This window comes from Tamandua tetradactyla, chromosome 12 (genome assembly GCF_023851605.1).
Source record: "Tamandua tetradactyla isolate mTamTet1 chromosome 12, mTamTet1.pri, whole genome shotgun sequence".
NCBI classification, from domain to species: Eukaryota; Metazoa; Chordata; class Mammalia; order Pilosa; family Myrmecophagidae; genus Tamandua; species Tamandua tetradactyla.
In genome coordinates, this window is record NC_135338.1 from 17,327,742 (window position 1) to 17,399,830 (window position 72,089).

The following is a 72,089-nucleotide window of genomic DNA, read 5'->3' on the forward strand; positions in this document are numbered from 1 at the left end:
TAAAAAAGTCTTTCATTACTCTTTTCTGGTATTGAAGTGACTTTTTATAAAACACATTTTCTGGATGTTTCTTATGCAATATGTGTTGTAAGTGAAAAGTTCATAAAACAACCTTGTATTATATTATTTTCAAAAACTTGCCTTAATGGGAGGGGAAAATGTTACTGTCTAGTATACTTCATGAAGCCTGTCAACACTTGTGAATGGACAAATATGGTGAATAATAGATAATCAGTGTTAATTTGTATGATATTATTCAAATGGATGGGATATATTTTTAAAGGAGTATGAGAACTTTTACAAACTCTCATCCCAGTGGAGCAAAACCCTGAGCAAACAGTTATTCAGCCATCTGATCCATGTTAATAAGCTTCTCATCTTAAATGAACTCTTCATCTCTTCTTTCTCTTAATTACTTAAACATAAATTGCTTCAGAGAAACTCACATCCCGGTATTTGAACTTTATACATAATACTCTCTGAAGTTCCTTTTTTATTTTTCAAGCGTGAACTGCCTCCCTTTAGTAAATGGATATCTGTTTACATTTTTCTCTTGGTTTGGTTCAAGATGTTTAATCATGAGATCTTACTATGATATATGAAATAGGATAATATAAAAACTAAAAATCTGTAGAATACATTAGAAAGCATTTTGAATAGAAATCTTGGTTCTTATTTAAAACATTACTGTATGCTATATATACTATGATGGAGTAAAACATGCCTTAATATTAAAAAAAAAAGCCACATAAAGATAAAGCTCTTTGGCAGCAGTGATGGTGGGGAGGGATCCTCAATATATACTTTTTAAATGAGTAAAGTGTTCTTAAAATAAAAAAAGAGAAAATCCCTGTGGATTATCCCAGCATTGATTGATCCATTTCTTGCATAAGCAACTATTCTTTTGTAATTCTAAACCTGATATGCTTTGTTTCCTTTAATTTTTTCTTTGTCTCCCATTTTTTCTCATTTATATTTTTGCTTAATTTTAGTCTCTCCATTTTATTTTTATTTTTTTAACTTTTTTATTGTATAGTATAGCATATATACAAAACAAAGAATTAAAAAAGCAATCGTTTTCAAAGCACTCTTCAACAAGTAGACACAGGACAGTCCCTGAGTTCGTCATGGTCTACTATCCAATCTTCTCAGATTTTTCCTTCTACCTGCTCCAGGATACAGGAGGCCAGAAGGTTTAAATATTTTTTTTTATCATCACAACATTTTTCCTTTGTGAAACATAACATATACAAAGAAGCAACAAATTTCAAAGCACAGCACCACAATTAGCTGTAGAACATATTTCAGAGTTTGACATGGGTTATAATTCCACAATCTTAGGTTTTTACTTCTAGATGCTCTAAGATACTGGAGACTAAAAGAGATATCAATTTAATGATTCAGTATTCATGTTCATTCATTAAATCCTATCTTCTCTGTATAACTCTACCATCACCTTTGATCTTTCTATCCCTCTCTTTAGGGGTGTTTGGGCTATAACTATTCTAGCTTTTTCATCTTAGAAGGGTCTGTCACTAATATGGGGTAGGGAGATAGAACCATCTATGTTCTGGAGAAGCTGGGCCCTTTAGGTTTCAGGACTTTTCTGGTCCAGGTACCCTTCTGGAGGTTGTGGGTTTCCGGAAAGTTACTTTAGTGCATGGAAACTTTGTAAATCTTATATATTGCCCTAGGTGTTCTTTAGGATTGGGTGGAATGTCCTGGTTGGGGGTTGGCAGGTTATGATAGGTAGCAAAGGATAACTGAAGCTTGTATAAGAGCAACATCCAGAGTAGCCTCTTGATTATTTGAACTCTGTAACTGATTATTATTAGTTACTCTTCTTTTCCACATTTTGGTCAGGATGGAATTGTTGATCCCACAGTGGCAGGGCCAGATTCATCACTGGAAGTCATCTCCCACACTGCCAGGGAGACTTTCACCCCTGGGTGTCATGTCCCACATGGAGTTGAGGGCAATGATTTCACTTGCAGAGTTGGGCTTAGAGACAGTGAGGTCACAAATGAGCAACAAAAGAAGTTCTCTAAGAGTAAGTCTTAGGCATGCAAATAGGTAGGCTAAGCTTTTTTTGCTACTTACATAGGCTTCACATTTTTTTTGTATGCTGTATGGCAGGGGTCACATTTCATTCTTTTTTCCATGTGAGTATCCTGTTATTACAAGTACCATTTGTTGAAATAGTTTTTTGTTGCTTCCTTTTTTCTTTCTCTTTGCTTGTTTGTTTTTTGGGAAGTGCATGGGCTGGAAATCCAACCCGGGTCTCTGCATGGCAGGTGAGAATTCTACCACTGAACTACCTTGCACTCCCCCTACCCATTTTATCTTTTACCTTCATCTTTAATTTTCATTTTCCTCACTTTCTTTTTTCTCATTTTTATCTGGTTTTCTCATTTTTCTGTATTATTTTATTCATTTCATCATTTTTCTGACTTCATATTTTTCTTTATTTGCTCTTCATATGTTTTTTCATTGTTCCTTTTTGGTGACATTTCCTCTTTTTCTTCAAACTATTTTAATTTTTCTAATATTTTTTTCTTATTTTGTTCAATTATTACTTCTCTCTATCCTGTTTTCCATCCTTCTTTCTTCTCTCCCTCCCCCTCTCTCTCCCTCCTTTCTTCCTTCTCCCATTCTCCTTTCCATTTTCTCTATTTCCCTGTTTCTCTTTCCCTCTTTCAATTCCAAGTCCCATATTCCTGGAAAAATTAGGTTTGCAATTCTGTTTCACATTAATGGCTTACTCATTGGAATTGTGAGAGGTTATATATATATATATATATATATATATATATATATATATATAGTCTATTTTATTTGTTTTAAAATTATTTATTTTGTTTGGTTTTCTAAATTTTTTATTTCTTTTTAGTCTTGGGCTCCTCCCCATTTTATCATTTCACAGTTCCAATTTTATTTGTTGTTTGTTTTGTTTCGTTGTTTTCAAGTTTCTTTAATCTTTTCTTTTCCATTTTCACATTTATTTCTTTTTTTCTGAATTTTTAAAAATATTTATTTATTTAGGAATTCCTAGACCCTATAGAAGTCCCTCACAATCTGGATTTACATTATTCTAGCTCAGGAAACTTCCCAGCAAATCACCTCTACCCAATCTCATTGAGATGACTGAGAATTTTCGAAGAGACCAGAGGAATATTCTGCAATCCTTGACCTACCAAATATGTTTTATTCTGACAAGGAAATCTGATGAAATGTAGCAGTTTCCTCATTTAGTGTTGTAAGACTTCTTTTTTCTTTGTTTATTTCTAATTTATTTTCTTTTTTTTCATTATTTTCTCAGTTTTATTTTCCTTTTCTCATTTTTGCTCATTTTCTATTTTTATTTCTTTTCTATATTTGAATTTTATTCTATTATTTTATTTTTACCTTGGTCATCAGGTGAACTTGTGGAATTATTTTATTCTGAGTGTGTATCTATCAATTTTCTCTATTTAAAACCTCCGTGTGGTCTCCTTGTCTTCCAACCCTTCCAACATGCTGAAGAGCATCATCTCAAAGAAGACTGATGATGAGGAGACATTTATTGGGAATTATGGACTGCTAAAGAGACCCTCAGAAAGGGTAATTTTGCCAAAGTGAACTTGGCCCAGCCCATCCTAACTGGGAAGGAGACAGCTGTAATGATCATTGGAAAGAATGAACAGAACTCCTCTGGCCTCCAGAAATTATCTCATGAGGTCACCATAATGAAGGGTCTAAACCACCCAAAGATAGGCCTTCTATGAGGCCATGCAGACTGGGTAGCACTCTGCATTACCATGGAGTATGTGGGCAGCGGGGAGCTATATGAACACCTAGTGGCTCATGGCAGTATAACAGAGAAAGAGGTCTGAGACAGATTCCATCAGATAGTGTCTGCTGTGCAGTACTGTCACCAGAAGTACATTGCACATAGGGCTTTAAAGTTAGAAAACCTCCTCTTGGATGTTGACATGAACATAATGATTTCAGACTTTGGCTTCAGCAGTGAATTAAGGTTTGGTGAGAAGCTGCATACATTCTGTGGCTGCCCCCCTTATGCCACTCCAGAACTCTTCCAAGGCCATGAGTACAATGGGACAGCAGTGCATTTATGGATCCTGGGAGTCCTCCTGTACTTGATGGTCATGGGATCCCTGCCCTCTGTTGGAGAGTCCTAGTTCTAAAATCCTAAGCAAGTTATTTAAAGTAGATGTCACAACTGATCTATTCCACTGAGAAAAAATCCAGTGGTTAATTCTCTTAAACTAAAAATTTGCCATTATTGGAATAGACGTGATCTCAGGGCAATCTGCTGACTGGAATAAATGGAAGTCTGTACCCTCACTAGTGGGCCAGGCCAGATGGGATACCATTGTTTTAACTACACAGTTCAAATGGTTAACACCCCAGAAAACTGGTTAAAACAAGGGACAAAAGTGCTGCAGTCTGGGCAGGGAAACAGTGGCTCAGTGGCAGAGTTCTCGCCTGCCATGCTAGAGACCCAGGTTTGTTTCCCAGTGCTTGCCCAGGCAAAAAAAGTGTTGCAGCCTGTTATACAAGATTTTTGAAGGAAGGTATCAAAAGCTCCACAACTGATCCTTTTAGTAGTCCAATTTGTTCTGCCTTTAAAGTAGATAAAAGTGAATTGCCACTCACTATTGGTTATTATAACTCCAATGCTTTGATCCTTCCCAGCAAGGCACCTCTACACAATCTTAATGAGATGACTGAGGATTTTTGAAGGGGCCCAGAGGAATATTATATCATGCTTGACCTACCAAATATGTTTCATTCTGATCCCATTACTGTGGCTTGCCAGCCTCAATTTGCCTTCTCATTTGAACATATCCAATATACTTTCAGCTGTTTGTTAGGGTATATTTAAACATCTGTATTGTGGCCGATTACCTTTGACCCCAAGAACTGGATGACATACCCACTTTTGCTCTGACTCAGTTTTGGCATTATGTAGATGATGATATTCTCTTAAAATCTGGATTACTAGAGGCTATCCTGGACATCATGTGGGCCAGATTCCAAAGCAGATGTTGGGCTAACACTCCACATAAAATAAGATGGCTGGTAACTTTTAAAAATTTCTAGACATAATCTGGTCAGCCAAGAGACAAAATGAGAAAGTTAAACAAATGTCACTATAAAAGGCCCCAACTACTTCAAAACAAACCACACATCTGCTGGACTTTTTTTTTTTTTAACTTTAAGCAACATATTATCCATTTGCCTATTTTACTAAGATGTATTAAAGTGCCAGGAAATCCTTCACCTTTATTGGAGAACAAAAGGCCTTGGACTTGTCCTACTGAATGTCCAACAGGCCTTGTTCTTCAAATAGCCAGTGTCCAACTTTCAAGTGGAGGCCCAGGCCTCCAATGACTAGACCTCAGGGAGTCCCTGGACAGCAGAACAGCAGAGGCCACACACAGGGTTTTGGACCTAGTGACTGTTCACCACAGTCATCCAGTCCCCACCCCTGGATCCACAGCTCCTCTGCATACAAGGCATTCCTAGAAATGGGCCATTACAGGGCCCCAATGCATCTGCTCTGTACTTTTCTTCCTATCATGCCATGGGTGAAGTGCTCAATACCTCAGCAGTTTGGCACAGCCACAGATTCCCCACTGTTAAGATGGAAATGGTGCCTTCAGAATAGGAACAAGCCTGCCACCAAAGGTCTTTCCTTACCCACTGAAACTTTGGACACAGCAATGGCCACCCCATTACATAAGCCCATTGCAAAATGGGGAGCCTCTTGGTACAAAATGCCCAAGGAGGCAAGATAGCCAGTATACTCTGTCAATGGTAAAAGGCATGGCCACACTTGATGGAACTTACCAGATGGCAGCTACAGCCCACTTGGTCACTACTTCCTTCCACAGATGGGATGGCATGCACAGTTCAGCCCAATTAGCAGAGTTATAAGCCATCATCCTTGCCATGAAGGATATCCTGGAAAGAGGATTACTAGCTGTTTGTCCTTTTACAGATCCTGGGCAAAAGCCAACAGTATTCCTCTTTGAGCCAATGAATTGGGGAAATTTCTTGGAAAGATCATGTTATTTACTAACTGCTCAGTATCTCAGAATCTAGAATTAACAGTTAAACCTCCTGCTTTTCAAGTTCTTTTGTCCATTTTTAAAATGTGGTATTTGTCTATATTGTTGAGTTGTAGGATTTCCTTGCATATTCTGGATATTAGACCCTTATTGCATATGTGGTTTCCAAATATTTTTTCCCATTGAATAAGCTGTCTTTTCACTTGCATGATAAAGTCCTTTGAAGCAAAAAGAGTTTTAAATTTTGATGAGGTCCCATTTACTTATTTTTTTTCTTTTGTTGCTTGTGCTTTGGGTGTAAAGTCTAAGAAAATATTGCCTAACACAAGATCCTGAAGATGCTTCCTCTCATTTCCTTCTGGGAGTTTTATACTCCTGGTTCATAAATTTAGTCTTTGATTCATTTTGGGTTAATTTTTGTGTCTAATGTGACAGGCCATCTGTGTTAGTTAGATTCAGTTGTCAACTTGGCCAGGTGAGCATGCCTAATCTTGTTGCTGCGGACATAAGCCAACGGTACGTGAACCTCATCTGTTGCCAATTACATCTGCAGTCGGCTAGGAGGCGTGTCTGCTGCAATGAGTGACGTTTGACTTAATTGGCTGGTGCTTAAATGAGAGAACGCAATGTGGCACAGACTAGCAGCTTGGCATTCCTCATCTCAGCACTTGCAGCTCAGCCCAGGCCCTTGGAGATGGAGAAAGAAATCACCCCGGGGAAAGTTGTTGGAACCCAGGGGCCTGGAGAGAAGACCAGCAGAGACCATCCTGTGCCTTCCACGTAAGAAAGAACCTCAGTGGAAAGTTAGCTGCCTTTCCTCTGAAGAACCAACAAAATAAATCCCCTTTTATTAAAAACCAATCCATCTCTGGTGTGTTGCATTCCGGCAGCTAGCAAACTAGAACACCATCCCTCTTCATTGTTTTGCAAATGAATATTCAGTTCTCCCAGCATGATTTGTTGAAGGGACTGTTGTTTCCCAAATGAGTGCACATGGGAGCCTTGTCAAAATCTATTGGCCATAGATATGAGGGTCTGTTTCTGAACTCTCAGTTCTACCCCATTGGTCTATATCTCAATTCTTGTGCCATTACCATGAGTTTTGACTACCACCACTTTGCAATAAATTTTAAAATAAGGATTGTGAATCCTCCGACTGTGTTCTTCTTTTGCTCTTCTTTTTGCAAGATGGTTTGTCTGTCTGGGGCCCCTTATACTTCCAAACAAATGTGATGACTGGCTTTTCTATTTCCATGAAGAAATACATTGGAATTTGGGTTGACTGTCTAAATCATTTTGGCTAAAACTGACATCTTAACAATATTAGCCACTCATGAACATAGGATGTACTTGTATTTATTTAGATCTTCTTTGATTTCTTTTAGCAAAGTTTCATAGTTTTCAATGTATAAGTCATTTACATCATTGGTTAAATTTATTCCTAGATATTTTATTCTTTTACTTGCTATTATAAATGAATTTTTTTCTTGATTTCCTTCTCAGATCGCTCATTATTAGGGCACAGAAACACTACTGATTTTTCTTAATTTAACTTGTATGGTCAGTTTAGTTGAGCACCATAAGTACATGGAATCTTGAATAGGGCATGAGATTTTGTTGGCTTGTCCAGGTTAGTGTGATGCCATGATAAATCCCAGAGTAATTTGGTCAGTGTATTAGTTAGGGTTCTCTAGAGAAACAGAATCAGCAGGAGATAACCCATAGATATAAAATTTATAAAATGTATATCACGTAACCATGCTATGTAGAGTCAAAGATCTGTAGGGCAGGCAGAAAGATGGTAACTCCTATGAAGTTCTTCAATGAACTCTCAGGAGAGGCTGTCTGGGAAACCATGGCAATGTAAGGGTCTAAGGTCTATAGGGAAGGCTGTGAAGCTGGTGACTCTGATGAAGGGTCTGGACAAACTCCACAGGAGAGGCTCACTGACTGAAGAAGGAAGAGTGACTGTCTCTTCTGAATTCTTCTTAAAAGCCTTCTGGTGATTGGATTAAGCATCAATCATTGCAGGAGACATTCCCCTTAGCTGATTACAAACACAATCAGATTGAATGCAGCTGACGTAATCACAATTTAAGTACATGAAATGTCCTCATAGCAACAGACAGGCCAGCACTTGCCTGACCAGATGACTGAGCACCACCACCTGGCCAATTTGACACATGAACCAGATCATGACAGTCCACCCCTTGTCAACTTGGCAGCAACGCATATCATCTTAAAGCATACTTAATCTCTAAATAGAAAACAGTAACAGACACATTTTTTTCCTTGTGTAACAATACTCAACTGTCCTGTGTACAAACAGAAACACATTAAATCTGCCCCAAATAGGGTGCAAGTCCTTGGGCAATATTTACTCTTAAACTTGATATCTTACAGCTTAAATACTATAACATGAACAAAACAGTATTGTAGTCCTGATTTCTATAACTGATCATGTGGTCTCAGTTCATATTTATCACTACCTTCTTCTACTACCAATTCCATGTTCCCTTTACCCTCAGCAAGCACTTCAGCTGGCCATGGTTCTTTGGCTTATGGGGTGACCCAAACCTTCATTCCTGAAGTTCCAAAGCCATTGGTAGTCCTGTATCAATTGGGTTGTTGCAGTTTTCCATTGATTTTAATCACAGGGCATGGTGGTACTAAAAGATGCCCCAGTGAAACTCCTATATTCCAAGAAAATTCTTCACCTCAATTGTATAGCTGCATTCCTATTTCCCCCTGATAGTCAGAGGCAATCACCACAGTCAGTAAAGTAATCCCCTTCTTGGCTTATTGATTTAGGGGAATGAGTAGCCCAAAGTGACCAGGTGGCAGTCTTAGACTCCAGTTCAATGGAATCATTGTTGTCTCTCCTGGTGGAAGTACTCTCCTTTCTGGAACTAAAACCTGTAGACCAGCAGAGCTCAAGGTCACAGAGACAGGAAGCTAAAAGTTTCCTAGTGGATTGCTAGGGGTAATAGTGAATGGTGTCATTCCCATTTCCACCCCTTGGTTCCTGGACCCAAGGATTCCAGCTATGGGAAAAACAGTACCATACAATGGACACTGATTCAGAGCATACAAAGCCTCCTGGAGAACATCACCCCAGCCATGCAGGGTATTGCCACCTAGTTGTCACTGTAATTAAGTTTTCAAAAGGCCATTCCACCATTCTATTAATCCAGATGCCTCTGAATGATGGGGAACATGGCAAGACCAGAGAATTCCATGAGTATGTGCCCATTCCCACAGTTCATTTTCTGTGAAGTGGGTTCCTTGATCAGAAGCAATGCTGTATGGAATACCATGATGATGGATAACGCATTCTGTAAGTCCACTGATGGTAGTTTGGGCAGAAGAATTGCATGCAGGGAAAGTAAACCCATATCCAGAGTATGTATCTATTTCAGTTAGAAGAAAATCACTGCCCCTTCCATGATGGGAGTGGTCCAATGTAATAAACCTGCCACCATGTAGTGGGCTGATCACTTTGGGGAATGGTGCCATATTGAAGGCTAAAGGTGGGTTTCTTCTGCTGGCATACTGGACACTCAGCATTGGCTATAGCCAGGTCAGCCTTGTTATAGTTTGCTAGCTGCCAAAATACAATATATCAGAAACAGAATGGCTTTTAAAAAGGAGAATTTAATAAATTGCTAGTTTACAGTTGTAAGGCCAAGAAAATGTCCCAATTAAAACAAGTCTATAGAAATGTCCAATTTAAGGCACCCAGGTAAAGATACCTTGGTTGAAGAATGCTGATGAATTTCAGGGTTTCTCTGTGAAGTGGAAAGGCACATGGTGAACATGGTCAGGGTTCCTCTCTCATTTGGAAGGGCACATGGTGAACACAGTGTCATCTGCTAGCTTCTTCTCCTGGCTTCCTGATTCATGAAGCTCCCCGGGTGGCATTTTCCTTCTTCATCTCCAAAGGTCACTGGCTGGTGGACTGTGCTTCTCATGGCTATGTCGTTCTGCTCTGCTTTCTCTGAATCTCTTCCATTCTCCAAAATGTTCCCTCTTTTATGGGACTCCAGAAACTTATCAAGACCCACCCAAATGGGTGGAGACATGTCATCACCTAATCCAGCTTAACAACCACTCTTAATTAATCACATCTCCAGGGAGATGATCTGATTAGTTTCAAACATACAGTATTAAATAGGGATTATTCTGCCTTTAAGAAATGGGATTAAAACATGGCTTTTCTAGGGTCCATACATCCTTTCAAACCAGCACATCCTCAGTGAGTGGAAGTCCATGTTGCTGAGCCCATACATACCTTTCATCTCTACCACCATGACCTCTTTGTTCATGAGCCCACTGGCTAATGACAGGAGTTGCTGGGGAAAGTAGCTGACTGGTATTCACAGAATGGGTCCTCTTATCTGGTTGATTATTAAAACCTTCCTCTGCTGAAGTCACCCTCTGATGCACATGCACATGGGACACAAATATCTTCATGTTTTTAGCCCACTCAAAAAAGTCTATCCATGTACATCTTCCCCAGAGCATGTGTCACCAATTTTCCAATCACGCTCTTTCCAAGTCCCTGACCATCCAGCAAAACCATTAGCAGCAGTCCATAAGTCAGTATACAAATGCATATTTGGCCAGTTCTCCTTCCAAGCAAAATGAACAAACAGATGCACTGCTCAAAGTTCTGCCCACTGGGAGAATTTCTCTTCCCCACTGTCCTTCAGGAATATCCTGGAAAGGGGTTGTAATGTTGCAGCTGCCCACTTTCAGGTGAAATCATCTGTAAACCAGCCCCAACTTTTCTCTTCCTCATTCAATTTACTGTAAGGAACTCTCCAAGAAGCCATAGCTCTGGTCTGGGAAACAGAAGGTAATGTGGCAGGAGTGCAGACCATGGGCAAATTATGACTGGTTTGAAAGGATTTATGTACCCTAGAAAAGTCATATTTCAATCCTAATCCCATTTTGTAAAGGTAGCCATTTCTTCTAATCCCTACTCAGCATTATATTATGGAAACTTCAATTAGATTATCTCCATGGAGATGTGATTCAATCAAGTGTGGATATTAAACTTGATTAGCTAGAGACATGTCTTCACCCATTCCTGGTGGGTCTTGATTGGTTTTACTGGAATCCTTAAAAAAAAGAAGCACCTGGGAAAAAGCTGGAGAATGAAGACAGCCAAGAGAAAGCTTCACAATGCTGCAAAACAATGAAGCAGAGAGTCCATCAGCCAGAGACTACTGGAGATGAAGAAGGAAAATGCCTGCCGGGAACCTTCATGAAACACAAAGCCAGAATAGAAAGTTCACAGACTTCGCCATGTGCCCTTCCAGCCAAGAGAGAAACCCTGAATGCTATCAGCCTTCTTGAATCAAGGTATCTGTCCTTGGATGCCTTAATTGGACATTTCTATAGTCTTGTTTTAATTGTGACATTTTCTGGGCCTTAGAGCTATAAACTAGCAACTTATTAAATTCCCCTCTTTAAAAGCCATTCCATTTCTGGCATAATGTATTCTGGCAGCTAGCAAACCAGAACAGGACACTCAAGATTGTATTATTCAGTGTTACTTAAATGACTGATTAATTAATACATACATTAAGGTAAGGAATGAGGAATGGACTGAGAATCAGGTAACTTACAAGTACAGGGAACTTACATGGATAATGTTAAAATAGCTTGTGTCCATGTAAACTAATTGTCAAGAACTACAAAGGTGAAAGTCACTATTATTTCTCACCACCTCAAATTGGCCATAAGGTAATACTGCTACATTAGAATTCCTGAGTCCAGAAGCAAAAAGCAATGGAAAAAGGAAGTGGAATATTTTTTTCAGTAAAGAGGGAGAAATCGTTAATTTTTGGAAACCTCCTAAGAGGTTCTATATGTAGTCATATATTCATGTTTGCTAATAATTTGATGTTGACTATTTTTGGTGGCTATGAAATACATTGAATCCCTGTCCATAAAAGAACAAAGAAAGAGAGACATGACACAGGAATAACAAGGAAAACTTTTCACAATTTTGATATTCTTGTGACCACAAGAAAAATAAAGGTGGGGGGGTGGGGGAGGCATTGAGGTGGTGTTTGAGAGGAATCTGAGCAGAAGACCATTCATTCAACAAGCTTGGTGAACCTATCATATACCAGGTGCTGGTCTAGGTTCTGGAGGGACAGCAGACACCCAAAGTCCCTGTCTTATAAGAGAGCTGACATTCCAGTACGGGCAATTAGACAATAAACTTAGATAAACAGATGGCTAACAGATAGAAATTCAGATATATAGTATATCAGATGATTATAATTACTATGGAGAAAAATAGAGCAGGGACAGGGAGTATAAACACAGACCGATGTTATGTTTATATGGAGGAAGAGTATTCTACCAAAGGGAAAGCAAAATACAAAGGCTCTGAGATTGGATCACACTTAACACATTTATGCAATGGCCTATAGGTGAGCCAATGAAAACAGAGAGAAGTCAGAAATGAGATCAAAGAATGAACTGGTGGTCATGGGGCAGAGCCAAGATCTTGTAGAGCTATGTGGGCCATTCCAAGTTCTTTGGCTTTTACTCTGAGTGTGATGGGAGGTCACTGGAAGGTTCTGAAGTATGATATGGTCTGACTTATGTTTCAAAAGGATCACACTGGCTGATGTGTGCAGAATGTAGAGGGTAATAGGGCAGCAAGAAGACAAGTTATAAAGACATTGAAATAATACAGAAAAAAGATGATGGTGCTATCAGAGTACAGAAGTGGTCATACTAAGCAGTTGTTTCAGGATCACAATATTTAAGGTATATCTCACAAATGTTATCGATGTATTAGATGTGGGATGTGAAAAAGAGGATGACATGCACAAGGTGATGCTTAGTGGGTAGATCTATTAGACTAGAGATGAGGGAAAGGTCTGGGTGGGGACATAAATTTTGGAGCTTTCAGCATACAGCATTATTTTAATATAAGATTGGATGAGATCGCCTAGGGAAAAAATCAGTTGGAGCAAAATGAACCCAGGTCATACCATCAGATAGAGCTCAAGGAGATGAGAAGGAAACAGAAAAGGAGCACAAGAAGGAATTCAGAGCTACTGAGACAGGAGGCATCCTGGAAACCAAATGAACAACTATTTTGAAGCAGGGGGAAATAAAGTCTGGCAAATGTTGACAATGGATCAAATACATTGAAAACTAAAGATGGACCACTGCACTAAGTGATGTGGAATTCATTGGTGCCCTCCACAAGAGGATTTTGAAGGAGAAGGGGAAATGAACTGGACACCACAAATACAGACAACACAGGAGAAATGTTGATGTAACCATAAACACAAATAAAATAAAATAAGCAGGACAGGGATGTGGCATGAGAAGGACATGTAATGAGAAGTGGTACTAAAATCAGTATGTTTGCTGATGAGACAATCCAGAGAGAGAAAACTTAACAATCCAGGACAAAGAGGAGACATCTAGGAACAAAATCCTTGAATAACCAAGAGTCTTTTATATTTAGTACAGAAGCAAAGGGCTTTACTTAGCTAGAAACCAAATAATTCTTCCATAGTAATGGAACAATGCCTGAGATTATGGAGAAAGGTTGGAATGGTGAATGAATGGCTTTGGTAGGCATACGTGCCCCCACCCCCATGAATCATGCTTCCTGGTATTCATACCTCATGTAGTCTTTCCCTCACTGTACCAGAGTTGGTCTGTGGGACCAATTATATAAGACAAATGATGTTACTTCAATTCCAAAATTAAGTTACCAAAAGACTGTGGTTTTGGTCATCATGGGTGCATGCTCTCTCTTAGAACACTTTTTTTACGGGACCATAATGGGAACAGGTTGAGGAAGAAATGTGCTTGATGAGGAAACGAGGCCTCCTGCCAAAAGCCAAGTGAGTGAGCTTAAACGGAGTACAGCTCAGCAAGTACAGACCTGGCTTTATCTTTGTCAGCAATCTCAGGAGAGACCCTGAGCCAGAACTGACCAAGCTAAGCCTCTCCAGATTCCTGACCTTCAGAAACTGCGTGAGATAAGAAATGTCACTTTAGGCATCTAAATTTTAGGATAATTTGTTACACAGCAGTAGATAACTAATACAATGGGGCCTCAGTGCACTGTTTGCTTAAGTGTTGGGCAAGGATTTACCTACTGGCGTGTAAGGAATTCAGACAGCCTCTCCTATCCAGTCACATAAAGCCCTATGGGAAAGGGTATAGAAGGAAACAAACTCCTTTTTTAAAAATACAGATTTTCTTTGAATGAACAACTTTAATGCATTAACTGAAACCATAGGGTATAAACTTTATTTATCAGCCCATTTTAGCTTCCAACCACGGTAAGAGAAGTCAGAGCTTTACACAGCTTTAATCTCTCAGGTCCTCATAGTTACCCTCCTTTCCTTTCAAAACACTGGGTGATAGAATGCCATCTTTCTCTTTAAGAAAGCAATTTAGATGGCTCTGGAAATATCTGGATCAATTGATGGTGCACATTCAGATTCCCACAGGAAACATTGCCTAGATAGTAATGTTATAGCACAGGAGCACAGAAGAGAGAACACTGAAAAACAGAAGCTATAACCTCAGATCTTGCCATAAAGGCCTCTCCTCTTACCTTGGGTGTGTGCTGTTACTTCTAAGCACTTGAGATATCTCAGGCAGGTCAAATCCTAGGGCCAACCAGAGAGGGACACACATATCCAGGGACATTTTCCATCACACTACCTACAGGCACTGCCATTTGGGTTTTTATCAAGCATTTCACACTTAGCTGGAAAAAAAAATGAACTTCATTTCCTAAAACCCTGTCCTTTCAAGCCACTCTAAATTGGTAATGAAAACAGTCCTTTGAGCCACCCAAATTAAAACTCGGGAGGTGGGCTGCATTGAAGTCAGGGTAGATGGACGCAGTCAAGAGAAAAAAAAAGGAAGGTGTGCGGTGGGAGGAAGAGGCCAATAAATCAATTTCTAAATGCTTGAAAATGCATTAAAGGGGCTGGGGAGGCCAGGCATGGAGCAGAGGTAGGCTGGATGACAGAACCAGCTTAAGAATTTAAAGTATTAAGCACTTCCAGAGACTGGGAGGGGGCTCAGGATGGGGAGAGGGGGCACTAGGGCCTAGGCGGGCCCCCCTGCAGGAGGGCAGATGAATTACTGTGGGGTGACTGGGTGGGGGGACCCCCAGGCCCTAGAAACCGCAGGGATGGGGGATCGCCAGGTCCTCGGGCAGGGGGCTCGGCCAGGGCTTCGGGGGTGGGGTGGAGGGCCCAGACTGGGAAGGAGGGGGTGTTAGGGCCTCGCCAGGACCCTCTGCAGGACAGCAGGTGGGGAACTGCAGGGTGGTGGGTGGGGGGAACCGCCAGGACCTCAGGACGGCGAGGGGGCTGTCCCCAGTGGGGTGAGGGTGGGGAAGAGAGGGAATAGGGACCCCCTACCCCACCCAGGTCACCAGAAAGCCCCTTCAGAGGGCCGCACAGGGCTGGGGGCCTTCTCAGGACCCGTGGGTCTCTGGTGCCAGGATCTCCCCCACTTCCCCGGAGAGAGCGCTCCGAGTATCATCACGGGTACCACTACCTCAGCTGTCCTGGATGGTACCAGACCCACACTCCAGGCTCTGGTCCTGCTGCAGCCTCCGGATGTCCCCCTCCCTCGCACTCACTGTGACTGCGGACTGGCCACCAGGTGCTGGTGCAGGCATGAGGCAGGGTGCGATTGGTGCCTGGACCAGCTTCTCGTTCCCCTGGCGTAGACCCAGTGCCACGCAGTCTGGCTGAGGGGAGCAAGGGGTGCAGGGGTGTGGAGCCTGCAACAGGCTATCAAAAAGAGCCATAGTCAGCTGGCAGCCATTAACCCCAAGTGAGGTGGTCAGTATGCCAGCCGGGAGCCATTAACCCTAGCAGGTGTTCAAGAAGACTAGCTGGGAAGTCCCTCGTGCATGCACAGTATAAAGGTCAATATAAAAGTAGCAACGCGTCCTCACCTATCCCCAATTATGCTTATCGTTTCTCGCTTGCCTTATGATTGGTCCAAGATGCCTGAATCGGAAGTTTCCACACCCTGCTATGTATGAAACCTGCAGCTGCTTGTACCTGCTTGGTCCCGACTTGCAGCAGCGCCCGCAAAGCTTTGTGCCCTGCTGCACAGCGCAATGCAATGATTTTGAGCCTGACCTCGGGTGTCGCCTGACCTCTGGGGTCCACGTCCTGTTTCAGAAGCTGCTGGGCTAAGGCTATGACCCAGCACCAGGGGTGCAACAGTGGGGGCCCCAGGCCTGGGAGGGTGGGTGCTGCCTGGTCCAGCCCCTCACAGAATACTCTTGCCCTCCTGGTGTCCAGCTCTCCTAGCCCTTGGGGTGTCACCTGTCCCATAAAAGCACTAGAGTGTGACCCATGGTGGTGGAACTGCTGATGGCACTGGGCCTTGATGCACCATCCCTGAACACAGCAGCTGGGGGTGAGTTCATTTTGCACACCTTGCAGCTAGTTGAAAATGGTGCTTGCAATTTAATTTAAATTGCTAAATTAAGATTAAAAGGACAATATTGTTTTGGCCCTTTGAAAATCATATGAAATTCATATCTGTGTCCTTAGAGAACATTTTATTGGAACAGGGGTATACCCTGCTACAACAGCAGAGTTGGTTAACTGCACGGGAATGCACCTGCTGCTCCCAAAGCCTGAGAGAGTTACTGCCTGGCTCGTTCTAGGCAAAGTTGGCAGGGCGTTAGTTTAGTTGTACTTTTTCTTCTTTAATGTATTGCCCAGTTCTGCCAGAATTTTATCTTAATAATCTTGTGAAAGAACCAGTTTTTTGTTTTGTTAATCTTCTGTAAAACTATTTTTCTCTATTTCGTTTATTTTTTTCCTGTTGTTTATTACCTTCTTCCTTCTTGGACCCTGTTGGTTTGCTCTGTCTACTTTTTCCAACTTTTTGGCATAACTGTTTATAATTTCTTCCCCTGCCATGTTTTAAATGGAATAAATATTTCATTAAGTACTGATTTAGCTTTGTGTCACAAAATTTTAATGTAATATGTTTATTATCGTCCAATTTTATGTAATTCCTAATTTTCCTAGTTCTTCTCTCTTAAATATGGTTTTAGCAATGCACTTTAGGACAAGAGCCATTAATATGCTGCCCTTTTCTGAAATAAATACTACTAGTTATAAATAATCACAGGAAAATTTTCATTAGACATACTGTGTGTTTGTGTGTGTGTGTGTTTGTGTGTGGCTTGGAAGGGAGGGTTTTGTTTTACGTTGTTCTACAAATACAAGCTCATGTCTTGAGTTTACGAACAATATGGAACAACAAAGTTTTTCTTTCAAAATTTTCATTAAAGCAGATCATTTTAAATGCAATTTGATTGAGATGTATTATGTATTCACATATATTCATCCAAAGTGTGCAATCAGTGATTCACAGTATCATCATATAACTGTGAATTCATCATCACAATGAATTTTTAAAACATATTTTCACTACTCCAAAAAATAAAAATAAGCAGAAAAATAAAAATAAAAGTAAAAAAAGAACATCCCAAACATACAATACCCCCCATGCCCCATTCTATTTATTTATTTTTTATCTTTTTTATTCTTACTTATCTGTCCATACACTGGATAAAGGGAGTGTCAGTCACAAGTTTTTCACAATCACAGGTCACACCTTAAAAAACTACACACTCTGTGGTTTCCCCAAATCAATAGGTCATGCCATCGGTCAGCTCATGAGGCTTACTCTTGTGAAGCTTATGTGGGTAGCAAAGTAGCTTAGACTACTTACAGTAATGCCTAAGAGTTACTTCTGGAGGACCTCTGTTGTTGTTCAGATGTGGCCTCAGTCTCTCTAAGTCCAACCCTGCAAGTGAAATCATTGCCCTCCTCCCTACTTAGGACATGACATCCAGGGGTGAAAGTCTCCCTGGCAATGTAGGAGAGGACTCCCAGAGATGAATCCAGACCTGGCACCATGGGATTAACAATTCCATCCTGATCAAATGGGGGAAAAGTGTAAATAATAAAGTATTGGTGGTAGAGGGAGCTCAAATAGAGTTGAGAGGCTACTCTGCAAGTTATGATAGGTACCTATCATAAGCTGCCAACCCCCAACCAAGACCATTCCAGCCAATCCTAAAGAACACCCAGGGCAATTCATAAGATTCCAGAAGGGTTCCACGCACTGGAGTAACTTGCCAGAAACTTACAATCTCCTGATGGGTCCTTGGTCCAGATAAGTCCTGAAACCTAGCTCAGCCTCTCTAGAACATCAGATAGTTCCATCTTCTTACCCGTATTAGTGACAGACCCTTCCAATATCAAAAATTTAGAATTGCCATAACCCAAACAACCCCAATGAGAGATATGGAAACATCAAAGTTGATGGTGGAATTATACATAGAAGATAGGACTTAAAAATAATATGAATGCTTAATCATTAAATTGATATCTCTCTTAGCCTTCAGCATTTTAGAGCAGCTAGAGCTAAAAACCTAAAACTGTGAAATTGTAACCCAAGCCAATGTCTGAAATATGTTCTACCACTAACTGCGGTGCTTTTTGCTTGGAAATTTATTGCTTTTTTTTGTATTTGTTATTGTTCACAAAAAAGAGAAGGAAAAAAAGTCACTTGTGATGATAGAAAAGTATTTAAGCCCTCTAGCCTCCCATATTCTGGAGCAGCTAGAAGGAAAAATGAGAGAGGATTATATGGCAACCCATGACAAACTCTGGCATCTATCCTGTAACCATTTTTTGAAGAGTGCCATGAAAACTATTGCTTTTTTATTTCTTTGCTTTCTATATATGTTATACTATGCAATTTTTAAAAAGTTAAGAAAGTAATAGATAAACAAAGTCATGAACATTTTAAAGGTCAAATAGTGCCACTAAAATATTCTGTGTTTATCTTATGACTAGGCAATTCTTATTAGTTATATGACCTAGGACTAAGCCACTTAGTTTTTCTGTGCTTCCTTCAGGTTCTTCACATGTAAAATAGGAATATAATAGGATCTATTTTACAAGAATGATGTGAAGATTGGGTGAGTTAACTCTGGTCTCCACCTCTTATCCACAATTCTGAAACCCCAAAAGTTCTGACATTCAGAATTCTTTCATAACTCATTTGGTGGCAATAGCTGAACTAAACTGTCCTAAAACTATTTAAAGTTTTTGTTTATTCCACTTAGTTTGAATTTTCACACATTTTGCCATGAAAATTTACACTGATTATAGGATACTGCTCAGACTCCACTGGAGGACAGATTTAAATTTTGAAACACATATGTTTTCAAGGTTTTAGGTATAAGACTGTGGACCAGTGTATAAAAAAACTTACAGTAAATAATGTGTGTTTTCTGTTATTATCATTATTCATAGATGAGCCATATAGCATTTTTTTTTCTGGGTGCATGGTCTGGGAATGAAACCTGGGTCTCCCACATCGAAGGCGAGCATTTTACCACTGAACCACCCATGCACCCTAGATGAGCCATATAATGCATTATGTAATACATACATTCATTTTCTTTTTCTTGGAGTTAATGATTGCCTTGGGTTTCCATTTGTTTAGATTTTTTTTGTGTCAATTACTAATGTTGTATGTACCAGTTCTTGAAAAATATACTTTAAAAGTAGTCAATCTTTTATTTATAGCAGGTATAAATAAACAAAACTGAAAGTGTAAAAAAAATTTTTGTTGAATAAAATGCAAAATAAATCCATTCTTGTTTAGCTCTAAAAAAAAAGAAAAAAAGCTGTATAGTTATTCAATCATTTTCAAGAACTGAGACTATTGGATTACAGTTCAACAGTTTCAGGTATTTTGCACTAGCTGTTCCAATACACCAAACACTACAAACGGATATACATATGTGTATACATTATACTACACAATGAAAATATTTTAAATAAAAGCTTAAACCTAATATTGGGGCGGGCCGCGGTGGCTCAGCGAGCAAGAGTGCTTGCCTGCCATGCCGGAGGACCCCGGTTCGATTCCCGGCCCCAGCCCATGTAAAAAATAAACAAAACAAACAAAATATAATAAAATAAGAAAATGTTTAAAGATGTTTCCCTTTCTTCCTCCCTTCCTTCCTTCTATCCTTCCTTCCTTCTCTGTCTTTCTAAAAAAAAAAAAAAAAAAAAAAAAAAAAAGCTTAAACCTAATATTGGGTGTGCCACATCTCCCCAGAAGTAATATATATATATATATATACACCACATAAGAATAACCTCTGGAGTGATCTCTTCACTCTATTTGAAATCTCTCAGCCAGTGAAATTTTATTTTGTTTCTTTTCTCTTCTGCCTCCCACAATGCCAGGGCCAGGCTCATACCTGGGGGACATGTCCCATGTCACTAGGGTGATTTACACCCCTGGGAGACAAGTTCTACATACTAGGGGGGAAGGAGAAGCTTTTTAGCATTGTGTGTATTACTAACATGGTACAGTGTGGTTTTAGTAAACTGAATTGTTTTAGTTTATCAATGACAGTAACACATGTGGTCACGAACTGGCAACAAAATCTCTTTTCTATTCCTTCTAATGGGCCACCATTTTTAAAACACATATTCTCTCTCTCTCTATATATAGAATATACATATATGAAAAATACATTTTAACTTTCTTCACAGCTCATTAAAGCTACCATTTACTGTCATTCATATGGAAGATTTATAATATGGAATGTTCATATAGAAAGAACTTCCATGCTGAGAGTCCAGTATTGTACATCAGAAATATAGAATTCCTTCTTCAGTGCAATGTCAGACATTTTAACTCTGTTCGTTCATGTTTTTCTTTCAACAGTTTCCTAATTTTACTTTTTGATCATCATTTTTGTATGTTTCACTTATTTCCTTTAGTATGTTCTTAGGTAAGGCAGGTTGATATCACCATTATAAATAATCAAATGAATGAAGATGATAAATGAGGTATTCTAACTCATATATAGTTAGATGGTCAGTGCTCTCATTTGAAACTGTCATGTACCCCAGAAAAGCCATTTTCCATAATCCTGATTCAATGTTGTAGGGTGGAACTTTTGATTAGATTACTTCCATGCAGATGTGGCACACCCAATATTAGGTTTAAGCTTTTTTTTTAATTTTTAAAATTTTTTCACTGTATAGCATAATGTATACACAAAGCAAAGAAATAATAAAGCAATAGTTTTAAAGCACTCTTCAACAAGCAGTTACAGGACAGATCCCAGAGTTGGTCATGGGCTACCATATGGTCCTCTCAGATTTTTCCTTCTAGCTCCTCCAGAATCTAGGAAGCTAGAGGGCTTAAATATTTTTTTATCATCACAATTGACTGTTTCTCCTCCTTTTTTTGTGAAAAATAACATATATACAAAAAAGCAATAAACTTCAAAGTGCAGCACCACAGTTAATTGTAGAATATATTTCAGAATTTAACATGGGTTACAATTCCACAATTTTAGGTTTTTACTTTTAGCTGCTCTCAGATACTGGAAACCAAAAGAGATATCAATTTGATGATTCAGCATTCATATTCATTTTCAAATCCTATCTTCACTGTATAGCTCCACCATCACATCTGATCTTATCAACCCTCTCTTTAGGGGCATTTGCACTATGGCCATTCTAAATTTTTCATATTGGAAAGGCCTGTCACTAATATGGGGTAAAGAGATGGAACTATCTGATGTTCTGGAGAGGTGAGCCCTCTAGACTTCAGGACTTATCTGGACCAGGGACCTATCTGGAGGGTGTAGGTTCTGGAAAATTATTCTAGTGCATGGAACCCTTGTGAAATCTTATGAATTGCCCTGGGTGTTCTTTAGGATTGGCTGGCGGGTGTAAGCTTTTGATTAGATGGAGATGTGGCTCCTCTCATTTCAGGTGGGTATTGATTAGTTCACTGAAGTCCTTTAAAAGGGGAGGCATTTTGGAGAAACCTCAGATGCAGACAATTACTGAACAGTTGCTTCAGAGCCAACAGAGATGCAGACATTTGGAGATGCTTGGAGTGATGACAGAGAAAGCAGATGCTTAGACACAGATGTCTGGAGGGACAAAGCCTGGCAGATATCACCATGTACCTTTCCAAGAGATGCTAAGCAAGCCAGAACCAAGAGTTTTGACCCAAAGGAGTGAAGTGAAGGCCCACAGATGCACAGAGAAGAAACCACAGTCATCAGAAGCTGGAAGCAATGAAACCAGAACAAGGAGCAGCAGACACCAGCTATGTGCCTTTCCATGTGGCAGACATTGATTTTTTTTGAATCAAGGTATCTCTTTCTGGATGCCTGAGTTTGGACATTCTTATGGCATTAGAACTGTAAACTTGTAACTTAATAAATTCCCTTTTTAAATGCCATTCCATTCTTGATATATTCTGTACTAGTAGTGTTAGCAAACCAAAACAGTCAACATAATGAAAAGAAATTTCAAGATCAGAACAGCATCTGGGTTCCTCTTCAGGAAGATAATAGCTACAATTTCAGTACCAAAAGATTTTGGGTAGATAACCTTTGATTGAGTGGTGTTCTGGCACAATGAAAAGTTTCTTTTCCAGTGGTATCTCTGGAATCTCCTGCTTCTGAATTCATAATTTTCATACATCTCCCCGGTGCTAAGTCTCCCATAGAGGAATTATGTGTACATTTCCCCACTTTAAATGTATCAACAAATTTCTTTAAGGATATCTATCTCAATACATATCTCGCTCCTCCATTCATATAGCCCTGCTTTATGTAGGGCTTAAATCTTATTCTAAAGTAAGTAGTTTTGTCAGGGTAATTTTTTGAAAGAATCCAATCAAGTTGTCTGGTATGATAAATATATCAGTATCTGCTTTCATAAACCAAGCAGCATCCTCTAAATAATGGTGATAAACATACAGAATTTTTTTTCCATTATAGTTGATCTCTGCTTTCTTTTGTTTTCAATCCCACAGTAGGGAAGTCTTTATCTTCTTCTGAAGTCACAGACAAAACTTTATTACAACATTGGGCCCATGTAGCTTTTGTGTTTGGCCTTTTTCTCTAAATTTCAAGGTCCTGGCAAAACCCAGCAAAGAATTTCACCCTTCTGATAGAGATTTTCATTGGTGCCTGTGTCCTTATCTTTATTTTGTTGGCATCTGCAGTGAAGTTCATCTGTCCTAAATGATTCTGTCCATTATCATCTGAAGGTCTAGCCTGAGGATCAGTACAAAGAATATGAGCCTGGATATCACTTTGTTCTTCCAACAAAATACTAAATAGCTGAGAATTTTTTAAAAAATTCTGATAGCTGATCCACAGAGGAAGATTTAAAAATTCAGCTCTAAAAGATGTAGGGCCCATTTCCCAAAAGTATTTTTCTAACACCAGTGGTGGCTCCCTATCACTCCTCCTAGTGGTGAAGCGAGGATGATACAGGGCCAGTGACAGTCCCTCCTCTCAGGGGCTTGGAAAGTGACTTAACATTCACTACCTAAGTCTGCCCAGATTCTTCCTGGGCAACAGTGGCAGCAAGGCAAGCCCCTTTCAGAAGAGCCCCCAGGCTTGTTAGTGATTCTCTTTAACCGCAAGGCTTAGGTGGTAAATGTGTATGCCGGTTTGAAAGTATTGCTCTGGTAGTAAGATTCAGTTGTCAACTTGGCCAGGTGAAGGTGACTAGTTATATTGCTGTGGATATGAGTGGATGGCATGTGAACCTCGTCTGTTGCTCATCACATCTGCAATCAGCTAGGAGGCATGTCTGCTGCAATGGATGATGTTTGACTTAATTGGCTGGTGCTTAAATGAGAGACACAATGTAGCACAGCCCAAGCAGCTCAGCATACCTCATCTGAGCACTCCCAGCTCTGCCAATGCCTTTGGAGATGCAGAAGGAAATCACCCAAGGAAAGTTGTTGGAACCCAGAGGCCTGAAGAGAGGGCCAGCAGAGATCACCCTGTGCTTTCCCCCCATAAGAAAGAACTGCCATTGAAAGTTAGCTGCCTTTCCTCTGAACAACTAATGAAATAAATCCCCTTTTATTAAAAGCCAATCTGTCCCTGGTATGTTGCATTCCAGCATCAAGCAAATTAGAACAATTACATACTGCAGAAAAGCCATATTTTAATCTTGATTCAATATTGTAGGGCAGAAATTTTTACTAGGTTATATCCATGGAGATGTGATGTGCTCAGTTGTGGATGTGATCTTTTAATTAGATGAGATGTAATTCCACCCATTCCATGTGGGTCTTGATTAACTTACTGGAATCCTTTAAAAGAGGAAACATTTTGGAGAAACAAGAGAGTCAATGCAGAAAGCAAAAGTGATAAAGCCCACAAAGCTAGGGTCCTTTTGGAAATGCAGGAGGAAAATGCCCCAGGAAAGCCTTATGAATTGAGAAGCTGGAAAAGAAAGCTAGCAGATGTCACCATGTGGCTTCCCAGTTGAGGTATTCCAGATGACATTAGCCCTTCTAGAGTGAAGATAACCTCTTGTTGGTGCTCTAATTTGGACAGTTTTCATGCCCTTAGAACTGTAAACTTGTAACTTATTGAAAATTCCCTTTTTAAAAGCAATTTCATTTCTGGTATACTGCATTCCAGAAGCTTAACAAACTAAGACAATATGTTATTTATTTTCCAAATCTGTGGGTTTTTTTTTTTTAAAGCTGTTCACCTATCCATTTCCAATTTTGTGATATTATGGTCAGATCACACAATCTAAATATGATAGGTACTTTGCATTTGAAAATTTCTGTTCATAGTTCAGATTAAGAGATCATTAATTTAAAGAAGATATTTGCAATGTCTAAAATATAGAGATGTGAAATGACAGCCTTAGGCCTAATAGCTAGAGTATTGGTATATTACTATTAATTGAACTCTAAACTTTATTCAGATTTTACTGTTTTTTCCTTTAATGTCCTTCAACATCCCAGAATTCCAGCCAGGATACCACAACACAATCAGTCATCACATCCTTTAGTGTACTCTGGTCTGTAACAGGTCCTCAGATATAACCTTGTTTTTCACCACCTTGGCAATTTTAAGGAATAAACATCAGGCATTTTGCAAACTGACCCTCGATTTGAGTTTGTCTGATGGTTTTCTCACCATCTATGCCAGTTTGAGGCTGTTATGGACCAAAGAACAGTCACATTCTTTTACCTGATCTACTCTTGTGGGAGCAGCCCTGTTTCTTTTAATCTTGATTCAATATTGTGGGTCTAAAACCTTGATTGGATTATTTCTGTGGAGGCATGATACACCCAATTGTGGTGTGACCTTTTGATTAGGTGATGTGTCTCTGCTCACTGAAGGTGGATCTTGATTGGTTTACTAGTCCTTTAAAAGAGGCAACATTTTGGAGAGAGCCCAGAGCTAAGGCAGAGACTTTGCAGATGCAGAAATAAAATGATTCCAGGGAAGCTGTTTGAAATGAGAAGCCAAGAGAGGAAGCTAACAAACACAGGGTCTCCTTGTGCCTTCCTAGCTGACAGAGAAACCCTGAATGTCATTAGCTCTTTCATCAGTCAAGATACTTTTTTCTGGTTGCTTTAGTTTGGACATTTTTATGGTCTTACAACTATGAACTTGTAACCTCAATAAATTCCCTTTTTAAAGCCATTCTGTTTCTGGAATATTGTATTCCAGCAAATAGGCATTATTACATGGGGTTATAGGTATTTAAGAATATCAAAGAGGTGACAAGACTGTTCTCATCACTTGATGGCCAGGATACATGCCATCATTCTGCCTTATCACTGGGGATGTCAGCCTTGAACAATGGGCCAAAGGATTCTTTGACAGGTTTATTCCCTATAAAATTATTTTCCCTCTTTTCATACTCTGTTCCTTGCAAGCAAGTTATGAAGTCCAATCCACACTCAGATAAGGAGGAGGATAAGGGATGGTAGAGCAGGGGAATTAAATTCTACTTCATTGGGAGGGGTCAGGTTTATTTATTAGCTTTCTCTTTTTTCTTTTGCTGAAAAGATTCAAATGTTCAAAAAGAATGATCATGGTGATGAATATCCAACTATGTGATGAAATTGTAAGCCACTGATTATACAACATTCATAGAACATTTGTAGGTCAAGAATGTTTGTATGTTAATTTTTTACAATAAAAATATTAAATAAAATATATATATTCTTCATTGGGAGGACAGTATCCTAAGTAAATTACTTGGTGTATTATTTTTTTGCATGGGCAGGCACCGGGATTTGAACCCAAGTCTCTGGCATGGCAGGTGAGAACTCTCCCAGCTGAGCCACCATGGCCTGCCCTACTTGGTATACTTTTGTAAGGAAGATCTATTTCTTCTCCCCTTATATTTAATTTTAAATTAATCAAGGTTAAATAAAATAAAAATTCAGTTCCTCAGTCACACCAGCCACAGCTCAGGAGGTCAAGTCACATGTGGCTAGTACTATTATATTTTGGACAATAAAAATGTAGCACACTTCCATCATCTCAGAAAGTGCTATGGACAGCTCCATTTAGGATCATTTATTTTTCATTTTTCTTCTTTTTAAACATATGTTTGAAGATACAAATTTCCAAAAACTGCCTTAATTCATTCCCATAAATGTTTCAGTTCCAAATATTTTCTTTACTCCATAGTGATTTCTTGGTGGACCTATGGAGTGGAGTGGGGAAAATAAGGAGCCCTGAGCACAAAATTAAGGAGCCACTCCCTCTTAGGTTTGGGAAAGTGGAGGAACATATGGCAGTTTGCACTATAAGCCCCTTGCCTGCCTCATCCTATGCCCAGCTCTGTTTAAAAATACATGGCTAGGATGCATGGGTGGTTCAGTGGTAGAATTCTCACCTTTCATGTGGGAGATCCATATTTGATTCCTGGTGCCTGCCCATGTAAAAAAAGAAGAAAAAATATGGCTTAACTTTCAAATTATTGTTTTTTTTAAAAAAAATAATCTATTATTAATTTCTAGTTCAATTCCACTGAAGTTGTGGGTAGCTGCAAAAAGCCCTACAGCTAATACCATAATTAATGGTGGACTATTTATTGACCATGGGTTTAAGAACAAGACACAGATGTCTGCCAAAACCACTTCAAGTCAGTAAAGCATCTGGAATAGCCAAGGTAATTTAAGACCAAAGCTGGGGCACTTAAACCCACAGTTACACAGACTTACATAAACCTACAATAACTAAGATAATATGGAATGAGTGCAAGGATGGAAAACTGGACAAATGGAGTGGAATAAAATCCAAAAATTAATAGTCATTTACCTTGCCCATGCAAAGATCTTGTTGCTATGCAGTAGGAAAAAGAGTGCTCCTTTTAGTAAATGGTGCCAGTTAATTTGGATATGCATATGGGGAAATATTAACTTTGATGTCTTAATTCCTCACACCTAAAACAAAAAAAATCAATTCGAGGTAAACCATATTCATAAACATAAAAAGTTAGATGTGAAAATTTCTAGAAGACAAGATTGCTGGAATATCTTAAATTTCTTAAAAGGGACACACAAAGCACCAGTCATTATGCAGATATTCATACACATGAAACCACCACCAGATCAAGACACAGGACATTAAGTGTCCACCACTTCCCTCAACCCCTCCCAACCAACAACTCAGTTAAAAAAAATCAAGACTTACACAGTCACTGTTCTTAATTTGCTAGGTGCTGGAATGCAATATACCAGAAACTGAATGGCTTTTTAAAAGGAAAAGTTCATTAAGTTGCAAGTTTAAAGTCTAAGACTGAGAAAATGTCACAGTTAAAGCAAGTTCATAACAATGTTCAATTTAAGGGAGAAGGGAAAGATACATTGGTTCAAGAAGGTCAATGACATTCAGGGCTTCTCTCTCAACTGGAAAGGCACATGGTGAACATGGCAATATCTGCTAGCTTCTCTCCTAGATACCTGTTTCAAGAAACTCACCCAATGGTGTTTTCCTTCTTCATCTCCAAAGGTCTCTGGCTGCACCAGCTCTGTGGCTCTTTCTAAAATGTTCCCTCTTAAAGGGCTCCCTTAAGCAACCCCAACTTGAATGGGTGGAGACACATCTCCATAGAAATTATCTAATCAAAAGTTCCCACCCACAATTGGGTGGATCACATCTCTGCGGATAATTTAAAAACTCCCACCCAACAATACCGAATGAGGATTAAGAACATGGCTTTTCTGGGGCCCACCACAGATTCAAATCAGTGTAAGCACTAAATGAGATATTACAACTTCAAAAGAATGGCTCCAATTAAAAGATTTAACAGTACCAATTGTTGGAACGGATCTGTGTCAATGGAACTCTCAGTAAGGCTGGGGGGGGGAATAAATTGTTTCAATTACATCTGAAAAAATATTTGATATTATCTACACTTTATCTGCCATTCCAGCACTTCTTTTCATAGCTCTGTATGCCGAAGAAAAAATGAGTCCATGTGGACACCAAGAGGTGCACAAGAATGTTCATAGCAGCTTCATTAAAAAACAAAGAACCAGCCTAAGGTCATCAACTGCAAAATGAATACATACAATGGTGCCATGTTCATTTAATGGAAATCCACCAACCCATGAAAAAGAGTCCATCACTGCTACCCACATCCAGGATGCATCTTACAGACATTATTTAGAAAGAGACAAAGGCAAGAATATGTGTGATTCCATTTATTTAGTTATAAAATAGACAAAACTAACCTATAGGGGTAGAGCTTAGATTAGGTTTTACTTGGGGTAAGGTATCTGGAAAGAAATATGAAGGAAGCTTTGGACCTCTTCTTCAAATCAGAAAGCTGAAGAATTCTCAATAGAAATCTCACATTGATGACAATGCTTGTGACATCCAGAGCCAAGATCTACAGATGGCATGTTTTGTAATTCCCATAAGTGGACACAGAATATAATTGCCAGCTAGAACCCTAGATACAAAGCAGTATGGAAAGTCTAGTGTTGATAGCCATTTTCTTTTTGGTTCTAGCAGTTGACGATCTAGGGTCTATTATTGTGACTGATGCCAACAGTGATGGATGCTGCATCTCTCGATCCTGGCTGAACTGAAGTTTGAATAATAACCTTTGTTTCAGGAGACAATCCTTCCAGTTGCTCTGGCTTTTTAAATGTTAGATGATTGTTGGTTCTATGCTCCCTTTTCTCTTTCAGAGTTAAAAACTGCAGCCGACAGTTTGAACACGGGAAAGTTCTCTTGTTCCAGTGCCGCCAAAAGTGATTCACATATGATGCTGATGCTTTGAAAATTTTTAGACAAAATGGACACAGCAAATTTTTAGTGTTTTCATGGCAGGTTCTAAAATGCATGTCCACATCAGCAAAGGTCGATGATCTGTAATTGCAAACCTGGCACACATAAGGCATCTCACCAGGTTTGTGATTATCTTTCATATGTTGTAAGAGAAGCTGGTCTGTTTCAAATGACAGTTCACAGATTTTGCAAACAGGGGAGGGTTCCTGGGGGAGGTGCACATTTTCAATGTGATACTGCAGCTGGAAAGGAGTGGAAAACTGCCGGTGGCAGTGCTGGCAGGTGGTGTGGACTTCCCAGCTGTCACCCATCTGCTTCTCAAGCTCCAAATGGTGCTTCATGTGCTTCATAAACTTCACATTTTTTAGAACTTTCAAGCAGCTGAGGCACTTAAAGTTTGTGTAAGTCTTCACTTCTGGCCGCCCATCTCCTTTATGCTGTCCATAATAAAAATCAGGAAGTAACATGATCATATCTCTTTTCTTGGAATCCACAGTCTCGTTATGACTTGCTGGGCTTGAAAAGTCTGTTTTTGCCAGTCCTTCAAAGCTATTTATGGAGTCCTGTGTTGCAAGACCAAAATGTGTGTTGATATTTGCACATGCCCTTAGAAATGATGTTCCATTCTGAACATGGTTTACTGAGGTAGCAACACTTTTTGAGGCTGTACCAGTGTTCATTGTGATGAATGCACCTGAAAGGGTATCTAAAGAATCTTTCCTGGGGGTTCCATCACTGAGTTTAGGCCTTTTGGAGTTTCCACTATTTACATCAGAAGGGGAAGGTCGCTTTGAATCATGAGGACTTTCATCCTTGCTTCTGACAGAATAAGCAGCTCCAACCACGCGCTGAGTCCATGGCATTGGCAAATCTGAGGCATTTAGGGGCATGACCTGTGGTGGGCTCCTTTGGCATCCAGGTTTAGCTGAATGCTCCATAATCATAGGAGTATCTTTTGGCCTCAATGCAGGTGGAGAAACTGTCCAGTTGGCCACTGCCCTTGATAATGGGGTCATATGGTTTGAAAGCTTCAATGTTTGGGTGGTCGCTTGACCCATGTGACCCTTCCTTTTTGTTGAACCTGAGCCTTGGGTAACTCTGTTCAAAATGTTTGAAATCACAGGTTTTGCACTTGAAATCACCTTGACAAAGAGAATTTCAGGATTTTCGCTTTCATGTTCCACTCCAATGAAGATCAGCTCAGCATCTTCATCATCTTGGTGTTCAGAGTCTTCTCCATCTCTCATCTGTGGTGCTGGTTCCTGTTCCTTCTCACTCAAGAGATGTGCCATTTTACAATTATTGTTTTGCTTGATTGAAGCCAGTGGTTCCTTCAACTTCCAGAGCTTTCTTTTTATAAATTGCTACCTTAACACAACCACATGACATTAGTCAGTATTTATTTGAAAAAACAAAAATCATTACTTTATTGAATCCTCCCCAAAACCACTGAGTTAACTATTAACATCCATGTTTTACACATGAGGAAAAGATTCTGAAACCATTTCAGTGACAGCTAAATTGAGGTTGAGCCAGGATTAGAAACCCAGCTGGTGTTTGATTCCAGCGCCAGTGCTTTGAGTTACACATTGCTCTCTCTGTTCTACAAAGAACTAGATAAAATTGATAAGAGAAAGCCAAAGAGGAAGGTCCACTTATAAAGGAATAAGCCCAATTCCTAGCAGAGCGTGAGTTTTCAGGCTCCCTAGGTTCTTATCTAAGCACATATCTTTACTATCTATTCATTGGTAATTCTAAATTTATCTCTCCAGCCATTCCAGCTACCCAGTGTCCCAGGATGCCAGGTGATCTGCTCAACATCTTTTCTTGCAGGAGAGGAACTAGGTTGAGAAAGTGAGGCACTTGGCAAGCAAAACTGAAGGAGACATGGTGTACTGGTTTGAAGCTGTTATGTTTCCTAGAAAAGACCACGTTCTTTTAATCCATTCCTGTGGTTGCAGACCCTATTGTGGGCAGAACTTTTTGATAAGGTTGTTTCAACTGAAATGTGATCCACTCATTCAAAGTGGGTCTTAGCCATTTACTAGAGCCTTTTGTGAGAGGGTAAAGGAACAAAAAAACCCCACAGAATTCTGAAACACCTAGAGAAGCTTGAAGAGAGCTTAGAGAAAAAGCCTCCAGAGGAGAGAGAGAGAGGAAAGGCCCAGAGATGCTAAGAGAAGACCCACAGAAGCCCAGATGAGGCTACCAGAATCAGAAGCTAAATGCAATGAGAACTGGGAGTGAAGGACCATCAGAGCCCAGCCATGTATGTACTTTGCTATCTGACAGAGGATGGCTGGATGCTTGGGACATTTTCATGGCTTTTGAACTGTAAATCTGTAAACTGATAAATCCTCATTGTAAAAACCAACCCATTTCTGGTATATTGGGCAGCTTTAGCAAGCTAGGCCCCAAGGGTTCAACATCCTCTTAAATGTTGAGTTCTAGGTGCCTCACCCCCTCCTCTGTGTCCTAGACCCAGCTGCACCCTCCTGGATACTAAGATTTCTAAGAAATTTACCAAAATCTAATACTAGACATAACCCTAAAAGCTCTGCTACCCTTGGAGTGTTCCCTTTTTCATAAACCCATTTTGTTGCTCAGTTCATAAACTTTGGCAGTCTTTCCCTCAAACCTGTTCAAAGAATTAAAACAAAATTAAAGCACAGTTGCTTAAGATATATAAAGTGGAGTTAGGAGGTTGCTCTCAGCCAAATGTCATCCAGATATCACTGCCTGTGCTAGTTTTAAAGGATGTATGTACCCTAGAAAAGCCATGTCATAATCCTAATCCCATTTATAAAGGCAACCATTTCTTCTAATCCCTATTCAGTACTGTATGTTTGAAACTGTAATTAGATCATATCCCTGGAGAGTCAACTTAGGGAGTCACATCTTGATGTGCTCTTGATGCAATCTTGAGTGATCAAGAGTGGTTGTTAAACTGGATTAGGAAGACACATGTCTCCACCCATTTGGGTGGGTCTTAATTCATTTCTGGAATCCTATAAAAGAGGAAACATTTTGGAGAATGAAGGAGATTCAGAGAGAGCAGAGAAGGCTGCAGCACCATGAAGCAGAGTCCATCAGCCAGTGCCTTGGAGATGAAGAAAGAAAATGCTTCCCAGGGAGCTTCATGAAACAGGAAGCCAGGAAAGAAAGCTAGCAGATGATGCCATATTCACCATGTGTCCTTCCAGATGAGAGAGAAACCCTAACTGTGTTGCCATGAGCCTTTCCACTTGAGAGAGAAACCCCTGAATTTCATTGGCCCCCTCGAACCAAGCTATCTTTCCCTGGATGCCTTTGATTGGACATTTCTATAGCCTGGCTTTAATTGGAACATTTCTCAGCCTCAGAACTGTAAAGTAGCAACTTATTAATTCCCCTTTTGAAAAGCCTTTCCATTTCTGGTATATTGCATTCTGGCAGCTTGCAAACTAGAACACTGCCAAAGTATGCAAAGGCTCAAGCAGCAATGCTCCTCAAACCCCAAGGGTATATGGACCATAAAATAACCACAAAATAAAACTCAGTTAACTATCTAACCTGAAGGACAACTGGAGTACCCCAAATATTCACCAACCATGAACAGCTTGTTTAATCTTTTCCTTTAGAAACCCTTGCCAGCAAATGCCAAGACTGGACAAAATTTTAGTTGCTACCTGAATCTGTGCTCCTCCAATTGCAATTCTAAGATCCCAAGCAAATGTTTTTGTTGCCTGGCAATTTAGCTTGTTATTTCTTGGCTGATAAACTCTATAGGCAATGGAATAGCAAACCAAAGCTGCTCTCTCTTCTAAAGGTATCCAGAGTTTGACCACTCCTTTCTACCACATCTGCCACCTCCCTGATGGAAGATACCTATTCTCTTCCCCAGAATCACTGCAGAAGTTTCCAGCCACTTTTGTCACAACTCTCCACAGCATCCCTAATGCTCCAGATAGAATATATAGCTGAGGTGACATTCACTCCTTTCCTTATGCATCTCCAGTGGTTTCCCATCTTACTCATAAGAAATCCACAATGAACTTAAAAGGTCCAATAAAGTCTTAACCCATGTGAGCTCTGGGAGTCTGGATATGCCAGGCTGTTTACTTTCCCAGGAATGTAGCATACACTGCCTTGGATGCTCTTTTTCCAGACATTCCCATCATGGCCCCTAGTCCCTTCTGACCCATGTTTCTTTTTCAGCAAATCCTCCCTGACCACCCTATCAAAAACTGTAATCTACTCCACCTTCCATGCTCTGTTCTCCCAACTAGGCTCTTTTTCAACTGAACCTTTGTCATCATGCATGATGTGCTGGTTTGAAAAGATGCATGTCCCATAGAAAAGCCATGTTTTAATCCTAGTCCCATTTTGTAAAGGCAGCCATTTCTTCTTATCCCTATTCAGCATTGTATGTTTGAAACTGTAGTTAGCTCATCTCCCTGGAGATGTGATGTAATCATGAGTGCTTGTTAAACTGGATTAGGTAATGATGTGTCTCCATCATTCAGGTGGGTCTTGATTAGTTTCTGAAGTCCTATAAAACAGTCAACATTTTGGAGAATAAGCAATTCAGAGAGAGCAGAGAAGAATGACATAGCCATGAGAATCAGAGCACCCATGAGCCAGTAACCTTTGGAGATGAAGAGGGAAAATGCCTCCCAGGGAGCTTCATGAAACAGGAAGCCAGGAAAGAAAGATAACAGATGATGCCTTGCTTGCCATGTGCCCTTCCAGCCAAGAGAGAAACCCTGAACTTCACTGGCCTTCTTTAGCCAAGGTATCTTTCCATGGATGCCTTTGATTGGACATTTCTATAGATTTCTATGGATATTTTCTCAGCCTTAGAACTGTAAACTAGAAACTTATTAAATTCCCCTTTTTAAAAGCTATTTCATTTCTGGTATGTTGCCTTCAAGCAGCTAGCAAATTAGAATGCATGATAACTACAATTTCATAGGATCAACATAAAAAAATGGTAGCTGTTTTTATTAGGATCAATTCTGTGTACAATAGACTTGAATCCACTAATTCCAGATTGTCCAACATGTAATGAATTCCGAATTCTAAGTGACTTAACACTATCAGGCATCCATATTAAGTCCCATGTCAGCAAAACCTAAATAAAGTAATTTTCTACTCCCTCTACACACCTGGCTGGACCACAAAAAGTGAATTTAAGTCAACCAATCAGCTGTCACCAACTTCTTATTCTTAGGACAGTTAACTTCCTCATTACTAAGGTCTATGTTAACCTATTACTAGGTCTATGCTAACCATATTAGGAAATGCCATCAGCATTTTTCTGTTTTAAATGGACTGTTGCATTCCTTGATCAGCAGAATACCTCTATACTTCCAGACAAATGAAACTTCTCTAGTTTCTGAATTAATTCAATAAAACTTTCTGGGGTCTAGCCAAATCTTGCTCATGCTTTTATTTTAACAAACATTATATAAAATACATCTTGCTTCTTTTTATTTCCACCCACTGGACCATAAACTCCATGCAGGCAGAGACTTATATTTTGTTTAATGCTGTATCCCCAGCTTCTAGAACAATGCACACCATTGTTACATAATAAATGGTAGCTGTTTTTCATGTGTTCAATTCTGTGCACAATAGACTTGAATCTACTAATTTCAGGTTGTCCAACATGTAATGAAACCCAAAATCTAAAGTGACAGCACTATGAGTTAAAGGAGTAATTAATCCAATACATATGTGGATGCACATATATATAACTGAAACTTATGTTTTCTAAAATAATACCCTCAGTACATGGGATATACTCTATCATCTACGCCATTAGCACATTTCATTGATTCTAAGCAGACTGTAAATTTTACAGTTTCATATTTATATTTTAACATCTCTGAAATCAGATTGCATTTCTTTAGTTTGTTTGGCAGGCTATATTATTTCTATTTTATAGCAGCACCAAAAGTAATGCATCTTATAATTGGTGCCATCTTAGAGTCCATGAATAAACTCTCCTTCATTTTTGTAAGTTGTTTGCAGCTCACAACATTGATTTCACAGTTTACTGTTGGGCTACTAGCTGCATTTTAGGAAAAATTATTTTAAGGCAGGAAATGGCAAATTAGCCTGCCTTGTTTTTGTAGACTAGGAAGCAAAAAATTGTTTTTACATTACTAACATTCTAAAAATGCTTTTAAAATTATGAAACATATATACAAAGCAAGGAAAAGAAAAAAGCAATAGTTTTGAAAGCTCTCTTTAACAAGTAGTTACAGAACAGATCCCAGAATTTGTCTTGGGCTACCTCTCAGATTTTTCCTTCTAGCTGCTCCAGAACACTGGAGGCTAAAAGGGATAAATATGTTTTTATCAACAGAATTGAATTTTTTTTCCTTTTTTGTGAAAAATAACATATATACAAAAAAGCAATGAATTTCAAAGCACAGGACACAATTAATTGTAGAACAGATACATTACTAAATTTTTGAATGTTTTGAGTTTTTTACACTTTTAAAAAAACATTTTCTAGTTTTTGAAGTTCGGAAAATAGACCAAAAGAAGAATACATCATGTCACAATACAAATTTCAGTGTTGGAAAAAATTTGTAAAACAAACTGGAGTTATTAGGGCTAAGAGATTTAAAGTGTAGTCAGGGGGTCTTTCTGGAGAATACTTTCAGGTGTAACTCTCAGTTTGTGACCCAGATGTCTCAAACTGCCTAAGTATGCAAAGCCTGACAGTAACAATGCTTCTCAAAGGCCTAAGGGCATCTGGGCCATAACACAAACCAGGAGATAAAGAGCTCAGTTAACTACATAATCCAAAGGACAATTGGAGCACCCCAAATATCCACCAACCACAAACAACTCATCTCATCTTTTCCTTTGAAAAGCCAGACACGTTTTTTGGGATTGCTGCCTGAATCTGCACCCCGAAACAGCAAATTCTAAGACCCCCAAATAAATGCCTCTGTTGCCTTGAAGCTTAGTTTGTTATTTCCAGGCTGACAGCATCCGTAAATAAAGTTTCATTAGAGCACAGCCGTGATCTGTGATCATTGCTGGACTGGGGCTGCTTTCACACCACTCCACTCCAGCAGAATTAAAGAAGATGAAACTAGCCTGAGCTGCCTAGATTAAAATAGTTGCTGTGTGGCCCTTCCCTAAATCCAGCCCTGGTTTAAGACAAGCAACATGGACAACACCCAACTTCTTAGCTCACCAGTTCCTGAAGTTGCGAGTCCAGGTGATTTCGTGTGGCTTGTCCACTCTGTGGCCCAGGGAGGACAAAATTTGTATCCTTGGAGCAATTCCTCAGGGTCTGCTCAGCCGCGGTTACATCTACAGGACTCTCACCTCCCTCTGCAAAAGGAATCTTTGGTCAGGGCAGGAGAGTCCAGCCCTATTTAAAGCCCATATAATCCCATCTCCAACAGCCACCCTGGGCTCCGAGCATGTGCCTGCACCGGTTTCTCCTGTTTAGATTCAGGAACTAATGTTCAGGGCGTTGGCCCAACCTCCCACCCAGACTCAATCACAGGAGAGCCTGAGGGCGGGCCGCAGGGCGAGGTGGAGAGCTCCCAGCCAGGGGGTGGGGGGTGGGATCCTGTGCTGGGGTAGCCCAGAGCACCACCACCCGGTCTCCAGTTCACCCCAGTCCTGAGCTGCTGGGGGTGAGTGGCCAGGGGTGGTCACACCGCGGCTCATACCCTGCTGGAGCCACAGCGCAAGGGGAAGATGTCTTCCCAGGTGTAGTCTCCTATTTCCAAGCTGACAGTCTCCATAAGTGAAATTTCCTGTTTATTTTTTGTGTGCTGGGGGGGGGGCACATTTCATTCTTTTTTCCTTGTGGCTGTCCCTTATTGCAGCACCATTTTGTGAATTTTTTGTGTTATTTGGGGGTGGATTGTGGACTGCTTCAGGGGCCAGGAATCGAACCCAGGTCTCCCAGTCTGGGTCTCCGGCATAGCAGAAGAGAATTCTACCTCTGAACCACCCTTGCACTCCCTTGCTGTTTTCTTTTATTGCGATTTTGTTGAGGTATACATTCACATACCGTATAATCACCCAACAAATTTGTACAATCAGTGTTTTACAGGATCAGCATACAGCAAATAAACTTTTATTAGAACACAGCCAAGATTGCTAGTTTACTGTTGTCTGTGCTGCCTTCACGACTGCTCCGCACCGGCAGAGTTCATGTACTTGCAATGTTAGCATGTTCACCATGGCCTAAAATATTTTACTATGTGGCCCTCTCTGAAGCTCACCCCTGGTTTGAGAGAAGGGACATGGAGATACCAAATGTTTGCGTTCACCAGGTCCTGAACTCCAGAGAACATCTGCCTGTGCCCACCCCTGAGGCAACTTAAGAGAGGGTTCCATGCCCTGGATTGCTGGCTGGGTGGTCTTCACTTAACCCTCCCCACCCCCCACACATGCCCTTACCCTCCTCCACTCTCCCTCCCACCCCCCACCCTCCAGGTAGGCTCCCGGGCTTTCCTTTTCACCTTCCTTACTGTCTTTTGCATTTAGCTCCTCCAGGGAAGGGAGGGTTTCAAATTTCCTAAGATAGGCAAGACTTAAGTTGTATGCCACTCCTTCCAATGGACCTGAGTTCCAGAATTAAAACAAAAATCCACTGTGAATTCAATGTTCTAAGGTGCCATAACTATATAATGTTTAAAATTCCTTTCTTTGGAAAAGTGACAAGTGAAGCCTACGGCGGTATAAAAATAAATGGTAAAGCGTCCTGTTTCACTGGGGCTGGAAGAGGGCTGGCTGAGGAAGTTTCAACTAGCCAAGGGCATTTCCTGTAAGGAAAAAGGGTTAAATCCTGCCTTGAGTCTTAGACAATAGAAGGTCTGTACTGATTTGAAGCTATTACATACCCCAGAAAAGCCATGTCCTTTAATCCTCATTCAATATTGCTGGTTGAGACCTTTCTGATGGTTTCCATGGAGATGGTTTCCCCATTCAAGGTGGGGTTGCTTACTGGACCCCCTTAAGAGGGAACCATTTTGTAAAAAGGTTTAGAGCCATCAGAACTGACAGAGCAACCAGAACTAAGAGCACACGTAGCCAGAGACCTTTGGAAATGAAGATGAAAGTACCCCTGGGGGAGCTTCATGAAACAAAAAGCTGGGAGAGAAAGCTAGTGGATGTCACCATATGCTTTCCTAGTTGAGAGAAAAACTCTGAACATCATCAACCTTCTTGAACCAAAGTATCTTTCCAGGATGGTTTAGATTGGACATTTTTATAGGCTTGCCTAAATTTGGACATTATCATGGACTTAGAACTGTAAACCTGCAACTTAATAAATTCCCCCTTTTAAAAAGCCATTTTGTTTCAGGCATATTGCATTCCAGCAGCTTGTAGACCAAAACAAAGTCCTAAACCATCAGACCCTACTCCTGCCTGACCCCTTCCATCTCTCCCCCCCCAACTACTTTGTTTTTTGTTACTCAGCACCTTTGCCTGTATTGCTTGAAGACTACTGCAATTTTATTCCTTGTTTCTGAAATATTCTGCTTCCAGACATCCTCTTGGCTCTTTCCCTCACATCTCTCAAGGCTTTATGACAAAGGTGCATCCCAATGAAGTCCACCCTGAGCACCCTATTTAAAATTGCCACTTTTCCCCATTTTAGAATCCTGTCTATCTCTCCCTGCTACATTGCTTCTGTGGTTTTCCCAAGCACTCTTCCCCTTCTAATAGACAACACAGTTAACTGTTAAGAATTAATTATTTAAAGTCATAATTAATTATTTACTAGTTGTGTTTATTGTCTGTCTCCTTTAATAGAACTCAAGCCCCATGAAGAGAGCAATATTTTTGTCTGTTTCATGCGCTAACATATCCCAAATACCTAGAATATAGCAGGTATTCAAGAACATTTCCATGTCCAGAAACAGCTGGAAACATCCTGGTGTGGCTTAGTTTTAATTCATTTTTTAGAGCAGTTGTAGGTTTACAGAAAAAACATGTAGCAGGTACATATGACTAACTAAATTCATAATCTACATTAGAGTTCACTCTTTGTGTTACACAAGTCAATGTTGTTTTTTTTTAATTATATTGTGATATCATATATGTCACTTAAAATTTCCCATTTTACCTCTTTGAAATATAAATTAATGGCATTGATTACATACAAAATGTACCGCTATCTGTGACCAAAACTTTCCCATTCCCCAGACAGATTAGCATTAGCTCCCTGTTTCCTACCCCAAACTGCCTGTGGTAGCCCATTTTCAAACATCTGACTCAATGAATTTGTTGTTCAGTTTTGGCAGTCCAGAACTTCACCTCATCCATACAATGAGCTATTCTAACTAATTTGCTGTTGCTAAAATCAGAATATAAATCTGCAACTGGAGGCATAACTTTCACAGTAAATGAAATATTTATGTTCTTTTCAAAGTTTGTCCTTTGCTGGCACTTGGGTAACAGGCAGTTGATCGATTAACTGTTAACAGATTAAACAAATCAGTGTTAATGGATTTACAGGTTTTGGGATGCAGTGAGACATTCTCAGAATTACTACTCCATCCCAGTTGGGTGTGAGCAGACACCAGTCTCTTTGGAGGCACCTCTGCTATAGGGGAACTCTCACTGGGAACACCCCTGTAGCACTCTTTCAGAACACTCCTGCTTCACAAACAAATAAGTCTAGTGATTATGTGAAAGTTGTCATAATTGAATGATCACATACTTTTCAAATGGTTGCTTGCTTCAATCATTAATTCAGATTTACTTTTTGTCATTGATTGAGTCATTTCTTCATTCAAGGGACAAAATAGGTAATGGATTGAGGATCATGGAAGTGCAGAGGTCAAGGATAAGGTGTGGCTATACCTGCTGTACTGTGTCAATGGAACAGACAGAAAGCTGAAAGTTAAACTTAAGCGATGGAGAGAGGTAACCAAACAAACTGATTCAGAGTTGAATTGCTGTTTTTGAGACAAATACATCAAAGAAAGGAAGGTGGGAAGGAAAAAATGGGTGGTGAATATGAGGGAAAAGAATTTTCTGACAGAGAAAAGATGCAGGGGAACAAGTATAACAGGAAAAGCAAGGAGGCATGTGTGTCTCTAGCTAAAGGGACAAAAGATAAGATGAGATGAAGTCAGAAATGTGGCCACTGAAAGGATTTTGGAACTGATGCTGAATGAGACAGGGCATCTCAAAGAAAAAGTGGTTTATGCTTTAGTTTTTCATCAAATTTGAAATATCTTCTGCCACTGTTACTTTAAATATTTTTTTCTGTTGCCTTGTCTCTTTCTCTCTCTCCTCTCCCTCAGGGCTTCCAACTAAACAAACTCTTGGGCTGCTAGAAGTTATTCCACAGCTCACTAATGCTCTATTTATTTTATTTTTCAGTCTTTTTTTTTCCTGTTTTGGAGCATTTCTGTTCCTATGTCTTGCAGTTCACTTATCTTTTCCTCTGATGGGTCTAATCTGATCTAAGCCAACTTGACAGGTGAACTCACTGCCCTTCCCCCCTGATATGGGACATGATTCCCAGGGTATAAACCTCCCTAGGAACTTAGATAGAATTCCTGGGATAAGCTGAGACCTGGCATAAAGAGATTGGGAAAGCCTACTTAGGCAAAAGGAGGAAGAGAAAAATGAGACAAAATAAAGTTTCAGTAGCTTAGAGATTTCAAACAGAAATCTTGGAGGTTATTCTGAAGGTTATTCTTATGCATTGTATAGACATCCCTTTTCAGTTTCTGGTGTATTGGAGTGGCTGCAGGGAAGTACCTGAAGCTGTTGAGCTGTGTTCCAGTGGCCTTGATTCTTGAAGACAATTGCATAAAGTTGCAGCTTTTGCAATGTGACTATGGATTGTGAAAGCCTTACATCTGAAGCTCCTTTTATCCAGGATGTGGACTGATGAGTAAAAACATAAGGATAACACATAAATAAAGAGTAGGGGGTATAAGGAATAAAATAAATTGGGTAGATGCAAATATTAGTGGTCAATGAGAGGGAAGGATAAAGGGTATACTATGTATGAGTTTTTTCTTTTTTCATTTTGTTTCTTTTCCTGGAGTGATGTGAATGTTCTAAAAAATGATCATGGTGATGAACACACAAATATGTCATGATATTGTGAGCTATTGATTGTACACAATTCATGGACTGTATGTGTATGAAAATTTGTCAATAAAAATATTTAAAACCCATCAATTCCAACTCTGATTCCATTTGATTGAACACCTCTCTCCCTCTCCCAAATTTAACTTTCACCTTTCTCTCTATTTCATCTGCATAGAATGGTGGGTGTGAGCTACATACACCTTATCCGTGAACTCTGACCTTCCATGAGCCTCAGTCCACTTCCTTTCTATCACCTGAATGAATAAATTATTTATTCATAGCAAAGGATTAATCTGATTGGATTAATGATTTGAGCAATCATCATTCAAACAATATATAATGATATGATTATGATTAGCTTTATCTAATCAATAGTTATGTTTGTGAAGTAGTTTCTGAAAGAGTACTAGAAAGGGTTTCCCAGTTGGAGTTCCCCTAACATAGCCAACATTCTTGTAGCTCCATGAAGTGTTTTGATCAGGATTCTGAAACTCACAAGTCTGTAAGAGCCAAGCAGGAAGGAGAGGATCAGATGTAGGAGAAAGGGGTCCCTTGGAAACACAATCACTGAGGGACCATTCAAATGATGCTACTTGATTTCGTATTGTTTCTGCCAAGTGACAATGCTAGTGTTGTTGATCAGTTTTGCCACAAAGTTGAAAATGTGAATTTTTATGTTGTCTCCAGATTCTGAAGATTAGTAATTTTAAAACAGGTTGATAATTTAAAAATATGATGAAGCCAAATTAAAGACCTCTGTATGTTACTTGGCCTGTGGACTTCAGATTAGCAATCTCTGGTTTAATGGGGATATAAATGTCATACTTCGCTAGGTTCAGAATTTATGGGTCAGTGGCATGGTGTAAGATGGAATGATGTGGCAGACACAGCCCCTTGTGCTCCCCAGGAGTACCTCCAGCAATTGTGGTAGGCTTGTTTCATAGACACATCCCATGTTCTGCCCACCACACTAAATACTTTAGCAAGCTGTTTTGCAAGCCATCTAATACAGAATGTTCAAACCAATGGCTCTTGCTGAGCATTTCCATTAGCAATGCCTGGTAGCTTTAAGAAACACCAATGGCCAGTCTTACCCCACATCAATTAAATTAGAGTTGAGGGGAATCCCATTCCTGATCCTCAATGCCATGTACACTAAACCCGAGGAAAGGCCAGTGGTAGACCATTTCATGGGAAAAGACTGAATCTTTCTAGGTTAGATGGGCCAGGGTATAAAATACTCCCAGAGCATAAATAATGGGACAATTTGAAATATTGGTGAGAACATGAATGCTTCCAATGACTGGGTAATAAGCCTTTCAATTTCTGGCATATAATTCAGAAGCTGTTCAAAACAGTGAATGAAACTGCTTTTAACAAAACTGTTTCTTTTCCAATTGACTTATTTATTTTACATTTCTCAGTATTGTCACTTAGAAAAATTAGAGAAAAAAAAGAAATAGAATTGGTGCTGAACCATGTCTTACTCTAGAGCAATAATTCTCATCTTGGCTTATTTTGACCCCTCAGGGACATTTGGCAATGATTGGAGACACATTTAAGTGACAATCATGAGACACTAGTGGCATTTACTAGGTACCAGGCCAAGATTACTTCCTACAACACAAAGGACAGCCCCTCAGAACAGGGAATTATTCAGCCCAAAGTATTAAGAGTGCCAAGGTTGAGAAACCCTCATCTAAAATTGAAATAGTTAATTTCATGTATCAAGTTGGCTAGGTTATGGTGTCCAGTTATTTGTTATGGTGATCAGTTATTTGTTAAAGGATATACCAACCTGATTGTTACTGTGAGGGTTTTTTTTACAGATGGATCTAAATTCTTAGTCAGTTGATTGCATCTATGGCTGATTATACCTATAGTCAATAAGGAGACTGCCCTTAGCAATAAGAAGCAGGAGAACTCATCCCATCAATTCAGCAATTAGAACTCATCCCATCAGTTCAGCAATCAGAACTCATCCCATCAGTTCAGTAATCAGGACTCATCCCATCAATTGGAGGCCTGAAAGGGAGAACTGAGGATTTTGGCAGTCAGAAAGACTATTTCTTCTTTAGACAGCCTATTTTTTCTGGAGAAGTAGACATCACCGTCATTGAAGTTCCCATCTTGCTGCCTGCCCTATAGAATTTGAACTTCCCATCCCCCACAGTTGTGTGAGCCATTTCCTATAAATATTTATACCATGATTGGTAGATAGATAGATAGACATATCTGTTCTGTTGGTTCTGTTTCTCTGGGGAACCCCAATTTAAAAAAGAACAACAGTTGTTCCCACCTAGTCTGTATGGCTTCTTTGGTAACCTCCATGTAGGAAGAAGTTAGCATTCCTGACAATGGTGTTTAGACAATTATCTGATCAACTTTAATGGGATTAAGATTTATCTTTGAAAATTAGCTAGTAGTCCTTGTAGATGACTGTTAGTGGAGTTATTGACTTTTTCCTTTATGTTCCCTTTTTTATTTTGAAACTCTGTTTTCCCAAGAAAACACCTGAGCCTCAGTGAAGTGGCCAGAACTCTATTGCCAGCTGACCCAGAGGACTCTTTGTCCAAAGTTTGAGCCCTGAATATTCTTTGTTTCTAGATTATATAGGCTAATGAAAAAGGTGGGAGTTACTAAGGGAATGGGTGGTAAACACTGGAAAATGCAGAGACAGAACTTGCAGAGTAGGAGTTACTGTCTGGTTCTTAGCTGAACTCCTTTGTCTGAGATGAGGGCAGCTCCGGACATGGCAAGAAACAGGTCTGGCAGTCTTCCTCTTTGTACAACAATATATTTGGACAGGCTTGAGCAAGCCTGGATGTGATTTACAACACTGCAGACATTCTGCTTTTCTTCCTTCAAGAAAGCCTGCAATTATATATACCTTTACAAGAGCATCAGTTCATAATGATGCACACAAAATCACAGAGTAATACATGTGAATGCATAAAGTGGTACACACAAATTCATAAAGTTATACAACAACAATACTGAGGTGATATACATGAATTCATAAAGTCCTACAATAATACTGAGGTTAAACTTGTAATCTACTTCAACTTAATGCTATGATTACTAACCTCTCTATTTTCCTACAATGTGTCCACGTCAAGTGTAAATCTCCAATTTGACTTGGCTTGGTTTTGGCTGGCTTTGCCTTCTCCTTGTAGCAAATTTGCAATAAAACTAAGACAAGTGCTAATAACTGAATTGACTCGAGTTTTTTCCTCCTTTAGAAAGCTAAGAAGTGTTCTATTTCCAGCAAAGTTTTTTACATTAAAAATTACATATAAAAACATGTAATATATTTTTGTGGCCTTATCAATTCTATGTTATTAATAATTACAGTGATAACAATAAAAATGCTTGAGACTGTGCTCCCAGTAAATCACTTTTAAAACTTAAATTTAAATTCATAAATTTTTTTTGGTAGAGACACGAGACTTCCAAGCACACAGTCCATCAAAATATCATACAGTCCTTTGAGGGAAGTAGACTAGATGTAAGAGTTAATGGATTTAAAGCCATAGAATAAAGGTTTTAACCTTTAAGAAGTGCTCATTGGTGTGTTTCTTTTTTAAATTATGGTGGGTATTGTAAATAATTCTATGTTATTTTTATTCTTTGGATACACTTAAAAGAATGATGTTAACAGTGTTATTTAATATTATTTTTTATTGCATGCCAGAAATGACATCCTTTTCAAGGTTTAAACTTATGAAAACTTTTGAATGGCAACAAAAAATTCCTTGATGATGAACATAACTTTGCAAAAATAATTTAGGGGAAAAGAAAACAAAATGTAACCCTTAGATCATGTTTCTGAAAATTCCTCAAATATTAGAATGACTTGAGACATTTGTTAAACATACAGATTCTAGGGCCCACTTCACACCTAGGAAATTCAATTCTCCTGAGGATGGCCTGTGAATTTGAATGTCTAATGTCTGCCCTATTTCTCAGGATCTGGCCCCTTACAAATCATGGTATCTGTAGAATGATTAAAATATCCACACACTCATTCCTTTGACAGAAACATAAATGGTGGGTCGAGGGCCAGGTATTTACTTTCTTTCACTTACTTGATATTTAGATTGAGCACTCACTTTGGTCCAAGCAGAGCAGTAGGTGATAAAGTTGGATAAACAAGGGCTGGAACTTGAATTGAGAGCTTCCCCAGTCCTCCTCAAAGTTCCCAGTCACCCTCATTTTCAGGGGCTTCTGGATAACCTGCAGTAGTGAGGGAGGTTGGGAGATACAAACAAAGCCAGATCCAGTAGATTTGGGCTGGGCCTGACTGAGTTTCTTTTCTTTTCATTTTGATGAGTTTTGACAAATTTATACACACATATATAATAACCACTACAGTCAAGATATGCAATCCTTTCATCATCCCCAAGAGCCCCCTTGAGCCTCTTCCCAATCAACCTCCATGCTTCCTCTCCTCTAGGCAATCACTGATCTGTGTTCTGTCACTGAAGATTAGATGTATCTTTTCTAGAGTTTTGTATAAATGGAATTATGTGATATGTACTCTTTCATGTCTGGCTGTTTTCAATGAGCATAATATTTATGAGATTCATTTATTCAGTCATTCATGTTGTTGTTACATTGATAGCTTACACATGACAGTCTGAATTTCTAACAAGCTCCCAGTTGATCCCATGTGGCTAGACTATGAACCAAACTCTGAACTGCAAGGGCTGGCAGCACTCCTTGGCCACTCTGCCATATGGCAAGGCCCACGGTGGCATCTGCTGGTCACTCCCCTCCTTTCTGGGTTTCATTGTTTTCAGCTTCTTACTTCCATTTTTCACTCTCTGTATTCATTCTATTTAAAAAGGATTCCAGTAAGAGGATTAAGACCCATCCTGAATGAGGTGGGTCACATCTTAACCCAAGTAGCCTCAATTACAAGACCCAGTTCACACCCACAGGAATGGATTAGATTTCAGAATATGTTTGTTCTGGGGTACATACAGCCTCAAACCACCCCACTAATTAGGCTGTGCTTGTTATATTTGGTATTTGATTATTAGTATGGCATTAACATATTTTTATCTCCATGTCAGTGCACTGTTGAAGAAAACAAAATTCTCTGCATTAAACTGTTTTTTCCCCTCATTGAATTAAGTTGGTTGTAGAGAAAAGTGCTCACCCCAGTTTTTTTTCATTTTATTATTATGCTAAAATATACCTAATTCAAAATATAACATTTTAACCTTTGTCAAGTGTACAAACCAGGGACATTGACTACATTTTCAATAATGTATATTAACACCACTGCTTCCAGAAATTTTTCATTGCCCCAAACAGAAACTCTGTACACATTTAACAGCAACTCCCCATTCTTCCTTTCTCCCAGCCCCTGGTAACTTCTGATTTGTCTATGAATTTGCATATTCCAGATATTTAATATAAGTGGAATCATACAATACTCATCCATTTCTCTCTGACTTATTTCACTTAGCTTGTTTTCAAGATACATCCATGTTGTAGCATGTAACAGGACTTCATTCCTTTTTATGGCTGAATAATTTTCCATATTATGATTATATCACATTTTGTTAATTTATTCATCTATTATTAGATACATTATTTCTACCTTTTGGCTACCATGAATAATTCTGCTATGGATATTGGTGTGCAAGTATTTGAGTCTCTGCTTTCAATTCTTTGGGATTATACCTAGAAGTGGATTTGCTGCCTCATGTGGTATTCTGTGTTTAATGTTCTGAAGAACTGCCCAACTTTTCACAGTGGTTGCACCATTTTACATTCCCAGCAGCAATGCATCAGAGGTCTAGTTTCTCCACATCTTCACCAACACTTTTTTGTTTTAATAAAAGCTATTCTAATGGGTATGAAGTGGTATCTCATTGGTTTGGATTTGCCTTTCCCTTAAGATTAAGGATGTTGAGCATCTTTTCATGTGTTTATTGGCCATTTATGTATCCTCTTTGGAGAAATGTCTATGCAAGTCCATTTGGAGTTTATGAGCTAGCCAAATAATTCCAGGAAATATCATTACCATAATTTCATCTATATTATTCAATTGAATAATATATATAATATTTATATTGTATAATATATTAATATAACATATTAATATAATATAATTATATTATATATTAATTAATTATAATAATGTAATATATTATATATTAATAGGTCAGTAACATACATTAATAAACTTGCCTAATTTTTCACCTACATGTCCAGACATCTCTTAGAAAACTGAATTTTTGTGCATCCATCTTGATCAGTAGAAGTTTGGCTTCTTCCAATACTTGATTTTCTTTATTCTCAGAGAATGAAGTCAATGGTGGATGACTGAGTGTATGCTACACCCAATCTTCATGTTGCAAGGAATAAGCAATACTTTCTAGTGCTGAATGCAACTAAAGAATGAAATAGAAACTACTGTCATCCAGTTGGGTTCACTGTCACCCAAAGTGGATGGTCTGAGGATCTGAGCAGCACTATGGTTGCTGACCTGGTATCTGAGAGAGCATGTAGTATGATTATCCGGGGGTATATATTCAACCTGGATGGCCGAAATGCCAAGAATGCCTTCATATACTGGTGCTCTGAGACCTCTTAATCAACAAAATGGAAATACTTGGGATTAAAATAATTTATGTTCAATAAATAGTGTAAAATTTATGGAATAAAAGGTGTTGGTATAGTTATACAGAGGAGATAGAATTTGACATGTTTGCTGAATCATTAAGCTGATATTTGTTTTAGTCTCCAGTACCTTAGAGCAGCTGGAAGTAAAAAGCCTTAAATTGGGGAATTGTAACCCATTCCAAACTCTGAAATCTGTTCAACAAATTGTTGTGCTGTGCTCTGAGATTTATTGCTTTTCTGTATACATATTATTTTTCACAAAAAGGGGGATAAAAATCAATTGCAATGATAAAACAACATTTATGCTTTCTAGCCTCCTATATTCTGAAGCAGTTAGAAGGAAAAATCTGAGAGGATGGTATCATTGCCCAAGACAGACTCTGGGATCTGTCCTGTAACTACTTGTTGAATAGTGCTTTGAAAACTATTGCTTCTTACTTACTTTGCTTTGTGTATATGTTATATTATACAATAAAAAATTTTAAAAATTATGGCATAAAGAAGCTATAATCTCAGGCTTTCTTCTAATTCCTTAAGCCCTGCTACAGGAATTGCTTTTCCAGAAATTACTGTAATTAGAAGGCTTCAGGAGGTTAAAATGTGTAAGGGATCAACTCATGTATCTGTGTGTGGTAGCCTATAAAACCCATAATCATAACCCATGTTCCACCCTCACCATGATCCATTCTTTTTTTTAATTTTTTAATTTTTTTTTAAACTTAACAACGTACAAACATGAATATTGTTTCCATACGATCATTCCATTCTTGGTGTATAATCAATAACTCACAATATCATCACATAGTTGTATATTCATCACCATGATCATTTCTTAGAACATTTGCATCCATTCTGAAAAAGAAATAAAAAGAAAAAACCTCATATATACCATACCCTTACCCCACCCTCTCATTCACTGCCAGTATTTCCATCTCCCCAATATATTTTAGCCTTTGTTTCCTCTATTTTTTTCTATACCCCTTACCACTCCCTTTCCTTGATTAATAGCATTTCAATCCACTAAATTTATTTGAACATTTCTTCCCCTTATTATTTATTTACTTTTAATCCATATGTCTTACTCATCTGTCTATACTGTAGATAAAAGGAACATCAGACACAAGGTTTTCACAATCACACAGTCACATTGTGAAAGCTATATCATTATACAATCATCTTCAAGAAACATGGCTACTGGCACACAGTTCTACATTTCTAGCACTTCCCTCCAGACTCTCCAATATACCTTAACTATAAAGGTGTTATCTATACAATGCATAAGAATAACCCCCAGGATAACCTCTTGACTCTGGAATCTCTCAGCTTTTGAACTTTATTTTGTCTCATTTCTCTCTTCCCCACTTTGGTCAGGAAGGTTTTCTCAATCCCTTGATGCTGAGTACCAGCTCATTCTAGGATATTCTGTCTGATGTCGCCAGGAAGGTTTACATCCCCAGCAGATATGTCCCACATAAAGAGGGGGAGGACAGTGAGTTTGCTTGTCATGTTGGCTGAGAGAGGGAGATGACAATATTGGAGCAACAAAAGATTTTCTCTGGAGTGACCTTAAGGCCTAATTTTAAGGAGGCTTAGCCTATCCTTTGCACAGATAAGTTTCATATGAACAAACACCAAAATTGAGGCCTTAGCCTATTGCTTTGGTTGTCCCTACTGCTTGTAAGAATATCAGGAATTCTCCATATGGGGAATTTGAATTTTCCCCCTTTCTTGTCAACCATAATCCATTCTTGACACACTTGGCCCTCTCTAGTTCTAGGAGGTAAACCCAGCATCTAGTACAAAATCTGGCATGTTCAAAAAGGTTAACAAACCTTTGTATAAGTAAACCAGCACACCTTCAATCCTGATCCATTTTCCTACTTCCTATGGACTATTACCCATCACCGTGAATCCAAGGGCAGCATGGCTTCCTCATTAGCAGGAAGCTTGTCAAGAGCCAGCAATTATATGGAAATCAGGCATCATCCCTGTCCTGATTGATTTGGGGCCACTTTAAGGGCCACATGGAAGCAATTCTCTATTCCTCAACTAAAACTTTTGGGCAGTTGAGTAAGTGGAAGAAAGAAGAAAGCAGAGCTTATGCATCATCACCTAGGGGTAAAATGATACAAACACAGATCCAGCTCCCCAAAGGAAGCTATAAAATTGGATAGGCTGTGCACCAGAATAAAGTTATGCCATTGTTCCTCAGGACCATGAGAATGAGGAACTAGCAGAGATCTAACAGGTGCAGCATCCACTGAACCCTAGCCTGGCCAACATGAAAACCAGCTCTAGCATTTTCAGGCCTCAGCCAAGGACTGAGCCTTATGGATGCACCACTGAACCACAAGGAATGCTTGGGTCCAGGGTCTTGGTGGAATTGGTACTGAGGGTCCTCACAAAGAACACTTTACTGTACTGGATACTCACTAATGGCCACTAATATATTTCCATATGCCCTGCATCCAATGTCCTACTGAATAACCACAGAAATAAGTGAGGAGGTAAATGATGCCTCAGAGAGATTAAACAAATATGAATGATGATGCTGTGAGCTCTTGAAAGCTAACCTTGTCTGAGTTTCCAAACATCATAGACATGCAATGTGTTTTTACTGGATCAGTAACTAGAGATTCCTAAGAGTTTTTTTTTTAATCTCAGGAATTTATTTTATCTAATGCTAAGGTTTTAAACTGGAAAAACAGGTAAATATATGTTTGGGAATACCAGATGGTTTACAATTAAATTTCCTTTATTTTCAAGTGCTTCTTTATAGACATCAATGCAAGAATAACTCCCAGATGTAACCCTTAAGCCCAATCCTCTCTAGAAAGTCAGATACATATTTCTGACTCTATGGGACACATGTCCCTGGAAAGCCCCATCAAACAAAACAGCCCCACCTCATCACAATCACCATTTCCTTCCCTTGTTCCCATTGAATGACTGTCTGAAAATGCAGTCTCTGTGTGTCTTTATGAATTTGTGTCCTAGCTTTCAGTTTCCAAGTGCACAGAATCAAACCTTTGGCATGTGCACCCCAGCTAGACAGGCAGATAACAAGGGCAAAAGAGGGGTCCTGGGTCATAATAGGCTCTGTTGCCACAGCACCCACAGGAGCTGGCCTGGGACCAGATCATGCTGGGTCACCACACCTCCTGAAGCATCTGTCCCAGCTTGGCATGGAGCTGGGCAAGTCTCCCTGGGTGTGGAGTCCTGTTGGTGTCTTTGTAGCTCCACAGAGGAGCAGGATACAACACATGGCTTAATTTGTTCAGCCCCACCACAAACCTCAGCAAGTTCTCTAGGATGACTATGGAGATGAGACTTCTGCAGAAGCTGAGGATTGTCAGTTAGGAGCAGTGGTCCAGGGCACAGAGAAGGAGACTGAACTGGGAACCCATCATCCTACACTTATCTAGATCCAAATCCTGGAGGGTGGCTGAGGCTCTCTCTAACAGAATGTTGAGGGCTCCAGAACTTACATTGGTCAGGCTGATGCCACTCTGACTCAGATCCTTCAGCTGACTGACATTTGGGCACAGGGACAGATGCATCAGATGTGACTCCTAAAGCAGGCAATTGGTGATGGAGAGGGTCTCCAAAGAGGGCTTCAGGCACCTGGGGAGAGAGAGAGAGAGAATTAGTTCTGGGGAATGTCATGGTAGGTAGAAGGTGGTGAGGTTTCCCCTCATGGGAGGGGAAATGACATTTTCACTCAAGCTCAGGCTATTCTCACCATCTGTTGATAGTCAATACTTGGCATGCCACATGGTGAGTGCATGGACATTTAAGGCAGTTTGATTTTAGGTGGAAATCTCTCCATGACTTTAATTGACCTGTGACTGTGTCAAGTGAATGTGATCTCTATTGAGCCCTTTCTTCAGCTCTCAAGGAGAGTACAATACATTTATCTCTTTTGCCCCCTCTGACTTGTCATAAGAATGGATCAAGATAATGCAACATGCTCAGAGGACTATCTGATGTGATGAATCAACAGCTGGCACCAGTGAATTTTATTACTTGGAGACAGGTCTAAAAGTACTTTCAAATCAACTTTCTTAGAGCCACTGTTTGGGCCTCAGCTACCCATATCTGTGCCAGATGAGGCTTCAGTAGACCTCCATAAAGGAGAAACCTGGGCAAGGTCTGGCCACATCAGCTGAGCTTACCAGGCTTCAGGGGCTCACGTATAGCACTGTGTCATGGGCAAAGCAACTATCATGTTTTATAATTTTCTACACTTACTCCTTCAGCTACACCTGCAGAATCATCCATTTCCTATATAATAATTTAATGGGAGCAAAAGGCAACCCTTTAACAGACAGGGAGGTTTGGAGGAAGTGGCTCATGTTTACGAGGTGGTAAGTGCAGAGTTTACATTTTGACACCTTTCATTTGATGGGCTTTCTCTCCTTTAGCAATGTCCTCTTCTCCTATTTTCATCTTAACTTAGACATCACTTCCTAAAGCAGAATTATCAAGTCTGCCTTGACTATGCCCAAATCCCCCATCACAGACTTTCCTAACATATTGTCTGTCCTTGAAGCAGCTACCCCACTTTATAGACAATATTGAAGAAGACAATGTGAAAGACTCTCCTTAACTTTACATAGTTGGCAGCTAACACACAGTCAATGCCTGTTATTATTTAAAGAAATGAAGAAGGACTGGCTCTGGTCCACAGAAAAGCCTTGCCACTCCTCACCTGAGTACCTGGTCCAAGCAACCTTCCATAAAAGAGACAGAGTCCAAATGGAGGACATGTAGATGCTGCAGATGGAATAACTGGGAGGTGAGCTGGCCAACATACTGCTCCTCCTTTGCTGGAGACATATCAGAAGACATGTGGATTGGGGAGAGGAGGAACCTGTGCAGGTTAACCATCTGACCCAGGTGAGGAACAAACCATCCCAGGGTACAGAGTTTCCAGGTGCAATTCACTTCCAAATTCTGGATCAACTCCAGCTCCACCACCTTCAGGATCTTCCTAATATTTTAGATTGGCATGACAAAAATGTTGAGTTTCTGACAGTACAGTTGTAAATCTTTCCTCTGCTTGACCCTCTTAATGAGATAGGTGAGATATTTGTTGGGGGTGCCTTTCCTGAGGCAAAGGTCCAGGAGCACCTCCAGTGGAGATGAGGGCTGCTTCTCCTCCATCCTGGAACCCTCCACTCTTTGCCTCTTAGTTGTGGGATTGTCTGTCCCTGGCTCCATCAATGAAGATACATGGGTTGCAGATCTAGGCCAAATGTTCCAGAAGTCCTGATGAGCATGCTTCCATAAAGCCAGCACTTGTAGTTTCCATCTCCTATGAGAGAAACAGATCATTGGCTGAGACCCTTAAAGATCAATTCAGAAAAAGACCATTGGGGCCAAGATTTAGGCAAGGACCAGAGATCTGATGGGCAATTTTAATCTCATATACCAGAGAGCAATTGTTCCCTTCTTCCTTTGATTTCCACATCCCCAGTTCAAGAACCTTTAAGTATCCTTGGGAGGAGAGGAGTACATGTTCCCTCTATCAGCTCTGCATTTTAATTGCCTTCTTCTTCCTGAAGCGCTTTTCTTAAGTGAGACTAGCATCAGCCCTAGGCCTCCCCAAGCTTCCTTATGACACCCTTAGAGTCTGTGGCCCACCCTTTGACCCAGTCTGATTTACCCTAACCCATTTGTCTTGCTCTGACTCACCTGGGCCTACCAAGCGACCTGGATCACCCTCACCTAGAGCAAAACTTCTGGCTTTGATTCCATCGAATGCAGCCTGTAAGGTTCCTGGTGAAGCCATGTTTCCTTGGGAGGCAGGCACAGGGCCAGGCCTGCACCATGGCCTTCAATGCCACATAGTGTCTCCCAGTGAGGGCTGCTATGAACAGTGGCAGCAAGAGCTCAGGAGGTATCCTTCATTGCTGAGATAGCCAAGGCCTTTTCCATTAGCAGGCTCTCACAGGACAGTTCCAGGAGACTGATTGGGGCATGGATGCTCATCCTGATAAATCTGCTGTGAAAAGAATCCTTAGGAAACACCCAGGGAGCAAGACATCCTTCACAGGTCAACCACAAACAACTCCATCTTCTCTGTTCCCAGAGGAATTGATTCAGGACCAAAGTTACTGTTCTGACAATGGGGGAGGGTGGTGGGTGGAGTGTACTCAGTTTATCCCAATTCCAACTCTAACCCTAACCCTAACCCTAACCCTAACCCTAACCCTAACCCTAACCCTAATCCTAACCCTAACCCTAGTGTCTCATCAAACACTCAAGGGATGGAAGAGATGGAAGAGATGCTTCCACAAGAAGTAGCTGAGCTCAGAGTCCAGGTTCTCAGGATGTTCAAAGAAAACCAGACAGAGACAAAACCTCCTTGGTGTCCTCCTCTGTGCAGACAAGGATGCCTACCTGAGGAGAGTCCCTGACAGGGAGCCTTAGGCCTGGGGGCTGCCAGCTGCTCTTTGGATTTAGCCCCATTCATATAATCCTGGCTCAGAGGCAGCCCAAGCAATGTCACTTAGATTTTCCTCCCCAGAGTATGCAGTCGTTGGGCATCCCCTCAGGTTTTTGTTTTATTTTATTATTTTATTTTTTAAAATTTTTATTAATAAAACCAGTCAACACACAATATGAACATTCTTTTTTCTTTTTATCACATAATTGTATATTCATCATCATGATCATTTATTAGAACATTTGCATCAATTCAGAAAAATAAATAAAAAGAAAACAGAAAAATATTCATACATACCATACCCCTTACCCTTCCCTTTCATTGATCACTAGCATTTCAATCTACTAAATTTATTTTAACATTACTTCCTCCAATTATTTATCTTTTTCTAATCCATATGTTTTACTCATCTGTCCATAAGGTAGATAAAAGAAGCATCAGACACAAGGTTTTCAGAATCACACCGTCAATATATATCATTATACAATCATCTTCAAGAAACATGGCTACTGGCACACAGCTCTACATTTTCATGCAGTTCTCTCCAGCCTATCTGTTACACCTTAACTAGAAAGGTGATATCTATTTAATGCATATGAATAACCTCCAGAATAGCCTCTTGACTCTGTTTGGAATCTCTCAGCCACTGACACTTTATTTTGTCTCATTTCTGTCTACCTCCTTTTGGTTAAGGTTTTCTCAATCCCTTGGTGTTGAGTCCCAGCTCACTCTAGGATTTCTGTCCCATGTTGCCAAGAAGGCCAACACCCCAGGAGTCATGTCCCATATACAGAAGGGAAGGGCAGTGAGTTTGCTTCTCATGGATTTAAAAAGTGAATAAAAAAGTATTTGCACAGACTTCTTGGGGAAATGGTGAGAAAATGGAAAGATACAACTTTCCCAAGTGTAGAATTTTTTATATTCTTCTCAGGTTTTGCACCTCCAAGGCCTTTTTTAAAATTTACTTTTTTTAAAATTTAGAGGGGACAAGGGAAACACCTGTTTTTTGTACATGCACATTTTATATTTCTTCACATTCATAATAGGGGACTTACTGTGTGTAATAAAACGCTGCATGTAACATATTGGGAATGGTTCCTTATTTCAGAGTTTATCCTCCTTACAACTCTATAGTGTTCATTTTAACTCTTTCTGTGAAAAGATTCAACTTCTGTGGAAATAGCAAGCATTTCTCTACTTATGTTTAAAAGTTTTATTTTATAACTTGCTTAATGTTAAATAAAGCCTTTCTCACTCTGCAGCAGCACTTTCTCTCTCTTCAGCTTTTTAATGTAATTTTCCAGAATGGTCATCCTCTTTAGAGACATATTTTATAATTTAAAATTATATCACCTTATGAATAAAGAAGTATTTGCAAAGTCCTCTTTGGGGAATGGTGAGAAAGGGGGAAAATTCCACTTCCCCAAGTTGAATTCTTGATATTTTCATAAGCAGTGCAGACAACCAAAGCTATAGGCTGAGACCCCAATCTTGGAATTTGTTCATATGAAACTTAACCCCACAAAGCATAGGTCAAGCCTACTTAAAATTAGGCCTAATAGTCACCCCCAAGAGAAACTCTTTTGTTGCTCAGATGTGGCCTCTCTCTCCAGTCAACACAGCAACCAAACTCACCACCCTCCCCCTGTCTGCATGCGACATGACTCCCAGAGGTGTGGACCTTCCTGGCAATGTGGGACAGAAATCTTAGAATGAGCTGAGACTCAGCATCAAGGGATTGAGAAAAACCCTAGAATGAACTGAGATTCAGCATCAGGTGATTTAGAAAACCTTCTCCACCAAAAGGAGGAAGAGTGAAATGAGACAAAATAAAGTGTCAATGCCTGAGAGATTCCAAACAAAGTCAAGAAGTTATCCTGGAGGTTATTCTTATGCATTAAATAGACATCACCTTGTTAGTCAAGATGTAGTGGAGAGGCTAGAGGGAGCTGTCTGAAAATATAGAGCTGTGTTCCAATAGCCATGTTTCTTGAAGATGATTGTATAATGATATAGCTTTCACAATGTGACTGTGTGATTGTGAAAACCTTGTGTCTGATGCTTCTTTTACCTCCCTTATTAACAGATGAATAAAACATATGGAATAAAGAGGAATAATAGGGGGAACAAATGTTAAAATAAATTTAGAGTGAAATGCTGGTGATCCGTGAGGGGGAGGGGTAGGGGTATGGTATGTAAGAATTTTTTTCTGTTTTCTTTTTATTTCTTTTTCTGAATAGATGCAAATGTTCCAAGAAATGATCATGATGACGGATATGCAACTATGTGATGATATTGTGAATTACTGATTATATATGTAAAATGGAAAGATAAAAAATTATGAATGTTTGGGTTTGGTGTTTTGTTTTCTTTTTGGTATTTAAAAGAATAAAATAAATAAATAAATAAATAAACTGAAAAGAATTTTATCACTTTAATGTCCACTGCTGAGGCCACTCACCTGAAATGATTTATTTGCACAATTCAGCTGACCCTGACGTTTAGGCAGAATTCCTAGAAGGCTTCCTTGACCTTTACCCCAGACTATTCTCCCATAGTTACTTAGCAAGAGGGATAATAGCTGTAATAAACCTACTAATCAGTGAACATTAAGATGAGGAGATTATCAGAGTGGGCTTTCTTTAACTACATTACCATTCTTGAGGCAGAATATTCTCCAGCTATTAGTAGAGGGAAAATCAGGGATGGCACATGGAAGGGAACAGTCTTTGGAGGCTGAGAGCAAATAGCAGAGGACAGCAGCAGGAAACAGGGACCTCTGTCCTGCAACATGAGGAATTAAGCTCTGCCAAAAACTTGAGGGAGCTTGGAAATGGATCCTTCCCCAGAACTTTCAATAAGAGATTAGCTGGCCTGCACCTTGGTTTCTGCCTGATGAAGTCATAAACAGAGAAAATAGGTGAGCTCATACAAATGTCTGTCCTACAGCACTGTGTGAAAATAGAGATAAGCACCTAAAGTTGTGGTCATTTGTTCTGCAGAAATAGAAAACGAATGCAGCTCTTCTCAGGAGTTTTGCTTTAGCCCATAACTGCACTATGCAATTTACCATAATAACAGAAAAGGTTTATGAAGAGATTTTTGTTTCAATTTATATTTTAACTATTACTTGAGTCCCTGGCTACCTTTAAGGAACAGCACTGCAGCAGGTACTGTTGATTAACTACCCAAAGATATTATCTGCTCTTCTTTTTTGCTAACAAGACTCCATTTTTTTTTCAGGCAGGAATTATTTGATTTCATGGAAGATGGCTCAGTCATGCATCTAGGGGTGAGCAGCCATCTGTTCCCAATTTGGCTAATAACATTATGTAGAAACAGCTGAGAGCGTTGGGGAAGGATTTTACTTCTTGGTGTGATAGACAGAAGTTGAGGAAAAATGCTCTGTGTGACATTGCCACCTGCATCCTTCCTTTGAATGTGGTGTGAGGAGGTGCTGCAATCATTTTGTGACAATGTGGCAAGGCCAAAAGAATCACAGAGAGGCTGATTCAGGGCCTTGTCATCTTTGAACTAATGCTACTAATATATCAAAATTCTTGTATTGAGGTCTTGTGTAAACTATGGGGAATTGAGTTTTAAATTATTTACAACTGAAAGCACCTGCATATTCCAAATTCTTTCCCAAATCCCTTGTCCCCTCTCCTTTCTCTTTGCTTCTTCCAGTGTCCAACCCCTTCTTGTTTTCCTAGATGGCTTACTTCACCCAGGACTGCTGTGGCTGCTGTGGAAGGTCTTACAGAAGGAAAGTTAGGGATAGGTGCTAGGCTGCAGAGAAATGGGAGTACACAGGAGATTCAGGGGTTGCTAAGGGAAAACTACACTTTGTAAGTTGGTTTGTGTCATGACGTGTTTTCAATTTCCCTCTGGTCCCTGGTTGGATGGTGTCCATTGGGAGTGAAGAAGAAAGCAGGAAGACCAGGTAGGAACCTTCATGCTACTTCCAGGAGGAGGTCCTGTTCAGCAACTGAGTGGGAGTAGGCATCTTGGGAGCAGAATTTGCAGGACTTGCTTTTGGATTGGATGGAGTGTGTGAGGGCAAGTGAGCATTTAAGGATCACCCTAGAGGTTGTTCTTGACCAAGAACAATAAAGAAAAAAGAACAAAATTAAAGAAGTCTGATTGGCTCACTGCCTATTGGAGATGTGGTTGTTGTTGAATGAAGGAGTCAAGAAAGGAATAACACATACACTATAATTCTATGAACTGTGCCTGGATCCCTCAACCTGGTGACTGGCTTTTATTCTCTACAGAACAAACATAGGTGCAAGGAGTAAGTAGTGGACAGCAATGGAGGGAAAGTGAACCTGGAGATCTCTCTGCTACTCCAAAAGCTCAACACACTTGTTCTGCTTTGAGTCTTCCCCAGCCCATCCCTGCCTCACCCACACTGGGGTTTCTACAGGGATGCCCTGGCTGGTTCTCACTGCAGATGTGGTGAGTCCAGGTCAGTTAACACTTGTGCATCTGTGTCCTGCCTTCCAGATGTGCATTGTTCTCTATAGTCCTGTTGCCCCCATCCTTGTTGTTGGCCATGTATTTCAGACTCTTTGATTCAGTTTTATTAGGGTTCCAGGCAGACACACATTTTAGTCTGTGCCAGTCACTTTCAATCCAGCATCTTGAACTGATCCCACCTGGAGCATTTTCTCCATGATCCCACAAGCTCTTCAGAAACAGCTCCTTATGATGTAATCACCCCAACCCAGCATGCTCTGTGAGCAGAGGCAGAATGAATTGTGATACTGGACTTTGCCTGGTGATGGGGACAGGAGTGAGGAAAAGAGATACATGGTCAAATCGTCAGGGAATAAACCTTTGTTGTTGACATTTTACTAACCATTGAATAGACATTGAAGCATAAAGAGGGCTCCACAGGGGCTTCCCCAAAAAAGGGTATAAGCTATAATGAAACTTGATGTGATTTTCTCATGTATTCAGTTTATGGTTTTTTTGAACTTCTTCTACATGTAGATTTACAGTTTACATTAAACTTGGAAAGTTGGTGACCATTCTTTCCTCTTCTGTTTCTTCTCCATTGGGTTATCAATTTGCATGTACTTGGCATTATGTGCTTGATATTATTTCACTGCACACATATATTTTTCTTTTTGTTTCTTTATTTTTTCTTTTATGGGACTCTCCCCTGTGTTTTATTTGGATTAGTTTTTAGAAAGCAATCTATACATGTGTAAAATTAATCTGCTAGTGCAATCTAGTGTGGTTTTCATCCCCAATTCTTCCATTTCATCCCCATCTTCTACTTCTTTAGAAACCTTCTATCTTTCCATTCATTTCAAGAGGGTTCACCCTTATTTCTCAGATCATTCTTGCCTATAACTGAGTGGCTTTACACACCCACAAGTACAGCCCCATGTCCAGTGTCTGATGGCAGGACATTTTCAACATTGAAAAAGAGACTCCACACCCCCTAGTGATCCCACATCACCTGCCTCCAACACCTGGTGATGTAAGTAATCCTTTTGCTGTCTCTGTGGATGTACCTTTGCTGAACTTTCCCATAAATGTTTAAATACAGCATGGGGACCCTTGTGTTTCTGTTCTCTTGCTTAGGATAATGTTTTCAGGGCATCTCCACACTGCAGCAGGTGTTGCTTGTTCATTCTCTTTTATGGCCCACATTTCACTTTTATTTATTTCCCACACTATTCTCCATTCATCAATTGATGGACTCTAATCATTACTGTTGTTGTCCCTTCTTTTATAACCATGGGACTGATGGGTGATTTCTGGATGAAGGATCTTTGAAATCCTATGAGGGCCATCATTTCCCATGAAAAATCAAAACAAAGACTCTACTTCAGAGCTCTCTTCAGGATAAGGCAAAGCTACACTTCTGGGTCATTCTTTGGGCCTCCTGAAGAACCCCATGTTGAAGGATGCCGCTGTCCTTCCACCTGCTCTTTAGACAAACCCTGGAAAGGCTAGAGGGCCAGGGGGAGGTCTTGGGCCTCAGCCTCAGTGTTATCAGGTCAGCAAGAGATGTCTTTGATCTGCCCTTGTTCATATCCTTTTCTTTTCTAGTTCTCTTTTTCAGGTTGCTATTGATTTGTTCCCACTACCTCCAGGGCACAGAGCAGCTTGTTCACTTGTGCTCCTCATGTCTAATGGAAACTTTCTCCAGTTCTGTATTTTCTATGTGGCAGTTTTCTATGTGGTTTAGGAAAGGATGAAAATTCAGGTGTGATTTCCCTTTTGAATGGTTTTATATTATTGTGAAATGGAATTGTATCAATAGAACTGAGTGAAGTGAATATTTCTAATTCAAACAACTGTTATAAATGGAAACACCTCCACCCATTCTTACATCTACCCATAAAGACTCTCCCCACCCCAAATACATCCAACTCTCTCTCACAATGGAAGCAGGATCCTGAATTTGGCTTTCAGACCTTTCCATTTCTTTTCTTTATATTCTTTCCACCTAAGGATGCCACCCACATGCATTATTTGTCCTTTTGAAGTAATGGGGAGCTCCCAACACAGCATCTGGGTGATAAAGGGCAATGTGACCTTCAGGTGAGGCCCCTAGGAGGTGTGAAGCTTCAGTGATACTTGGGGTCCATGTCTGGCTGCGCTTCCCTGGGAGGTTCCTGGAGCTGCTTCTGAAGAGGGATGGGAAGGCCAGCAGGGTTAAGTCAGGGACCTCTGCAGTTAGGACCAGACATTGCATTGCTGTGGTGAGGCCTTCCTACCTGGCTCCTACTCAGAACATCATCAGGACAATAGTTGCCCCCCCTTTAATGCTGCTTAGCTCTGCGTGGTCCCCAGGAGAGGTCTGAGAACACCCCAGAAGAAGGGGAAAGGTGACTGTTCTAGTTTGCTAGATGTCAGAATGCAATATACCAGAAATGGAATGGCTTTTAACAAGGGGAATTTAATGAGTTTACAGTTCTAAGGCCAAGAAAACGTCCCAATTACAACAAGTCTATAGAAATGTCCAATCAAAGGCATCCAGGGAAAGATACCTTGGTTCAAGAAGGCTGATGAAGTTCAGGGTTTCTCTCTCAAGTGAGAAGGCACATGGCGAACACAGTCAGGGCTTCTCTCTCGGCTGGAAGGGCACATGGCGAATATGGCGTCATCTGCTAGCTTTCTCTCCTGGCTTCCGTTTTCATGAAGCTCCCTGGGAGGCGTTTTCCTTCCTCATCTCCAAAGGTTGCTGGCTGGTGGACTCTCTGCTTCATAGTGTTGCTCTCTCTGAATCGCTCATTCTCCAAAATATTTCTTTTTTTATAGAACTCCAATAAACCAATCAAGATCCACCCAAATGGGTGGAGACATGTCGTCCCCTAATCCAGTTTAACAACCATTCTTGACTAAATCACATCAACCAGGGAGATGATCTCATTAGTTTCAAACACACAGCATTGAGTAGAGATTATTCTACCTTTATGAAATGGGATTTATATTAAAACATGGCTTTGCTTAGGGGGCATACTTCCTTTCAAACCAGCACAGTGTCTCTTCACAGTCTTTAATGGAGCATCCTACAGAGTTTGGCTTGTGCAACACTGCTATTTCTCTTATGACCTGCTCCTACCACCCCTGTTTTCTCTGCCAGAACAGTGCCCTCTGGGAGATCACAGTGCAGATCGTTATGATTTTGAAAAATAACCCTTCCATCTTCCATTGATGAGCTTCTCTTCTCTTGAGAACCAGCTTTTGCTTGTTCATAGGAAACCAAGTTACTCTGAGCTTTGAACTGCCATCATGAACCTCATTCCTTGTAAGTCCTGCAGGGCCTGAAAACTGCCTGGCAGTGTAAATAGAAGCCCACCATGACCACAGAAGAACAGGTAAGGACAGGAGTCTTAGCAGAACTGTTGGCCTCCTCAGAAGGAGCGTCACCTACTTTGGGGAAAGGAAGCCCATTACAGGTAGGGGCCTCCCCAGGGGGAGTGAACTTCTGGCCAAATCTCCTGCCAGTCCTACCGCTATGCATAACAAGGAGTGCTCTTAAATTCTGTCTGGGTTCTGGTTGTGCACCCACCTCTACAGGTTGGAGATGCCCTGAGCTTTCCCTGGACATCACCTGGGAGCCCAGACCCTCCCCTAAATGCATGGTCCTTGAGTATTTTGCAGGGCAATTTTCCATGAGACACTTCACTGGAGAAGAGTAGTGGGCATGTCTGGGTGGCATGTAGCCCTCCTCTTATCTTCAATTATTTCATTAACCAAATGCAAAACAGTAAAAGCATGGGATTGTCTGTCTATGCACCTGTATCACTGCATTGGTCTACTTGTGCTTTCTATTTACAAGGCCACCAGCCTTTGGCAAGTGAATTATATTCATAATTATTATCAATTCTACTAGGTTCAGAAAACCAATACAAGTTTTTTTTTTTTATTTTTTTATTAATCAAAAAAAAGAAAAGAAATTAACACAACATTTAGAAATCATTCCATTCTAAAAATGCACTCAGTAATTCTTAGTATCTTCACATAGATGTATGATCATCATTTCTTAGTACATTTGCATCGATTTAGGAAAAGAACTAGCAAAACAGCAGAAAAAAATATAGAATGTTAATATAGAGAAGAGAATTAAAATAATAATACTAATAATATATATATATATAAAGGAAAAAGAAAAAAACAAAAACAAAAGATACAAACACACAAACAAACAAACAAAAACCATATTTCAGGTGCAGCTTCATTCAGTGTTCCAACATAGTTACATTACACTTAGGTATTATTGTGCTGTCCATTTTTGAGTTTTTGTATCTAGTCCTGTTGCACAGTCTGTATCCCTTCAGCTCCAATTACCCATTATCTTACCCTGTTTCTAACTCCTGCTGGTCTCTGTTACCAATGATATATTCCAAGCTGATTCTCGAATGTCGGTTCACATCAGTGGGACCTTACAGTATTTGTCCTTTAGTTTTGGGCTAGACTCACTCAGCATAATGTTCTCTAGGTCCATCCATGTTATTACATGCTTCATAAGTTTAGTCTGTCTTAAAGCTGCATAATATTCCATCGTAGGTATACGCCACAGTTTGTTTAGCCACTCGTCTGTTGATGAACATTTTGGCTGTTTCCATCTCTTTGCAATTGTAGATAATGCTGCTATAAACACTGGTGTGCAAATGTCCATCTGTGTCTTTGCCCTTAAGTCCCTTGAGTAGATACCTAGCAGTGGTATTGCTGGGTCGTAATCCATTCTGCCATTCTATGTCTTTTGATTGGGAAATTCAGTTCATTAACTTTTAGTATTATTACTGTTTGGATAATATTTTCCTCTACCATTTTGGCTTTTGTATTATATATATCATATCTGATTTTCCTTCTTTCTACACTTTACTCCATACCTCTCTCTTCTGTCTTTTCGTATCTGACTCTCGTGCTCCCTTTAGTATTTCTTGCAGAGCTGGTCTCTTGGTCACAAATTCTCTCAGTGACTTTTTGTCTATAAATGTTTTAATTTCTCCTTCATTTTTGAAGGACAATTTTGCTGGATATAGGAGTCTTGGTTGGCAGTTTTTCTCTTTTAGTAATTTAAATATATCATCCCACTGTCTTCTAGCTTCCATGGTTTCTGCTGAGAAATCTACACATAGTCTTATTGGGTTTCCCTTGTATGTGACAGATTGTTTTTCTCTTGCTGCTTTCAAGATCCTCTCTTTCTCTTTGACCTCTGACATTCTAACTAGTAAGTGTCTTGGAGAACGCCTATTTGGGTCTATTTTCTTTGGGGTGCACTGCACTTCTTGGATCTGTAAATTTAGGTCTTTCATAAGAGTTGGGAAATTTTCAGTGATAATTTCTTCCATTAGTTTTTCTCCTCCTTTTCCCTTCTCTTCTCCTTCTGGGACACCCACAACACGTATATTTGTGCGCTTCATATTGTCATTCAGTTCCCTGATCCCCTGCTCAAGTTTTTCCATTCTTTTCCCTATAGTTTCTGTTTCTTTTTGGAATTCAGATGTTCCATCCTCCAGTTCACTAATTGTAGCTTCTGCCTCTTTAGATCTACCATTGTAGGTATCCATTGTTTTTTCCATTTTTTCTTCTTTGTCCTTCACTCCCATAAGTTCTGTGATTTGTTTTTTCAGATTTTCTATTTCTTCTTTTTGTTCAGCCCATGTCTTCTTCATGTCCTCCCTCAATTTATTGATTTGGTTTTTGAAGAATTTTTCCATTTCTGTTCGTATATTCAGCATTAGTTGTCTCAGCTCCTGTATCTCATTTGAACTATTGGTTTGTTCCTTTGACTGGGCCATATCTTCAATTTTCCGAGCGTCATCCATTATTTTCTGCTGGTGTCTGGGCATTTGATCAGATTTCCCTGGGTGTGTTACACAGCTGGTTGAAAGCTTTTTCTGTAAAATCTCTGGGCTCTGTTTTTCTTTTCCTGCCCAGTAGGTGGCGCTCGTGGCGCTCGTCTGTCTGCACCGCAGTCGGCCCGGGAAACCGCGCGTGGAGGTGGGGGTCGCTGGCCGCCGCGGCTTGGGAGAGTGCCGGTCCTAATTGCCCAGCTGGCCCGAAACGCCAAGCGTGACGGGAGGGCCCCACTATCCAATGTTCCCAGTCAGGCCGGTGAGCCACGTGGGTGGAGGGAACCCCAGTCGCCAGCCGCCCCGGCCGGGAAAACGCGCGCCCCTCGGGTAGCTCACCGCAGCAGATTCTCCCTGCCCGTTCAGCTGTTCCAGAATGGGGTACGCTGTCTTTTTGGTCTCTGTCGTGACTCCGGGAGCTGTTTCGTATTGTTTCTGTTTCTTTAGTTGCTTTTCTGGAGGAGGAACTAAGACCCGCGCGTCTTACTAAGCCGCCATCTTCTCCGGAAGTCCCAATACAAGTTTTTAAGTTGTTAGGTTAAAGAGTATTCTTGCCAGTTATGCCTATTAAAATGAAAAGTAAAAGCTATTCCTGGTGCCACAGCTGTCCCAACTTGGTTGCTTTGACATTGGAGGCAATGGGAACTGGGGAAAAATCATGGTGAGAGGAGTCTGACATGGCTAGCAGGAATGAATGAGCCCATCTCTTCCCAGGCACCTGGATTGGCTCAACTTCACTGTTAATGAGGCTTTTGTGTTCCCTTCCAAACAGGAAGCAAATAGACAGCTCTCCAACTTGTCCCTAAAGAGAAGTGGAACTTCCCCGCAGAATACAGAGTCCAATCCTGAAGATAGGAGCACTCTTTGCAACAGAACACAGGATGGAGTGGTGCACTGTAATAGTGAGACAGGACCCCGTAGGGGCTGGGATGAGGGAAGGGAGGAGGGTGTTGAGCAGGTGGGAGCACACAGGGGTTGAAGGTCAGGCTCTGAAGTCTGTCCCCTAATTTTGAAACTTGACTCCACTTATCACTGTGTGGATGATTTTTGGAAAGTCATATAAACTGCCAATGTCTGTTCTTTCATCTGTACTTATGCCAAAGACTGCTGTAGGATTGTGATGAAACTCTGGGTGAGGTGGTGCTTCCTGTAGCAGCCCTCACCATGGCCTGGACTCCCTTCTGACTCATTTCCCTGGTGTGTTCCACATTTCAGAGCATCTCAGGGCTCTCAGGGGTCATTCTTTGCACTAGCTGTGAATCTGCACCTCCTGTGTTCAATCCTCACTCTGTAGAGGTGCAGCCCCCTTAGGATGCTGGTGTGAGTCTTGCCTCCTCTGGTGGCTTTTACAGGGCTGATATCTCTGGGAATTGACCTCACATTGTCACACCCTCCTCTCCTCTCCCCACAGGATACTTTGGCCATGGGAAAGCTGCTATCTCTGCAGAAAATAGGGCAGACCATTGTGCCAGTTATTTCTGGAGATACAAGTGGGTTTTCCAGGGCCCTGATCAACTGAAACTACAGCCTGAAAAACCACACCCCTGAGACCATGGCTACCCTCCTCCTGTTCAACTCTCAAACATCCTCTAGTTCATGCTGTTCTAGAGAAAGTCTGGCTTGGAATCTGGAATCCAGGGTTCCATTAGTCTATGGACAATATATTCCACCATGCTTTGTTTCCTCACTTTCTTGTGCCTCAATTTCCTGGTCTACACACTGGGGCCGCTGCTCCACAGGACTGCATGGAGGATGGAATGGGAAGATGGACATGAGGAGGCTGCTTTAGGTACAATGTTTGGTTCAGCGCAGAGATATCCCAATTTGAATAGGGGCTGCTGGGTTGTCATGGTCACAAGGGACATCATCTGACTACTCTTGGTGATGGGTCTCAAGGACTCCTCACACCTAGATTGAGAGAAAATCATCAAAGAGGAAAGTTCCAATAGTCACCTCAATTATGGCATCAGAGGCTTGTGTAAAGGGACAGGTGACCTTCCTAGTCAGTTAATGCCCTGAGGTCCCTTTTCCTGTAGAAGACGGGGCCTGGGTTGGGGGGGTCCCTTGAATATGAGTGTGACCAAATCTGTGCACATTTTCCAAGCCAGAGTTCCTTTTAAGCAGGGAGAGGAATTTCCTTTCAGATGTGCTTTTTAATATCTTGTTCCATTTACTCATTTGATTGGGAAATATTCATACAGGAAATACTCAGCACCCCAAACCAAGTGATGTGAGTGCAGGGTTGAAAGGGATCAGTGGTCCCTTTCCTAGTAGATATATTATTATTATTATTATTATTATTATTATTATTATTTTTCATGGGGAGGCCCCGGGGCTTGAAACCAGGTCTCTGGTATGACAGGTGAGAACTCTGCCTGTTGATCCATGTGGCCCACCTTTTCATATTATTTTTAAACTGATATTCAGGATTCCCTGTTATCGTGGTTTAAGTAGATGCTGTTGATGTGCAAAATCAATATTTGTAACAGCATTGGTAAGTTATTTGAACTCTTTCCAAGATATATGCCCAATTAATACAGCAGTCTATTGTCACAAATGGCCTTTAATGCTACATCAGGTTACAATCCCAAAAGCACATCCCTGGACACCCTTGCCTCATGGGGGATTTCTGTTCCAGGAGACAAAGCTGACTCTCTAAAGTTCCCCACAGACAGATCAAGGAAGGAACAAGGACAGAGTGAAGGCTGAGAAAGGGTTGACCTTCCCAGGTCAAATGCCTGACAGGACCCCCAAGAGGTGGTGAGGTTGAGTAAGGGAATCCATAGGGATCTGTGGAGTTGCACTTGAAAAGTAATGGGAGGTGCCTCTGTTTCTCTGGGGACTATTCTTTTCCTACAAACTCTTGCTGCCTTCCCAGGCTGGCCAATGAGTGCTGGTCTGATTTTGCATCCTGGGGCCTTCTCTTTCCTTGGGGGATAACAGGCTAGGGAAACCTGCCCAGGTAGGACTTCAAGAGGCAGAGACTTGGGGTGTAGGAACCATGGTCTGGATGGCACCCCTTCTCATGCTTCTCACTGCTGCAAGGTTGCTGTCCCCCAAGCCCTGCCCAAAGGCTCAGACACCATGAGCCTCTCCACTGGGAAATCCCCAAACCCTGAGCTCACACAGGTGATTCTTAGTGGTGAATCTCTCTGGAGTGAGCTCATGGCCTCATTCCCACCTCTCCTCTCCCTCCTCTCCTCTCCTCTACTCTCTGCAGGTCCTGTGATCACCTATGTGCTGACACACAGTCATTCTCTCTGTAGGTGGTTTGTAAGAGTCAGCCAGGATTACCTGCTTGGGAAAAAGCATTGGTAGTATTTATGTTAGTTGGTACCAGCAAAAGTCAGGCTGTGTCCCTGTGTTGCTTATCTACAAGGACAGTAAATGGCATTTGAGGATCCCTCACCAATACTCTGGCACCAATGTGGGGAACATGGCAGCCTGAGTATCAGTGGGGTCCAGGCTGAGGTCGATGTTGCCTATTACTGTGCCATTTACTAAGGTGGTGGGAGCAGCTGGGATCAAGTCATAGTGACACAGGCTGATGGGGAAGTGGGACAAGTACCTCCCCACTCAGGCTGTCACCCACAGCTTCTCCTCTTTCCCTGTGCTGGGCTCACTGAACAGTATGGAACCTTCATGTGGAGGAGAATCTTCTAGGATTGGATCTGCCTTTACATTCCTGGGAGATGCAGCAAAGTCCTGTACCTGGTTAGGCCTCAGCTTCTTCCATTATAAATTGATCATGTCACCTTCTCAGAGACTGTCAGGAAACCTGCTTTATGGAGAATATTAAGTTTGCAAGTGTCAGGAAGAATAGTACTCTGACAGGGACCTGGGGGGTACTCCACAGGACAGATAGGGATTGATAATTTTAGGGGTTGAGGATCTGTCCATGAGTGCTTTAAGGGAGATTTTCAAGGAGGCAAGTGGCTAGAATTGTACCACATTTATCAGCTCAGAGAGGTGGAAGTCTTAAACAAGTTTTGATCAGGAAACTTTATATGATAAGTGAGCTCCTATCCCACCTTTGAACAATCTCCCCAGGTGGGCACATGGTTCATATGGATAATTGGGAACCAAGAAACCTCTTGGATATTCCCTGAGAAGGATCAGAAAGACCCTCAGGGGCATCTGATGAGACACTCTCATGTCATTCTTCTGGATTTCCTCTTGGTCATTCCTCAGCCCCCCTGGCCAAAACCCCTTCATGGATCAAGCCCTTTCTGCTCCAGTCTATATTGAACCCTGTTAATACCATCTATTACTCCCTTGAATTGAATTAGTGGATATTCCCAAGCACATCCTGGAGCCAAATTTGAATAATGAAAAGGAAATTCATTCATATCATCTGCAATGCTTATAAGGTGTCTACCTTTCAAAAACTGTCACTTATTTACAACACAGGCAGTTCAAAAAGAAAATTCGTATTTGCTGTTCACTTTTCATTACTCTTCATGGCATTCCTTCCTCCTAGAAATTTTCATGTCCTCCATGGTGACTTCCAACCAAAGGTGACAGTGTTGCCATCAAGTTCACAACCATCAGTCAGCATCTGGCAGGAAATGGGGCAGAGATATCAATTATTTAATGGGAAACTCTGAAGCTGCAGCTTGAAGGGTAGAGGCCTCCACCTCATTCTGGAAAGACATTGAGGGTCTGCAAGTGGGGTCTGAAGAGATTGTCCCTATTTGACCATTTCCCTCCTAACTGGGAGCCTCTTGTCTACCCTGGAACCATCTAGAAAAAAAACCTACTTTATAGCAGCTGAACTACCAGGCCCTTTTCCTTCCTGGGAGGATGAGAGGAGCATGGGTAGCCCTGCCTAGCTGTGAGGTCTCAAAAGGCAGAGGTCAGGGCTTGTCTCTTCCATGTCTACTCCTCTCTGATCACCCTCCTCACTCTACTCAGGTGCTGCCTCCAGGCCCTACCCCCAGCCTCAGCCCCCAAAGGAACCTGTCTTGGTCCTGGTTGCAGCCCCTCCTGGGAACTGCTGAATGGTGGAACCTCTTAAGAATGGACCAGAAATTTCAGGTCTCCTCTCTCTTCAGGATTCCAGCCTCTCAGGATTCATTCACCTTTTCTAGGGACCAGATCAAAAAACCAAATGAAAACATAACAATAAACAACAATGTGTCCCTCCTCATGGCTTTAACAAGGCCCTAATCTATGTCACTCCCACACCCAGTGTGTTGGGGTTTCTCTTCACTGTCCTGGATGGGGGTTGGGGGAATGGTCAAATCACTTGGCCTAGGGCTCCCTGTGGCTATGGCACAAGCTAAATAAGATGTCACATCCAATGGAATATTCAGACAGGAAGGAAATGATGCCAAGTGAATGTTTGGACCAGGTAGACTGCAAAGTGAGATCACCTGAATCAGGACTCCAATGAGACCTGGTTCCCTGGCCACCCATTCCAACAAGGGGGTCAAAATGGTGTTGTAGCTTCCCAGCTGCCCTTGTCAACTCACACTCCATGGGCCTCAATAGGTCTACAAATGTGTGTGCCAACACTTTCTCCAATATTCTTTTTACTGAATTGTTCAAGTGTCATCCTTTTGGGTAAGTACTGAGGGAGCCCTTTCTTATACTAGCATTATCAATCATTTTCTGAAATGTACAGCAAGAAGCAGGATGTCTTATTATTGATTAGATTAAATAGCATGCATGTGGTCTCCTAACCAGTAGTTCAAGGGATTCCCCTTTCTTGGAAACATCTCCCTACATCTTGGCAGGTCTGACCCCCCCTCCTAACTGCCACTCTGGACTTGTCATCCACTTGAACTGTGTCTACCTTTCTTCTGAGGATTACTTTCCTCCCAGTGGCCTCTGATTTGGGGCTCTTTTGTCATTCTCACTCTCAGGGATCACACTTCTGTAGAATCTCCCTCATCTCCATCAGTTCCCAGAACTCTTGAGGCACTTTCCTAGCAAATGGTGCAATGCTGGTATGTGTACTGTCTACCAGGCCACCTGCAGAACCTGGTCACCTGGGGCAGTTTCTGGCCTCAGATGGTACAGCCAACTCTATCTGCCTCTTCTAATCCTTTTACTCTTATATTCTGCTATATACCCTGATGGCTCTCTATTTTAAGTTATTAAGTATGAGCATTGCAACCTGGTGATTTTAAGAGCCTTCCAAGTGGCCTAGTTGTACCATCCTTTGGGACACTGTCAATGTGTTAAGCTCTTTATCACAGGATTGTCCTCCCATATTCATCAATGCTCCCTGCCAAATTATTGTTCTACTCCCCTTGGTCCAACTCTCTCAGAATCCAGTTACTAGGCTTTAACTGACTCTTGGGGGGACCTGTGGTGAGGACCCACAAAAACATTAATTTAGGGTACTGTGCTCCTGACCAGACCCAGAACTGCTCCAAGTGGTTTCCATCGTAACTTTACCCTAGTCAGTGGCCTGCTGGCCAAGAAGGAAAAGACCCAAACTGAGGTAGGAAGGTGTTAGGGCTGCATCACCCTCATGGTCTTCAAGACACACCTGCATGCAGATGCTGGCCCTTGTCTGCTAGTGGAGGGTCACTTCAAAGCCCAGGAAGTTCTTTGCACTATTAAGGTATAGAGGTTTTCATTACAGTCTCTATGTTTGCTTTTGGCACAAGAAGGTTTTGACAATACAAAATAAAGCTTGCTTTGACTGAGTTAAATTTCCCTGCATCAGTTGAAATCTCATATTCAGTGTTCAACTTATTCCTCAGCTTTCTCTGTGCCAAATATAGGAAATTTGAGTTTCTTTTTATCCTTCCTGGGACTTCACTGGTGCTTACTCTGTGTCTTTCAATGATGGTTAACCCCCCCCAGCATCTTTCATAGTCATTCTTCAAGTGATCAGCTCCCTTCAGCCACAGCAAACCAATTCAATTCTGCTGGCAACTACTATGGTTTCTCCATAGTGTCTCTATGGTTTCTCCAACTCCTCACTCTTTCAAGCCCCAGCATCTTTTTGGACTCTTGATCTTAGTTTCTCATAATTGAAAGTTTGAATCATCGCTTTCTATTTTGGTCCACAGTATATTGTGCTCTGACCGCTATTTAGCTGGGGGCTTCCTATGAATAATTCAGTTTAAACATCACAGTTTAACATCTTCTCTCTGTGTCATTCTGGATCCATCAGTTGATGACTGACTTTGCTGGGACAGGGAATTGACACAGAATTTCAATTTATGAAGAATAATAAGGATTTCTCCCAGCCTAAACATGAAAAAGGGAAGGGATGTAAGACCAGGCAACAGGTGACTTAGCTTTGATGAAGCCTGTGCAAAGACCTCAGCTGACTCTCTGGGGAGCCAGGAGTCTGGAAAAGT

At 40.6% G+C, this 72,089-nt stretch overlaps 1 protein-coding gene and 2 pseudogenes across 1 annotated transcript; all 3 read right to left on the reverse strand.

The window, feature by feature from the left end:
* Positions 1–15,181: 15,181 nt before the first annotated feature.
* On the reverse strand, positions 15,182–23,357 carry LOC143651341 (glycoprotein-N-acetylgalactosamine 3-beta-galactosyltransferase 1-like; annotated as a pseudogene).
* A 5,640-nt stretch (positions 23,358–28,997) lies between these two features.
* On the reverse strand, positions 28,998–30,610 carry LOC143651242 (zinc finger protein 280A-like). Its single transcript, XM_077122253.1, has one exon. The coding sequence runs from the start codon at positions 30,558–30,560 to the stop codon at positions 28,998–29,000; it is 1,563 nt and encodes a 520-aa protein (XP_076978368.1). The 5' UTR covers positions 30,561–30,610.
* A 20,428-nt stretch (positions 30,611–51,038) lies between these two features.
* On the reverse strand, positions 51,039–53,985 carry LOC143651243 (melanoma antigen preferentially expressed in tumors-like; annotated as a pseudogene).
* Between the last annotated feature and the right edge of the window lie 18,104 nt (positions 53,986–72,089).

Bases quoted from the DNA above. Each gene is read 5' to 3' on its own strand.
- LOC143651242 (XM_077122253.1), bottom strand. From the start codon at position 30,560: ATGGCACATCTCTTGAGTGAGAAGGAACAGGAACCAGCACCACAGATG.